The sequence below is a fragment of the Triticum urartu genome, chromosome 2 (genome assembly GCF_003073215.2).
Source record: "Triticum urartu cultivar G1812 chromosome 2, Tu2.1, whole genome shotgun sequence".
Lineage (NCBI taxonomy): Eukaryota > Viridiplantae > Streptophyta > Magnoliopsida > Poales > Poaceae > Triticum > Triticum urartu.
In genome coordinates this window covers 509,972,341-510,044,429 of record NC_053023.1, presented here as the reverse complement: position 1 = coordinate 510,044,429, position 72,089 = coordinate 509,972,341, and the positions used below count along the sequence as shown (strand labels likewise).

The 72,089-nt window shown below is 45.9% G+C and overlaps 1 protein-coding gene across 1 annotated transcript; it reads left to right on the top strand.

The window, feature by feature from the left end:
* The first annotated feature begins 42,318 nt into the window (after positions 1–42,318).
* Positions 42,319–45,961, top strand: LOC125538331 (glutathione S-transferase TCHQD). Its single transcript, XM_048701589.1, has 3 exons — positions 42,319–42,529; positions 43,217–43,427; positions 43,526–45,961. The coding sequence occupies exons 2-3, from the start codon at positions 43,219–43,221 to the stop codon at positions 44,112–44,114; spliced, it is 798 nt and encodes a 265-aa protein (XP_048557546.1). The 5' UTR covers positions 42,319–42,529; positions 43,217–43,218; the 3' UTR covers positions 44,115–45,961.
* The last annotated feature ends 26,128 nt before the right edge of the window (positions 45,962–72,089 follow it).

Below are 72,089 nucleotides of genomic sequence, written 5' to 3'. Positions count from 1 at the left end.
TGAGTGGGTAGAGGGGGAGAGCTTTCTCTCCGAGCCGGCTGATGAAGCGGTTCAGGGAAGCCAAGCATCCGGTGAACTTCTGGACGTCTCGTAGCTTGGTGGGAATCTCCATTCTCTCTATGGCCTTGATCTTCACTGGGTTGCATTCGATGCCACGTTCGGAGACCAGGAAGCCTAGAAGCTGGCCGGCTGGTACTCCGAACACGCATTTCTCAGGGATGAGCTTGATCTGAAACCGGTGCAAGTTTTCAAATGTCTCTCTGAGGTCTTCCAGCAAGGTGTCGCGCTTCTCCATCTTCACCACGATATCGTCTACATAGACGTGGGCATTTCTGCCGAGCTGCTTGAGGAGGCATTTCTACATGCAACGCTGAAAAGTGGCACCGGCATTTCTCAAGCCGAATGTCATAATCAGGTAGCAGAAAGCTCCAAATGGTGTGATGAAGGCGGTCTTCAGGCGGTCAGCTGGATCCAACTTTATCTGGTGGTAGCCTGAGTAAGCATCCAAGAAGCTCAACAGCTCGCATCCGGCTGTGGAGTCTATTACTTGATCAATCCTTGGCAGTGCGAAGGGATCTTTGGGGCAGGCCTTGTTGAGGCTAGTATAGTCTATACACATGCGCCACTTGTTATTTTTCTTCAGCACGAGGACCGGGTTGGCGAGCCACTCTGGAAAGAAAACCTCCATAATGAAGCCGGCTGCCAGAAGCCGGGCTATCTCTTCTCCTACAATCCTTCTCTTCTCTTCCGATAGTCGGCGGAGGGGCTGTTTGACCTGTTTCGCACCTTCTCGGACGTGTAGTTTGTGCTCGGCGAATTCCTTCGGAACACCCGGCATGTCCTTGGGGGACCATGTGAAGATGTCCCGATTCTCACGGAGGAAATCGACGAGCTCGCCTTCCTATTTGCTGTCCAGGTTTGCCCCGATGGTGGCAAACCTTTCTGTGTGCTCCGGCTCCAGAGGTACCTTCTTTGTTTCTTTGGCCGGCTGGAAACAACCTTGGGCATCACATTCCTTGGGGTTGGGGGACAGGGCCGGCTGCTTGCCGGCCATGGCCACGACTCGATCCAGTATCTTCTTCTCTTCAGCAATCACGAGGGACTCGGCCAGCCGGCTACTAGCTGCCGCACACTCGGAGGATTTCTTGTAGTCTCCGGCTATGGTGATGATGCCCTTGGAACTCGGTATCTTCATCTTGAGGTAGGCATAGTGGGGTACAGCCATGAACTTGGCCAGAGCAGGTCGGCCAAGCAACGCGTGGTAAGGGCTCTCCAGATCCACTACCTCAAACCACACTGCCTCTCGGCGGAAATGATCCTTGTCCCCGAAGAGGACATCTATCTTGATCTTGCCGATTGGGGAGCAGGACAGGCCGGGTACTATGCCATGGAACATAGTCCGACTAGGCATGAGCTGCTTCGTCTTGATGCTCAGCTTCTCCATGGTGTCACAGTACAGTATGTTGATGCTGCTCCCGCCATCTATCAGCACGCGGGAGAAACGGGCAGCACGCCTTTCTGTTGCGAGGGTGGCATCCAAAACCAATGCGTAAGAGCCGAGAGACGGCATCACCTCTGGGTGATCAGTCCGGCTCCAGCTGATAGGCCTTTCTGACAAGTGCATGAACTCGGGATTGTTGGAGGCAATTGCGTTGACTTCTTGATGCTGTCGGCGTCGGCTACGCCGCTCTTCTGGTTGACTTGTAAAGACGACGTAGGCGGCCTGCTCATCGGGGAACTCGTCTTGAACAGCCCTGACTGCTGGTTGAGCGGCCGGCTGCGGAGGGGCCGGAGGCGGCTGACCAGTAGGCGGAGGCGGTGCTATCCCCTCGCCCTTGGAGATCCGCGTGAGCCAGTGGCATTTTCGGGTCGTGTGGTTTGACGGCTTCGCGCCGCTGTGGAACTTGCAGGGGGCATCAAGTGCTTGCTCGTAGGAGAAAGCCGGCTGCCAAGCCGGCCTACCGCCTTTCTGCTTCTTGGGCGCGGGCCGCCCCTCAGGTTGTTCGTCTTCGACGGTGGCCACCTGCCGACTGGCGGAAGGCGGCATGGGAGCCTTATGCTTGTGGTCATTCTGGTATGGGCGTCGGCTGGAGTCTCCAGCCGGCGTCTTGGGACTCGGAACGAGCACCTTCCCAGAGGCGTCTACTCGGAGCTCGGTCTTCATTGAGGAATCGGCCATGGCGTATTTATCAGCTATGACCAGCATCTCATCGAGGGTAGTCGGCTCGTCGCAGAGGAGTCGGTGCTTGAGGAGGGTGCCTTCTCGACACCCGGCGGTGAAGTACTCTATAGCTTGAACCTCGTGCACCCCTTCACGGGAATTGCGGACCTTGGCCCAACGCGTGAGGTAGTTGCGAGTTGATTCATTGGGCCCTTGTACACACAAGGAGAGCTGTCGGGGCTTGGGAGCCCGTTTGTAGGTGCTGGTAAAGTTGCAGATGAAGGCTTCTGTGAAGTCTAGCCAGCTGTTGACGCTGTAAGTCTTGAGGTTGTTGAGCCAGGTGCACGCCGTGACTTGGAGCATGAGGGGGACATACTTCACGGCAACACGCTTGTTGCCATTGGCGATGCTAACCACAGTGGAGTAGTCGATCAACCAGTCTTTCGGCTTCACGAAGCCGTTGTACTTGGGCGTGTCTCTTGGGAGCGAGAACCCTTTGGGGAAGGGCTCGTCGCGGATGCGGGGGCCAAAGCAGGGCGGGCCGACATCATCTTCTTCTTCCAGGGCCAGGGATCGCGCGAGGCGGTCGATCCGATGGCGGGCGTCATTCTCGCCGACTCCTTCGCGGCGGCCCAGTCGGCCGTTGAGAGTCGGATGCGTGACAGGCGGCGAAGTAGGATATCTCTCCCCACGAGGCGGAGGAGGAGGCGGGTCGCCCCGCCACTCCACAGCTCGAGGGCGGCCTTCTGCGTCACGCTCGATGGAGATTCGAGTCCGGTTGCGGCTGGCAGCCGGCTCCTTTTCTTTCCTTGCGCGGGTGTTGCCCGCAGTCGGTGTTCGGGACGTGTCACCATGCTATCGGCGTGGGGGAGGACTTTTGGCGCGGACACCGGCTCCATGCCGCTCTGTGGCCGCGTCGATAAGCTGCTGGATGCGTTTGGTCATGTAGGGGAGCTCGTCGGGCCCCAGCCCATTCAGCTCGTCTGCGGCCGCCTGGGCGGCGCGTAGGTTCTCGAGAGGCGTGGCATAGACTGGGCGGTCTGCTCCCAGCATGTCGATGATAGTCGCACCGCGTTTCTTGATGATGCCAACGCGGCTCGGCCCGTCGAGAGGCGGCACGGTCGACTTCACGCTGGTGAGCCTCGGTGAGGCGTCTCATGGAAGCTAGCTTCTGGCCCTCCGCAACGAGGGTGAGGCGGCGCGCCTCCAGTGTCTTGGCATCGCCGTCAGCCGGGATGGGGGCGGACAAGTCGTGCAGCACCATCTGCAGGGCGTCGTGGGCGTTTTCGCCAGAGGCGGCGCCGTGGCTGATGACCAGTACCTCGGTGATGGCGCTGCCACTGCTGTCGGCTCGAGGAAGAGGGTCGTTGATGATTACTACGTTGGTAGGGAAGGCGTCAAGCGACGCCGTGTCAGAGTCGACAAGCATCGGGTCGGTGGAGCCAACCGACTCCAAGTCCACGGCAAGCTCGCCGGAGACGTGGAGTTGGTCGAGGAGGCTGACGAGGTGGCTCTCGGGGCAGCCTGTGCCCGCGTCGGATGCGAGCTCGTCGGAGATGAGAGCTTCGCCAAGAAGATCGACGAGGCAGCTCGCCGCGCAGGCGTCGGCGATGCCTTGCAGCGCGTCGGGGCAAGCGCCATCGGGCGAGCCGGGCTGGCTACGCACGCTGGGAAGGAAGAGGGTTCCCGTCCAAAACAGGGCTCTGGACGACGGTGGACCTGGCCCCAAGGTGGGTGCCAAATGTCGGGTGGTTGGTGCGACATATGCCAACGGGTGGCTTATCATTGTGGGAGCCAATAAAACATCGCCGGTGCCTAGAAACGGGATAAGGCGAAGACATGCACGCCGGCGGATCTTACCCAGCTTCGGGGCTCTCCATGGAGATAACACCCCTACTGCTGCTCTGCGATGTAGCCAGCTGGGGGAAGGCGGCCCCATGCCTTGGATGCTTGGAGGCTTGATCGGCCTATAATTTTCGCTGAAGAGCCAGGGGGAGCCGGCTAGGCTACCCGTGGTTATTTACTCCGACAGTGGGCATCTCCATAGCCCATTGATTAGCCTCGTTGATGTGAGACTTTCTCCTTTTTTGTCTTCTCCACATAACCCCCCTCATTATATTCTATTCCACCTATAGTGCTATGTCCATGGCTCGCGCTCATATATTGCGTGAAAGTTTATAGGTTTGAGATTACTAAAGTATGAAACAATTGCTTGGCTTATCATCGGGGTTGTGCATGATGATAGCATTCTTGTTTGACGAAAATGAAACATGACTAAACCATATGATTTTGTAGGGATGAACTTTCTTTGGCCATGTTATTTTGAGAAGACATAATTGCTTAGTTAGTATGCTTGAAGTATTATCATTTTTATGTCAATATGAACTTTTGTCTTGAATCTTTCGGATCTGAATATTCATACCACAATTAAGAAGAATTAAATTAAAATTATGCCAAGTAGCACTCCGCATCAAAAATTCTGTTTTTATCATTTACCTACTCGAGGGCGAGCAGGAATTAAGCTTTGGGATGCTTGATACGTCTCCAATGTATCTATAATTTTTGATTGCTCCATGCTATATTATCTAATATTTTGGACATTATTGGGCTCTATTATCCACTTTTATATTATTTTTGGGACTAACCTATTAACCGGAGGCCCAGCCCAGAATTGCTGTTTTTTGCCTGTTTTAGGGTTTCGAAGAAAAGGAATATCAAACGGAGTCCAAACGTAATGAAACCTTCGGGAACATGATTTTCTCACCGAATACAACTTAGGAGACTTGGACCCTACGTCAAGCCAACTAACAGGAGGCCACGAGGTAGGGGGCGTGCCTGCCCCCCCCCCCAGGCGCACCCTCCACCCTCGTGGGCCCCTGTTGCTCCACCGACGTACTTCTTCCTCCTATATATATACCCACGTACCCCCAAACGATCAGAACAGGAGCCAAAACCCTAATTCCACCACCGTAACTTTTTGTATCCGCGAGATCCCATCTTGGGGCCTGTTCCGGAGCTCCGCCGGAGGGGGAATCGATCACGGAGGGCTTCTACATCAACACCATAGCCTCTCCGATGAAGTGTGAGTAGTTTACTTCAGACCTACGGGTCCATAGTTAGTAGCTAGATGGCTTCTTCTCTCTTTTTAGATCTCAATACAATGTTCTCCCCCTCTCTTGTGGAGATCTATTTGATGTAATCTTCTTTTTGCGGTGTGTTTGTTGAGACCGATGAATTGTGGGTTTATGATCAAGTCTATCTATGAATAATATTTGAATCTTCTCTAGATTCTTTTATGTATGATTGGTTATCTTTGCAAGTCTCTTCAAATTATCAGTTTAGTTTGGCCTACTAGATTGATCTTTCTTGCAACGGGAGAAGTGCTTAGCTTTGGGTTCAATCTTGCGGTGTCCTTTCCCGGTGACAGTAAGGGTAGCAAGGCACGTATTGTATTGTTGCCATCGAGGATAAAAAGATGGGGTTTTCTTCATATTGCATGAGTCTATCCCTCTACATCATGTCATCTTGCTTAAGGCGTTACTCTGTTTTCATGAACTTAATACTCTAGATGCATGCTGGATAGCGGTCGATGAGTGGAGTAATAGTAGTAGATGCAGGCAGGAGTCGGTCTACTTGTCTCGGACGTGATGCCTATATACATGATCATACCTAGATATTCTCATAACTATGCTCAATTCTGTCAATTGCTCAATAGTAATTTGTTCACCCACCGTAGAATACTTATGCTCTCGAGAGAAGCCACTAGTGAAACCTATGGCCTCCGGGTCTATCTTTATCATATTAATCTCCTACTACTTAGTTGTTTACTTTGCTATTTGCTTTGCCTTTATTTTACTTTGCATCTTTATCATAAAAATACCAAAAATATTATCTTATCATATCTATCAGATCTCACTATCGTAAGTGGCCCTATAGGGATTGACAACCCCTATTTGTCTTGGTTGCAAGGATTTATTTGTTTTGTGCAGGTACGAGGGACTCGCGCGTAGCCTCCTACTGGATTGATACCTTGGTTCTCAAGAACTGAGGGAAATACTTACGCTAATTTGCTGCATCATCCCTTCCTCTTCGGGGAAAACCAACGTTGTGCTAAAAGAGGTAGCACAAACCAGTCGCCCAAGACACCGGAGGGGGTAACTCCAATCGGAAATAGAAGCACAAAGCCGAACCCGCCGCTCCTGGTGAAACCGCAGTGGTGACCGAGGGAAAATTCAAAGGAAAACCTAAAGGACCATGGGTCCCCAAAAAGGTGAAAGACTCAACAAGAAATGATGTGTTAGATTTGTCGTGCCATATATACACCAAGAGGATGGAGAGGGGAACCTGATTTATCCCAAACATACCAATCAACAGTGTCAACTCCTTATCCAGCAGTTTCGAGAGGGTCAGCCCAGTGAGAAAGAGAAGGAATCTGATAAGGATGAAGACAAAGAGGAGGATGATGGTTTCCCCAACATTAATGCCACTTTGGTGATTTTTGCTGACGTTGAGAGCAAAAGTCGACTGAAAGTCATTAACAGAGAAGTAAACATGGTTGCCCTGGCAACGCCAACGTATTTGAAGTGGTCTAAGACCCCCATTATATTCGACCAATCTGACCATCTGGCACGCATTGCTACCCTAGGGCGGCAAGCGTTGGTGGTCGACCCAGTCGTTACGGTATGGATGGTGGAAGTGGTTTGAACATTTTGTATGCTGAAACTCTCCGAGAGATGGGCATCCCGATGTCCAAGCTCAATGAAAGCAATATGTGCTTCCACGGTGTCATCCCTGGAAAGAAAGCTGATTCACTTGGCCAGATCACTCTTGACATGGTTTTCGGCAATTCGAAGAATTATCGCAAGGAAAAGTTGACATTTGAAGTTGTGGATTTTCACAGTGCTTATCATGCTATTCTGGGCAGGCCTGTGTATGCCCGCTTCATGGCTCGACCATGTTACGTATACCTCAAGCTGAAGATGCCTGGTCCCAAAGGTGTGATCATGATCACTGGTAATCGGCAGAGAGCGGAGGAGTGTTTCCAGAAGGGCTCAAAGATTACCGATGAACAGATGGCAGCACTGGAAATGCAAGAGTAGCAAAGGAACGCAGATCCGAGTGATTTGCTATGTGCCAAGAAGCCTGCTTCAGAATGTGCATTTCAGTTGTCTGGTGAAACAAAGCAAGTTCATGTTCACCCGACCGATCCCAGTGCTGCTCCGACTCATATCTCAACAACACTCGACAGCAAATAGGAATAAGCGCTCATCCCGTTCCTCCGTGAGAACTCGGACATCTTTGCATGGAAACCTTCTGACATGCCAGGTGTACCCATAGGACTGGCTGAGCACCGTTTGCGAGTCAACCCGAAAGCAAAACCTGTCAAAGAGCATCTCCGTCGGTCCACCATGGAGAAGAGGAAGGCAATTGGTGAAGAGGTGGCTCGGCTTCTGGCAGCTGAGTTCATCTGTGAGATATACCACTCCGAGTGGCTCGCCAATGTTGTCATGGTCCCCAAGAAAGACGATTCACTTCTCATGTACATCGACTTCAAGCATATCAATCGGGCCTGCCCGAAAGATCATTTCCCTCAGCCCCGCATCGATCAAATTGTTGACTCGACTACGGGATGTGAGCGCTTGTCCTTTTTGGACGCTTATTCCGGGTACCATCAGATCCGACTGTATGGACCTGACGAAATAAAAACAGCTTTTATCACCCCATTCGGGTGCTTTTGCTATGTTACCATGCCCTTTGGTCTCAACAATGCTGGTGCCACATTCATGTGCATTAGAAGTGCGTGCTCACTCAAATCAGTCGGAATGTGGAAGCTTACATGGATGACATCATGGTCAAGTCACGTAAAGGTTCCGACCTACTGACTGACCTTGCCGAAACCTTTGCCAATATGAGAAGATATGATATCAAGCTTAATCCGTCAAAGTGCACATTCAGAGTCCCAGGAGGAAAGTTAATCGGTTTTCTCGTTTCCGAACGAGGGATCGATGCAAACCCAGAAAAAGTTGGTGCAATCCTCCGAATGAAACACCCTGTGCGTGTGCATGATGTCCAGAAGCTTACTAGTTGCCTGGCTGCATTGAGCCGATTCATTTCTCATCTCGGTGAAAATGCATTGCCTCTTTACCAACTAATGAAGAAATCTAACAAGTTCGAGTGGACTCTTGAAGCTGACGCAACGTTTGTAGAGCTCAAAGCCCTGCTTTCCACCCAGCCAGTGCTTGCTGCCCCAATTAGCAAAGAGCCTTTACTGCTCTATATCGCAGCCACTAGACAAGTTGTCAGTACGGTGCTCATGGTCGAGGGGGAAGAAGAAGGCAAAGCCTACAAAGTTCAGCGCCTAGTGTATTATATTTCTGAAGTCTTAACTCCGTCCAAGCAGAGATATCCACATTATCAGAAGTTGGTTTATGGAATTTACTTGATGACAAAGAAAGTTGCACATTACTTCTTAGATCACTTGGTTTCAGTCGCCAGTGATGCTCCATTATTAGAAATTCTAAACAACAGAGATGCAACTGGTCGAGTGGCGAAGTGGGTGATTGAACTCCTTCCGTTAGATATCAAGTTTGAGGCAAAGAAAGCAATCAAGTCCCAAGCAATAACATATTTCCTCGCCGGGTGGAGTGAGCAGCAACAACCGACTCAAATTCACTCGGAACATTGGACGATGTTCTTTGATGGGTCCTAAATGCTGAATGGTTCTGGTGCTGGAGTAGTTGTGGTATCCCCGCGAGGCGACAAGCTCAGTTATGTTCTCTAGATTCACTTAGATTCCTCCAACAATGAGGCTGGATATGAGGCACTTCTGTATGAGTTGCGTATGGCCATTTCACTCGGCGTCCATCGCCAAATGGTTTACGGCGACTCAGATTTGGTGGTCAATCAAGTGATGAAGGAATGGGATATCAGGAGCCCAGCTATGACTGGCTATTGCAATGTAGTGAGGAAGTTGGAAAAGAAGCTTGAGGGGTTAGAGCTCCACCACATACCCCGAGTCAAGAATCAAGCAGCTGATGATCTGGCGAAGATAGGCTCCAAGCGTGAGCCTATTCCCAGCAATGTGTTTTTGGAGCATCTCCACACCCCGTCAGTTCAAAAGGATCCTTTCACAGAAGAGCCCCCACAACCAAAAAGTTCCACTGATCCGACTGAAGTTGAAATTCCAGCAGTGGTCGACCTGATCTTGGAGGTTTTGGTCATCACCCCTGATAGGACCGTGACATATGTTGCATACCTACTCAGGAAAGAGCTCCTAGAAGATGAAGATGAGGCCCGTCAGATCGTCCATCGTTCCAAAGCCTTCACCGTGATAGGTGGATGACTGTACAGAGAGAGTGTTACTGGAGTTTCTCAATGATGCATCACACCAGAAGAAGGTTGAATGATTCTCAATGATATCCACTCGGGGACCTGTGGTCACCATGCGTCCTCTCGGACAATCGTGGCCAAAGCATACCGAGCGGGTTTTTACTGGCCGCGAGCAAATGAAATGGCAAAGGAAATAGTCAACAAGTGCGAAGGCTGCCAGTTCTACTCCAACATGTCCCACAAACCAGCATCTGCCCTGAAGACCATTCCACTCGTCTGGCCATTTGCTGTTTGGGGATTGGATATGGTTGGACCCCTGAGGACCGGCAGAAGTGGTTTCACTCATTTTCTTGTAGCAGTCGACAAGTTCACTAAATGGATTGAAGACAAGCCTATCAAGAGTCTTGATTCAAGCACTGCCATCAGTTTCATCAGAGAGATGACATTCAGATATGGAGTCCCTCACAGTATTATCACGGATAATGGCTCCAACTTTGATTCTGATGAGTTCAGAGCATTCTGCTCCTCCCAAGGAACTCGGTTCGACTACGCGTCTATCCCGCATCCGCAGTCGAATGGGCGGGCAGAGAGAGGAAATGGTTTGATCCTCCAAGGGCTGAAACCCTAGTTGATGCGTGACCTCAAGCATGCAGTAGGTGCTTTGGGTAGATGAGTTGCCATCCGTCCTTTGAATGTTGAGAACAAAGCCAAATTGGTCGACTGGTTAGACTGCCTTCTTCATGGTCTATGGGGCTGAAGCCGTGCTGCCAAGTGATTTGCTTCACAACGCGCCCTGAGTGGAACTTTTCTCAGAGGTTGAAGCAGAGCAGGCTCGGCAAGATGTTGTTGACCTCCTGGAAGAAGAGAGAGAGAGAGAGAGATGGCCTTGATCCGATCGACCATTTGTCAGCAAGACGTCCGTCGATTCCATGCCAGAAACGTGAGAGGTCGGGCATTTCAGGAAGGAGACCTGGTGCTCCGAGTGGATCAGCAACAACCTCACAAGCTGGCTCCTGCTTGGGGAGGTCCCTTCATCATCACTAAGGTGCTCCACAATGGAGTGTATCACCTTTACAATGTGGAACACAAGAAAAACGAGCCACGTGCTTGAAACGCGGACCTGCTCCGTCATTTTTACACTTAAGTACTCGGGTCAACGAGTTGTAAGAATCGTTCAGTTTGCTTATCAAAGACAAGATTTTTGTAGTACCTTAATAATTGTTGTCCTGTGAGGATGTATGTTCAAATCCCCCAGTGGGTGACTTAGCCGCGAACCTGATTCGCCTAAGTTTCAAAAACTACTTCGAGTGGTGAGCAATCCTCCCACTCGGGGCTTAGCCGTGAACCTGATTCGCCTAAGTTTCTAAAATCCTACCGAGTGGAGAGCAATCCTCCCACTCGGGGCCTTAGCTACATTCCCGTTGATGACCCACAAGTGTAGGGGATCTATCGTAGCCTTTTCTATAAGTAAGAGTGTCGAACCCAACAAGGAGCAGAAGGAAATGATAAGCAGTTTTCAGTAAGGTATTCTCTGCAAGCACTGAAATTATCGGTAACAGATAGTTTTGTGATAACATAAATTGTGACGAGCAACGAGTAATAAAAGTAAATAAGGTGCAGCAAGATGACCCAATCCTTTTTGTAGCAAAGGACAAGCCTGGACAAACTCTTATATGAAGGAAAGCGCTCCTGGGGACACATGGGAATTATCGTCAAGCTAGTTTTCATCACGATCATATGATTCGCGTTCGGTACTTTGATAATTTGATATGTGGGTGGACCAGTGCTTGGGTACCGTCCTTACTTGTACAAGCATCCCACTTATGATTAACCCCCATTGCAAGCATCCGCAACTACAACAGAAGTATTAAGGTAAACCTAACCATAGCATGAAACATATGGATCCAAATCAGCCCCTTACGAAGCAACGCATAAACTAGGGTTTAAGCTTCTGTCACTCTAGCAACCCATCATCTACTTATTACTACCCAATGCCTCCCTCTAGTCCCAAACAATGGTGAAGTGTCATGTAGTCGACGTTCACATGACACCACTAGAGGGAGGACAACATACATCTCATCAAAATATCGAACGAATACCAAATTCACATGACTACTAATAGCAAGACTTCTCCCATGTCCTCAGGAACAAATGTAACTACTCACAAAGCATATTCATGTTCATAATCAGAGGGGTATTAATATGCATAATGGATCTGAACATATGATCTTCCACCAAGTAAACCAACTAGCATCAACTACAAGGAGCAATCAACACTACTAGCAACCCACAGGTACCAATCTGAGGTTTGGATACAAAGATTGGATACAAGAGATGAACTAGGGTTTGAGATGAGATGGTTCTGGTGAATATGTTGATGGAGATTGACCCCCTCCTAATGAGAGGATCGTTGGTGATGACGATGGTGATGATTTCCCCCTCCCGGAGGGAAGTTTCCCCGGCAGAACAGCTCTGCCGGAGCCCTAGATTGGTTCTGCTAAGGTTCCCCTCATGGCGGCGGAGTTTCGTCCCGTAAGCTTGCTTATAATTTTTTCTCGGACGAAATACCTCGCAGAAGATGGGCATCAGAGGGCCACCGGGGAGGCCACGAGGCAGGGGGCGCGCCTAGGGGGTAAGGCGCCCCCCCCCCCACCCTCGTGGCTGGTGGGTGGCCCCCCTCTGATACTTCTTCCGCTCGGTATTTTTTATATATTCTGGAAATAACTTCCGTTAAGTTTCAGGGCTTTTGGAGCTGTGCAGAATAGGTCTCTAATATTTGCTCCTTTTCCAGCCCAGAATCCCAGCTGTCGGCATTCTCCCTCTTCATGTAAACCTTGTAAAATAAGAGATAATAGGCATAACTATTGTGACATAATATGTAATAACAGCCCATAATGCAATAAATATCGATATAAAAGCATGATGCAAATGGACGTATCAACTCCCCCAAGCTTAGACCTCGCTTGTCCTCAAGCGAAAGCCAAAATCGAAAAATATGTCCACATGTTTAGAGATAGAGGTGTCGATAAAAATAAAAATACGGACATGAGGGCATCATGATAATTCTTAGAGCAGCAACATATATATATATACATACATATATATATATATTGTCATATGATCTCTTATGCTAAAGTAACAATTCCATCACAATTTCAAGTATGAACCATAAACTTCATTGAAAACTAGCAAACCACAATCTTAGTCATTGAAGCAATTTCAATTTATCATAACATCCGAAAGAGTCAAATAAGAGCTTTTCAGCAAGTCCACATACTCAACTATCATTTAGTCTTTCACAATTGCTAACACTCACGCAATATTTATGGGTATGAAGTTTTAATCGGACACAGAGAAAGATACAGGCTTATAGTTTTGCCTCCCAACCTTTTACCTCAAGGGTAATGTCAACCATAATAGTTCATGAAAACTCACATCCAATTAGCTATATACATCTGGATCTTTCCAACACATTGTGCTTGCCAAAGGATAAAATGTAAAAAAGGAAAGGTGAATATCACCATGACTCTTTGCGTAAGGTATAAGTCAAGAATAAAAGATAGGCCCTTCGCAGAGGGAAGCAGAGGTTGTCATGCGCTTTTATGGTTGGATGCACAAAATCTTAATGCAAAAGAACGTCACTTTATATTGCCAGTTGTGATATGGACCTTTATTATGCAGTCCATCGCTTTTATTTCTTCCACATCACAAGATCGTATAAAGCTTATTTTATCCATATTAATAAGTCATACATATTTAGAGAGCAATTTTTATTGCATGCACCGATGACAACTTACTTGAAGGATCTTACTCAATCCATAGGTAGATATGGTGGACTCTCATGGCAAAACTGGGTTTAGGGATATTTGGAAGCCAAGTAGTATCTCTACTTGGTGCAAAGATATTGGCTAGCATGAGAGGGAAAGGCAAGCCCAACATGTTGGATGATCCATGACAATATAATTTATCCCAGATGTAAGAAAACATAACCCATTACGTTGTCTTCCTTGTCCAACGTCAACTCTTCAGCATATCATACTTTAATGAGTTCTCACAATCATAAAAGATGTCTAAGATAGTATATTTATATGTGAACCTCTCTTTATTTATTACTTCCTATTAATTGCAACGATGACCAAAACTATGTTTGTCAACTCTCAACAACTTTTATTCATCATACTCTTTATATGTGAGCTCATTACTCTCCATAAGATCCATATATGTGATCTCTTTGTTTCTTTTTTATTTCTTCTCCTTTATTTTATTCCCTCAAGATCATAGAAAAATAATCAAGCCCTTGACTCAACACTAATCTTTATTATATATAGCTCACGGACTCAATTACATAGGAAGATCTTAAAGCAAAACTCACAACTAGAACATATTAAAACTTTATTCTACTAGATCAAGATATTATCAAAAGGATCGAACTAAGAAAAACGGTAAAGATAAAAGTGATGGTGATACGATACCGGGTCACTCCCCCAAGCTTGGCAGTTGCCAAGGGGAGTGCCATACCCGTGTGATTATGTCTCTTTTGCCGGTGAAGGAGGTTGGTGATGATGGGTAGTCGCACATCGAGCGTAAGAGATCCACCAATTTGCGGATAATGCCCTTGAGTGCGATGATATGCTCCTTCAACAAAATATTTTCACTTGTGAGATACTTGTTTTGAATACGAGCTAACTCAATCATCTTGAAAGCCTCAATCTCTGTTGGGGTAAAGAGATTGTGGTGAGGTGGAAGGATGTCTTCTTCTGCTACTGTCAGAACTTGATCCCCCATGGCCTTCTTGATCCCATCATCCTTGTTGATCTCTCCGGGTTCTTCTCTCTCCAGCTCTATCTTCATTAGCCAAGCATCGTTGCCCTCATTGTTGGAGGAGGAGGGAGACAACATGATGCTTGGCCTTGACAACCCTGGCAGAAAACAGCTCGAAACAAAAACAGGAGATTTTTGTGTGATATAGTGGTTAAAACCTTCGGGAGATTATATAATGGATTTGTACCGACCAAAAGAAGTATCGTGCAAGAAAACGGAGTCCGGAGAGCACACGAGGTGCCCACGAGGCAGGGGGGGGCGCCTAGGGGGGTAGGGCGCACCCTCCACCCTCGTGGAAGCCTCGTGTCCTTTCCGGTTTGCTTCTTATTTTCCTATTTTTATATATATTCCAAAACGGAGAAATATTGCCATTAGAACTGTTTTGGAGTCGGTTTACTTACCGTACCACGTACCTATTCCTTTTTCGAAGTCTGAAACGTTCCGGAAAGCGTCCCTTATGTATTCGTTCGGGGTTACGGTTTCAATAATATTGGTTTCAACATTTATGGGATTACCTGAGATATAATGTTTCATTCTTTGACCGTTCACCACCCTCGGATTTGTGCCTTCGAAGTTGTTGATTTTTATGGCACCGGAATGATAGACCTCCTCGATGACGTAAGGGCCTTCCCATTTAGAGAGAACTTTTCCTGCAAAAAGTCTTAAACGAGAGTTGTATAGCAATACATAGTCACCTACACTAAACTCACGCTTTTGTATCCTTTTGTCATGCCATCTATTAACTTTTTCTTTAAACAGCTTGGCATTTTCATAAGCCTAGGTTCTCCATTCATCAAGTGAGCTAATGTCAAATAACCTCTTCTCACCGGCAAGTTTGAAGTCATAGTTGAGCTCTTTAATGGCCCAATATGCCTTATGTTCTAGTTCGAGAGGTAAGTGACAAGCTTTACCATAAACCATTTTATACGGAGACATACCCATAGGATTTTTGTATGCGGTTCTATAAGCCCATAATGCATCATCAAGTTTCTTGGACCTATTCTTTCTAGATCTATTAACAGTCTTTTGCAAAATTAATTTAAGCTCTCTATTGCTAAGTTCTACTTGACCACTAGACTATGGGTGATAAGGAGATGCAATTCTATGATTAACATCATACTTAGCAAGCATTTTACGAAAGGCACCATGAATAAAATGTGAACCACCATCAGTCATTAAATATCTAGGGACTCCAAACCTCGGAAAAATAGCTTCTTTAAGCATCTTAATAGAGGTGTTATGATCAGCACTACTAGTTGGAATAGCTTCTACCCACTTAGTAACTTAATCAACAGCAACTAAAATATGTGTATACCCATTAGAGGAAGGAAACAGTCCCATATAATCGAAGCCCCAAACATCAAATGGTTCAATAACAAGTGAATAATTCATAGGCATTTCTCGACGTCTACTAATATTACCAATTCTTTGACATTCATCACAAGACAAGACAAACTTATGGGCATCCTTGAAGAGAGTAGGCCAATAAAAACCGGATTGCAATACCTTATGTGCAGTTCTATCTCCAGCATGGTGCCCTCCATAGGCTTTGGAGTGACACTTGTGTAGGATCTATTCCCGTTCATGCTCAGGTACACAATGTCTAATAATACCATCTACTACTTATTTATAAAGATGTGGGTCATCCCAGAAGTAATGTCTTAAATCATAGAAAAACTTTTTCTTTTGCTGGCATATGAAACTAGGTGGTATAAATTTAGCAACAATGTAATTAGCATAATCAGCATACCATGGAGCAGTACGAGAAGCATTTATGACATTTAGTTGTTCCTCAGGAAAGCTATCATCAATAGGTAGTGGGTCATCAAGAACATTCTCTAACCTAGACAAGTTGTCTGCAACGGGGTTCTCAGCTCCCTTCCTATCAATAATATGCAAATCAAATTCTTGTAGCAAGAGAACCCATCTAATAAGTCTAGGTTTAGCATCTTTCTTTTCCATAAGATATTTAATAGCAGCATGATCAGTGTGAATAGTTACTTTAGAATCAACAATATAAGGTCTGAACTTATCACAAGCAAATACAACTGCTAAGAATTCCTTTTCAGTAGTAGCATAATTTCTCTGGGCATTGTCTAGAGTTTTACTAGCATACTGTATAACATTCAATTTCTTATCAAATCTTTGTCCTGGAACAGCCCCTACAGCATAATCACTAGCATCACACATAATTTCAAAGGGTAAATTCCAATTAGGTGGCTGAACAATAGGTGCAGAAATCAAAGCTTTCTTAAGTATTTCAAATGCTTCTACACAATCATCATCAAAGACAAAAGGAATATCTTTTTGTAATAGGTTAGTCAGAGGCCGAGAAATTTTTGAGAAGTCCTTAATGAACCTTCTATAAAAACCGGCATCACCCAGAAAACTTCTTATACCTTTGATGTCCTTGGGACACGGCATCTTTTCAATAGCATCAACTTTAGCTTTGTCAACTTCAATACCTCTTTCAGAAATTTTATGCCCCAAGACAATACCTTCATTAACCATAAAGTGGCACTTCTCCCAATTCAAGACAAGATTAGTTTCTTCACATCTCTGCAAAACTCGATCAAGGTTGCTCAAGCAATCATCAAAAGAGGATCCATAAACAGAGAAATCGTCCATGAAAACCTCACAAATCTTTTCACAAAAGTCAAAGAATATAGCCATCATGCATCTTTGAAAGGTAGCAGGTGCATTACATAAACCAAAAGGCATACGTCTATAAGCATAAATACCGAAAGGGCAAGTAAAAGTGGTCTTAGCTTGATCATTAGCTGACACAAGTGTTTGAGAGAAACCAGAGTAACCATCTAGAAAGCAAAAAATGTGTATGTTTGGATAATCTTTCTAGCATTTGATCAATAAAAGGCAAAGGGTAATGATCTTTTTAGTAGCTTTATTTAATTTGCGGAAATCAATTACCATCCTATAACCTGTAAAAATTCTTTGTGGGATCAATTCATCTTTATCATTAGGAACAATGGTAATACCTCCCTTCTTAGGGACACAATGGATAGGACTTACCCACTAACTATCAGCAACGGGATAAATTATACCTGCCTTAAGGAGTTTTAATATTTCCTTTCTTACCACTTCTTTCATCTTAGGATTTAGCCGTCGTTGGTGATCAATAACTGGTTTGGCATCCTTTTCCAAATTTATTTTGTGTTGAGATAGAGTGGGACTAATGCCCTTAAGATCATCAAGAGTATATCCAATTGTAGCACAGTGCTTCTTCAGAGTTTTCAATAATTTCTTTTCTTCATGCTCTGAAAGGTTAGCACTAATAATAACAGGATATATCTTCTTTTCATCAAGATAAGCATATTTAAGAGTATCAGGTAATGGTTTAAGCTCAAACACGGGATCACCCTTGGGTGGAGGAGGATCCCCTAGGAATTCAACACGCAAGTTGTGTTTTCGAATAGGTCCTTGTTTAAAGAATACTTCATCTATTTCCCTTCTTTCATTCATGAACATATCGTTTTCATGGTCAAGCAAATATTGTTCTAAAGGATCATTAGGAGACACAACAATAGAAGCAAGACCAATAGTTTCATCCTTACTAGGTAATTCCTCATCACGGGGTTGTCTACGAAATTTACAGAAGTTAAACTCATGAGACATATCACCCAAACCAATAGTAACAACATCCTTTTCGCAGTCTATCCTAGCATTAACAGTATTTAAGAAGGGTCTACCAAATATAATGGGACAAAAACTATCTTGTGGGGAACCAAGAACAAGAAAATCAGCAGGATATTTAACCTTCCCACACAAGACTTCAACATCTCTAACAATCCCAATCGGTGAAATAGTATCTCTATTGGCAAGCTTAATTGTAACATCGATATCTTCTATCTCAGCACGTGCAATATAATGCATAATTTCTTTGTATAAGGTATGAGGTATTGCACTAGCACTAGCACCCATATCACATAAGCCATGATAACAATGATCCCCTATTTTAACAGAAATAACAAGCATGCCTATAACAGGTCTATGTTTATCCTTAGCACCAGGCTTAGTAATTCTAGCAGTTTCTTCATAGAAATAAATAACCTTCCCCCCATCAATATTATCGGCCAAGAGATCTTTAACCATAGCAATATTAGGTCCAACTTTAATTTGCCTAGGGGGTTTGTGTGCCCTAATATTACTCTTGTTGACTACAGTTGAGGCTTTAGCATGATCCTTAATTCTAACAGGGAAAGGTGGTTTCTCAACATAAGCAGTGGGAACAACAGGATCATCATAAGTGATAGTTTTTTATTCAACTTTAATAGGTGCAACTACTTTTGTTTCAATGGGAGGATTATATTTAAACCACTTCTCCTTAGGGAGATCAACATGAGTAGCAAAAGATTCACAGAAAAGAAGCTACAATCTCAGAGTCAAGTCCATATTTAGTGCTAAACTTACGGAAAACATCAGTATCCATAAAAGATTTAACACAATCATACCTAACTCCTTACCTTCATTGAGATCCCAATCTTCAGAGTTGCGTTTAATCCTCTCCAATAAATCCCATCCGAATTCAATAGTATTCATTGTAAAAGAACCAGCACAAGAATTATCGAGCATGGAGCGATTGTTGTCAGAAAGTCGAGCATAAAATTTTTGAATAATCATTTCTCTTGAGAGCTCATGATTGGGGCATGAATATAACATTGACTTAATCCTCCCCAAGCTTGAGCGATGCTTTCTCCTTCGCAAGGCCAAAAATTATATATATAATTACGATCACGATGAACAATATGCATAGGATAAAACTTCTGGTGAAATTCCAATTTCAATCGCTTATAGTCCCATGATTCCATATCATCACATAGCCTATACCATGTCAATGCATCTCCCTTCAAAGATAAAGGGAAGACCTTCTTCTTGATAACATCATCGGGCGTACCTACAAGCTTAAATAATCCACAAACTTCATCCACATAGATTAAGTGTAAGTCGGGATGCAATGTTCCATCTCCTGCAAAAGGATTAGCTAGCAGTTTCTCTATCATACCCGAAGGAATTTCGAAGTAAACATTTTCATTTTCAGTAGGTTCAGTAGGTTGAGAAGAAACTCTTTGCTCTACTGGTCGGGGTGAAGATACCCTGAACAAGCCCCTCAAAGGATTACTTTCCATAGTAACAAGTGACAGTAAATTTCAGCACACTATATAAATTTTTTCTTACCAAATTCCACCTACCAAAGGCGCTTCACTCCCCGGCAACGGTGCCAGAAAAGAGTCTTGATGACCCACAAGTATAGGGGATCTATTGTCGTCCTTTCGATAAGTAAGAGTGTCGAACCCAACGAGGAGCAGAAGGAAATGATAAGCGGTTTTCAGCAAGGTATTCTCTGCAAGCACTGAAATTATCGGTAACAGATAGTTTTGTGATAAGGTAATTGGTAACGAATAACAAGTAACAAGTGTAAATAAAGTGCATAAAGATGGCCCAATCCTTTTGTAGCAAAGGACAAGCCTGGGCAAACTCTTATATGAAGGAAAGCGCTCTTGGGAATTATCATCAAGCTAGTTTTCATCACGATCATATGATTCGCGTTCGGTACTTTGATAATTTGATATGTGGGTGGACCGGTGCTTGGGTGATGTCCTTACTTGGACAAGCATCCCACTTATGATTAACCCCCATTGCAAGCATCCGCAACTACAACAGAAGTATTAAGGTAAACCTAACCATAGCATGAAACATATGGATCCAAATCAACCCCTTACGAAGCAACGCATAAACTAGGGTTTAAGCTTGTGTCACTCTAGCAACCCATCATCTACTTATTACTTCCCAATACCTCCCTCTAGGCCCAAACAATGGTGAAGTGTCATGTAGTCGACGTTCACATGAGACCACTAGAGGGACGACAACATACATCTCATCAAAATATCGAACGAATACCAAATTCACATGACTACTAATAGCAAGACTTCTCACATGTCCTCAGGAACAAACGTAACTACTCACAAAGCATATTCATGTTCATAATCAGAGGGGTATTAATATGCATAATGGATCTGAACATATGATCTTCCACCAAGTAAACCAACTAGCATCAACTACAAGGAGTAATCAACACTACTAGCAACCCACATGTACCAATCTGAGGTTTGGATACAAAGATTGGATACAAGAGATGAACTAGGGTTTGAGATGAGATGGTGATGGTGAATATGTTGATGGAGATTGACCCCCTCCCGATGAGAGGATCGTTGGTGATGACGATGGTGATGATTTCCCCCTCCCGGAGGGAAGTTTCCCCGGCAGAACAGCTTTGTCGGAGCCCTAGATTGGTTCCGCCAAGGTTTCGCCTCGTGGCGGTGGAGTTTCATCCTGTAAGCTTGCTTATAATTTTTTCTCGGACGAGGACGAAAGACCTCATATAGCAGAAGATGGGCATCGGAGGGCCACCAGGGGGCCCACGAGGCAGGGGGGCGCGCCCAGGGGGGTAGGGCGCGCCCCCCACCCTCGTGGCTGGTGGGTGGCCCCCCTATGATACTTCTTGTGCTCAGTATTTTTTTATATATTCTGGAAATAACTTCCGTGAAGTTTCAGGACTTTTGGAGCTGTGTAGAATAGGTCTCTAATATTTTCTCCTTTTCTAGCCCAGAATCCCAGCTGCTGGCATTCTCCCTCTTCATGTAAACCTTGTAAAATAAGAGAGAACAAGCATAACTATTGTGACATAATGTGTAATAACAGCCCATAATGCAATAAATATCGATATAAAAGCATGATGAAAAATGGACGTATCACCTGTACTCGCCTAAGTTTCTAAAATCCTACCGAGTGGAGAGCAATCCTCCCACTCGGGGTTAGCTGCAGTCCCCTACTCGCCTAAGTTTCTAAAATCCTACCAAGTGGAGAGCAATCCTCCCACTCGGGGGCTCAGCTGCAGTCTCGTACTCGCCTAAGTTTCTAAAATCCTACCAAGTGGACAGCAATCCTCCCACTCGGGGGCTTAGCTGCAGTACGGTACTCGCCTAAGTTTCCAAAATCCTACCGAGTGGAGAGCAATCCTCCCACTCGAAGGCTTAGCTGAAGTCCCGTACTCGCCTAAGTTTCTAAAATCCTACAGAGTGGAGAGCAATCCTCCCACTCGGGGGCTTAGTTGCAGTCCCGTACTCGCCTAAGTTTCTAAAATCCTACCGAGTGGAGAGCAATCCTCCCACTCGGAGGCTTAGCTGCAGTCTCGTACTTGCCGAAGTTAAAAACCATCCCGATCCGCAAGGACGACGAAGTGCAGGTTGTGCACAACACCTAGTGCTCTTGTCCATGACGCACTTGATGGAGATGTGTCACAAGTACAACGTACGCTCCATCCCGATCCACAAGGACGACGAAGTGCAGGTCGTGCACAATACCTACTGCTCTTGTCCATGACTCACTCGACGAGGCTGCGTCACAAGTACAACGTACGCTCCATCCCGATCCGCAAGGACGACGAAGTGCAGGTCATGCACAGCACCTAGTGCTCTTGTCCATGACCCACTCGACGGAGCTGCGTCACAAGTACAACATACGCTCCGTCCTGATCCGCAAGGACGACGAAGTGCGGGTCGTGCACAACACCTAGTGCTCTTGTCCATGACCCACTCGACGAAGTTGCGCCATAAGAACAACGTCCACTCCATCCCGATCCACAAGGGTGACGAAGTGCAGGTCGTGCACAGCACCTAGTGCTCTTGTCCATGACCCACTCAATAGAGCTGCATCACAAAGTCAATGACAGTTCCGACTGAAGAATCAAGTTTCACTCGGAGTCAAGAGATTCAAAAGTAGCAAAGATGAAGACAAACCTATCCAAAGAAAAACCAAGTTCGGATAAATCTCGCAGGGTTCAGAACCGCAGATAAAAGTGCTCAGGCATCAGGCCCGAAGGAGTTTTAACAGTTAAAAAATCACTCAGCATTCCGAGGAAAATTTAATTAAGGCATAAAGTTTGTTCACTCCTCTGGAGGAGGACTGGCTGCCTCGACGAATTCGTCCAGGTCAATTCTGTCCGGATGTGAGTGGCTGCTTCAATGAAGGTCTCCATGAAGGACTGGAACTGGCGATGCTTGGTTTTGGCGACCTTGAGCGCTGCTAGCTTCTCCTCCTTGGCCTCTTTGCAATGGACACAAACCAGAGACAGAGCCACATCAGCACCACATCGAGCGGAAGACTTCTTCCATGCCTGCACTCGGCCAGGGATCTCATTGAGTCGAGTCATCAAAGACTTGAGGTCATTTTGGAACCTCTCCTTCGGCCAGAGCTCCATGTCGACTCAGGAAACCGCCACCTTCAGTCGAGCCAGATAATCCACGACGCTGGCAAGACAAGATTCCAATCAGAGTATGTTCATGGCGGCTTCATCCTTATCAGGAGAGTTGATGGGGTCCAAGTTCGTTTCAATCCGCCTAGTCTCTTCTTCGAATTTTGGCAAAATTCTGCACAGCATAGCAATATAATGAGTCGAAGAGCCGTCTGAAGAATCAAAAACTATCAAGAGAAACCGGTCGAGCAGGAGAAAATACCTTCAAGCATAAGGAATAACTTCTTGGCAAGTCCCCCCAGATAAGCCTCCAGCTCATTCCTCTTTCGGAAGAGATCTTCAATCTTGTCATTCAGGGCTACCTTGTCCTTCTTCAGACGTGTCACTTCCTTGTTAGCTTCGACAAGAGCAGTCTTCAGCTTGGCATTGTCTTCCTCTAACGTCCCGACTGAAGCCAACTTCTCGTCGACGAGTGTTGTTTTCTCTTTGGCCTCTTTCTGTGCCGCTGCGAGATCAAGGTCCTTCTATGCCAGAGCCTGCCTCATTTTCTCTAAAAATTAATAAACAACACTCGGTTCAGAAAGAAGAACGGAAAGATGACACGGACGGCAAGCTTTTACCTTCCATACCAGTTGTTTCGTCCTTAGCCTTCTACAAGTTCTGCTTGGCCAAGTCTAGGTCAAGATTGAGCTGGATCAGCTTCCTCTCGAATTCAGCAAATTGGGATATGAGCTCACAGGATTTCTAAAGTCAGAAAATAAGATATGTAAGTCGACGAAAATGAAGGTACAAGTTCTGGATATTACGACAAAAAGAGTTCTAATACTACTGCAGAATCGAACATCCAACGGTAGTATCGGGGACTACACCTAGTGGGTGCACTTGGCGTGCCCCCACTGGTTCGAGAATTCACTCGACAGGATCCGTTCAAGACCGAGTGGATATATTATAAACAAGATCTAAGACCCTCGCCGAATCAAACATTCGACGACGGTCTCAGGGACTACACCCAGTGGGTGCACTCTGCGTGCCCCCACAAATCTAAAAGTTCATTCGACGAGACAGAGTTGACTCAAGAGAACAAGATTGCAAAATAAAAGAAAACACCCAGTGGGTGAACAGATACACATAAAGTTTGAAAAGGTTCGAAAACGCTCATCCACGAACATCTTATGGATAATAAGGCAGCAGTTTTCAAGTGTCAAACTAGAAGATCAGTCGGAAATCAACTAACCTGGATGTTGGCTTGGAGAGCTGCACTGGCGTCATAGGCGGCTTGGCTGGTCTCACGCACCGTCTTCATCCGCTCCGTCATCAGGCCTGCTTGGCGTATAGCTTCTTTAGCAGCGCTCGCTTGATCCTCCGGGACATGATGGGTGACGAATAGCGGAGACGGTGAACAGTCGCAGCAGTCTGAGGATCTAAAGTATGGAGTTGCACAGATGAAGCAGGATCTTAAGCAGTCGATGTTGAAGGACGTTCAGTCGACACAGGATCGGCAAAAGTGGCAGAGGCCCGATTGAGGTCTCTAGTCTGCTGGGTCACCGGTTCGGGCACTGATGTCGTCTGAGCTGTTTTGCCGGCCGGTGCCCTCCTGCCCGAGCTCCTGCCTCTCCTTCCCTAAGGCCTCTGGGGCACATCTTCATCGTCATCTGGAAGTTCAATAACATGTTGCGGCGCGGCAAATGACTCGACCCTAAGACATTAGTCAGCCTACAAATCAATTGGCAAAATAGAAACAAGATGGTAGAGTCATACCTACTTTGGAGGTGGCAGCATCTTCCATTTCCGCATTGTCTTCATCTCTGTAAATATCCACGGAAGTCCTAGAAGTAGCAGCACTGCTAGTTTCCGAACTCACTCGGTCAAGCAAGAAAATGATTCGACATCTACTTAAGAGGCTCTTGAACAAAGAGAGAAAACAAAACGCTTACCCGGAGGCGATGGGAACATCAACCTTGATCTTAGGTAGGGCCTTCCGAGGCTTGGGAGCTGCAATCTTGGGTTGCTTCGGGGCCTTCTCAGTCAGAATGGGGGAGGAAGTCCAAGTGCGCTTCGAGGTCTGTGCGACTGCCTTGCCACGGATACTCGCTGGGTCATGGGTCTGCTTGGAGCGCCTTTTAGTGTAGGGTGGGGAGTCGACCTCCTCGCCGTCGCTTGAGTCCTCACTCTCCTCCCCATCTTCGTCATTGGATTTCTAGTTGCCACTTTCGCCTCCACTCACCTCTCCTTCCTGGTCCTGCTCTCCATTGGGCATCGAGTACATCTTAGTGTAAACCTGCAAGGCAAAAAATAACATAGACATCAGTCGGACACAAAGACAGTTGCAAATCAGAATGAAGAAACACTCGACAGTAAAGGACAGACCCTTTCAGGTTCATGGTCAGCGCCGAATGGTTGGACTCTTCTGGACCCCCTGGGGTTATCTTTGTTTCCAGTGATGCCCCGCAACCACTGCTCCACCGTTTCTTCGGTGACCTCCTCCGGGTGGATCCGAGTGGTGTCTTCAATACCCGAGTACATCCACATAGGATGATCACGGGCCTGGAGTGGCTGGACACGTCGACCGAGAAACACCTCTAGAAAGTCCATATCAATCACGCCATCGCGGACTAATTGGACTACTTGTTCCATCAACATGTTCACCTCTGCTTCCTCTGTCGGAGTTACTTTCAAAGAAGTGGGCTACTGGACTCGCTCCATGGAGAAGGGAGGAAGACTGGTTGACTGGCCAGGAGTCGGTTGGTCCTTGCAGTAAAACCTCTGTTGGAAAAGGCAGTGCCTAGGAGGCGCTTAGGCACGCCTAGGCGCTAGGCAATGGCTAAACGCCTTGCCTAGGGCATAAATGGAGGTCTAGGTAAGGCAATCAAGGAATTGCCTACCCAAGCATGAAATCATGCCACATACTGCACTGATATGCCAAACGAGTTATATTCCAATGGAAGTAGATGGTAATTAACTTATTTATATACCCTAAACTAATATCAACACCCGTATAATAATCATAAATACACTATGAGTAAAAACTATATTACCACCTAGGGCACTTAGGCACTGCCTAGGCACTAGGCGAAGGCCAACCGCCTCGCTACGCCTACCGCTTTTTCCAACCTCTAACTGACTCGGGAAGAATCACAGCTGGAAAAGTAATTTTGCCTCTCATCTGAATACCTAGACCTCCACACATCTGGATCACGTGTGTCCTCTCATCACTCGAATTAGCCTTTTTCACAGACTGAGAGCGACAGGTAAAGATGTGTTTGAAGAGACCCCGGTGTGGTCGACAGCCCAGAAAATTTTCACACATGGAAACAAATGCAGCGAGGTACGTGATGGTGTTGGGGGTAAAGTGGTGAAGTTGGGCTCCAAAAAAGTTCAGAAAACCCGGAAGAAAGGATGAGGGGGCAGAGAGAAACCACGGTCAATGTGAGTCCTGAGGAGGATGCACTCACCCTCCTATGGCTGCTGCTCGATCTCGTTGCCAGGCAGCCTCTAAGATCCATGGGCAACCAAGCCCCCTTCGGCCAGATCCTCCACATCCTCGTGCTGAATCGTGGACCGAATCCAGTCGCCCTGGATCCAGCTGGGCGGCAGGCCGGACCTCGAAGAAGATCCCCCAACTCGTCTTGTTGCCCTTCGGCTTCCCCGTCGCCGTCATCGTCACCTTCTTGGCACACTCCAAGGCCACCGTCTTGTCCTTCCCCATTACCGCGGGCTGCTCATGGGTGGTGCGGTGGTGTCGAGAGCGGCGGAGGATGAGGTGGGGAAACAGAGGAAGGAGAAGGAGAATGGGATGCGTTGTGCAAACGCACCGGCCGCAGAGCCTTTTATTTGCCCGCTTCCGAGTGGCTGACATGCGGGACCGAGAGATCATGTCAAATCTCGCAACAGCCGCGCACTCGGTACGTGGCGAAAAAGATGGCACAAAGATCGAGGCACCCCTGCCTAATCCGTCCCGTTTACTGTGGCACTCTCCGTCCCGCGTGCTTCCCCAAATTTCAAATCCCGTGAGATCCGGGAATAGTAGCGCAACCAGTCACGCCCAAGATTTCATACCCCTCCGACACTAGAAGCATACCAAGATAAGTTCACTCGACAAATTCTGAATGGATCAAGGCGATTGAAAATAAAGTTGAAGTTCCAGCATGGTTCACCAACCCAGGTAAGATGCCCCCGCAGCATGAGAATTGGGTTGGAACCATGCATCTTCAACCTCTTCTCCCCTCGGACCTCGATCCATTCGGGGGCTAATGACGATGACATGTACCTAGGGTAGGGTAATAGGCCTGACCTAGATGCCCTTCCCAAGGACACTACCCTAAGATCAACAGCATTGGAAGCACAGCGGCATCCACCGACTGGAATCACCTCAGAGTGCAACCCACTCGACCAACAACTCCACTCGGATAACCCAATTCCATCCGACCAGTATATCATCATTCGACCGTACAAGAAACCACTCGGAGTACAGAAGATCTAAAGTCATTCGGGATGGCAACGGTCAGGCATTCACTCCGTAGCGTTAATGATCATCTATATGTCTTTATTGCTGGCGTTACCAGTAACGTCTCACCTTAATGTACATTGAACTCCTTGTAACGTGGGCTGGCTGGGGTCCTGGCGCACTCTATATAAGCCACCCCCCTCCTCTGAGACAAGGGCTCACACCCCCTGTAATTTCACGCATAATCCAGTCGACCATCTCAGGGCACCGAGACGTAGGGCTTTTACTTCCTCCGAGAAGGGCCTGAACTCGTAAATCTTGCGTGCACAACCTCACCGTAGCTAGGATCTTGCCTCCTCCTACGTACCCCTCCTTTCTACTATCAGACTCAGAACCACGACACGCGCCACCTCATGGCCCTTCTTCTCTCTCTCCACTAAAGCCCACTAAGGCCCATTAACTTCCCCGGGGGTTCCGGTAACCTCCTGGTACTCCCGAAAAATGCCTGAACCACTCGGAACCATTCTGATGTCCAAATGCAACCTTCCAATATATGAATATTTACCTCTCGACCATTTTGAGACTCCTCTTCATGTCCGTGATCTTATCCGGGACTCTGAACAAACTTTCGTCATCAAATCATATAACTCATAATACAAATCATCATCGAACGTTAAGCGTGCGGATCCTACGGGTTCGAGAACTATGTAGACATGACCGAGACACATCTCTGGTCAATAACCAATAGCGGAATCTGGATGCTCATGTTGGTTCCTACATGTTCTACAAAGATCTTTATCGGTCAAACCGCATAACAACATACATTATTCCCTTTATCATCGGTATGTTACTTGCCCGAGATTTGATTGTCGGTATCTTCATACCTAGTTCAATCTCGTTACCGTCAAGTCTCTTTACTCGTTCTGTAATGCATCATCTTGTAACTAACTCATTAGCCACATTCCTTGCAAGGCTTATAGTGATGTGCATTACCGAGAGGGCCCAGAGATACCTCTCCGATACACGGAGTGAAAAATCCTAATCTTGATCTATTCCAACTCAACAAACACCATCGGAGACAACTGTAGAGCATCTTTATAATCACCCAATTATGTTGTGACGTTTGATAGCACACAAAGTGTTCCTCCGGTATTCGGGAGTTGCATAATCTCATATTCAGAGGAATATGTATAAGTCATGAAGAAAGCAATAGCAACAAAACTAAACAATCATAATGCTAAGCTAACGGATGGGTCTTGTCCATCACATCATTCTATAATGATGTGATCCCGTTCATCAAATGACAACACATGTCTATGGTCAGGAAACTTAACCATCTTTGATTAACGAGCTAGTCAAGTAGAGGCATACTAGGGACACTCTGTTTGTCTATGTATTCACACATGTACTAAGTTTCCGGTTAATACAATTCTAGCATGAATAATAAACATTTATCATGATATAAGGAAATATAAATAAAAACTTTATTATTGCCTCTAGGGCATATTTCCGTCACATACACCCAGTAGCCGGATTCGTACATCGGCCAGCTGAAGCAGGACGACGACGAGGACCTTGATCTGGAGGAGTGGGCGGCTGATTCATAGAAGAGAGGTAGAGGAGAAAGCTTCAACATGAGGAAGGACGAATTGTTGTGCGATGCGTGGTTGGCCACTAGCATCGGCCTGATCCATGGCACGAGCAAAAGGGAGGAACATTTTGGGCCAACATTCATACTTGGTTCCACGAGTACAAGAATTTCAAGCCCTACCACAAACGAACTCATCTGCAATCGTGGGACAAAGTCATTTAACCATGGATGGTACATAATCTAGGAGGCCATGAGCAATTATTGTGGCCATTTAAAACAACTAATCGATCATTGGCCAATGGTGCACTAATCACCTAGCAAGTAAGTTGTTATATGTGTTGATCATTTTACCGGATATGCTATATGTGTTGGTCATTTGGCCGGATATGTAACTTGTTGCCAATGTTTTTCTTTCTAGCCCTCCCATGCATGCAACTTATTCTTGAAAGTGGAGAAGAAGAACTTCGTCCTCATGCATTTGTTGGTTGAAGTTGAATGGGGCACCCAAGTGGCAACTATCGATTGCCAACTCCATCAAGGTCGTCGACATTGAGACCGAGGAAGAAACATGTGATCCAACCAACCCAACAAAAGAGCCACCCAAGAAGGTTAGAAGGGGGTTTTGAGGAAAGAAGCGGAAGTAGGAGAAGGAGCTACAAGGGGCGGCAGCCAAGATGATGAAAAGGTTCGAGGACATCTTGGTGAAGAAGGAGAATTGTGTCAAGCGCTCCAACGTGAAGGAGGAAAAGAAGGCCGAGAGGCTTAGCATCTTGGTGGCGGCGACTAATAAGAAACTCAACCTCGAAGAGAAGAAGACCAATCTCGAAGAGAGGAGGGTTGAGCTCATGGCCGCTTTGAAGGATACCAAGGTGTTGACCATGAGGATGGACAAGTTGGATGATGATGCGGTGATGATCGTGCACACCATTTGTGTCAAGATGTTGAAGCGCCTGACACCCGAGATGGAGGCGTCCGAGAAAGAGCCGAGTGGTGAGGAGGAGGCGGGGGCAGAGTGAGCGATGATGCGGAGCATCCCACGATCATCCCCATGGACGCACCTACACCTCCAAAGACACCACTTGGACCAATGACAAGAGCCCGAGCCAAGGCTAACGAAGATAAGGTGAACTCACTCCTATCCGGACTTCCACTTTCTATGCATGAGACATGGCTACTACCTAAGTCCGAGTTATTATGCATGACTAGGTACCAAGAGGACCCTCCCGAAGATGCACATGAAGATGTACAAGTCCCCAAGTTCACGGATGAAGAGAACCAATGGAAGGAGTCAAGTACACCTCCCAGGCCCCGGACATCCGGCCACGACCCCGGACGTCCGGCCCCTAGAGCTTCACCCACCACAGCCGCTCAGCCGCCAGGACGCTACAGGCCCCGGACATTCGGCCTCGCCAGCCCGGACATTCGGCCCTTCCCAAACCCCCGGAAATCCGGCTGCCAGCCCGGATATCCGAACACCCCCGAACCCGAGAGAAACATGGACAGCTTCACCAGCCCGGACATCCGGCCTCCACAGCCCGGACATCCGGCCCTCCGCGAACAATCGGACATCCGGCCCGACGCCCGGACGTCCGGCCTCCCTGTCTGCGCACAGTGAAGGGCCGAGGCCTGTGTACCCCTTCTACCCTCCTAGACTATATATACTCCACCTCGTCCAACTTTCTAGGGTTAGCAAAGGATTAGCTCATATTTTGTGTGAGAGCTTTGCTCATCCACTTGGATACCTTCTCCTCGGAGATTCGAGCCTCCACTGGAGAAGATCCCCCCAAGCGGATTCAAGACCCCTTTTAGGGAAGAACTCAAGACCTCCTCACGGAGAAGACCGGCTACCCTTGTATCGTCCTTAGTTGTCCGTGGATCGTGTATCTTTCCTTATGTACTCAAGGATCTAGCACATGTGGGACTTATTCGTGTTGGTTTAGTGTTTCCTCTTGTGTTTCCCCTTGTGTTTTCCCTCTTTTCCCTCTCGTGTTCCTCGTGTTCTTCGCGGGATCCGCTCCTTTCGTGAAAGATCGGCCGATTAGGGTTCCACCCTACATCATCTTGGTATCAAGAGCCACGTTGATCACGATTTCGGAGCCTCCCCGTTGTGTTTTCTAGCCTAGTTTTGTTAATTTTGTCCCTAATTCGAAAATTCCCCACAAAAATAGCCCCCAATTTTTTTTGTGATTTGTTAGTGTGATGAAGTTTTGTTGGATTTGATCCGCGGATTTCGTGTGTTGCAGGTAGATCTAGCTTTCCATCCACTTTCCCCAATTTCCATCCACCAACTTGTCCGAATTTTGCCCGGATTTGACCTCTCCTCGGGACGATCTTCAAATCCATCCATGGATCCAGAGCCCGGACATCCGGCCCGATAGCCTGGACATCCGGCACCCTGGACATCCGGCCACGACCCCGGACGTCCGGCCCCTGGCAGCACCACTTCCTGTCCACCGCCCGTTTTCCGCCCATTTTTTCACCAAATTTTGTTTCAGTGCCCACATATATTTCCGCATACCCCCCACCACTTCCGCATACCACCACCATCACTTACCACTTCCAACTCCGACAATTTTGGTCCAATTTTGCTTTGAGAATTTGAGTTGCGGTACCGTGTCCTACTTGTGTTTCGGCTATTTAGGTACGGTTCAACATCAACATCATCGCCGCTCATCTTCGCCACGGACGCGTCATCAACAACGACCACCTCGACTACATCTTGGTATTCGGTCCACCATTTTGACACCATACCATAAGCAAGAATGGTAACCTCGTCTTGGTATCGTGATACGTCATTCTTGCCATTACATTGTTAGCCATCATAGCCTTACTACTTTGCGTTGCTTACCCATCGAGACTAGCCATTGAGTATTGCCGGCAACGAGACTTGTGCACTTTAGTGATAATACTTCCCATAGCATACATACATCATGTATCTTGGTATCATCTCTTGTGCCACAAGGTTGTCATCGCATACATAATTGCTATCTTGGTTCATCAAGCATTGCATGAGAAAAGAGCTCCAACATCAAAGAGCCAAACAAGCTTTTAAGCAAAAAGGGAAAGATAAGCAAAGAGCTTTTAAGAAAGAACCATAGCATCATACAAAATTAAGATTATCATACTCGATCATCTTGGATCATCGCATAGAAACACCTTGCATAGAACATACTTGGGATAGAAGTCGTTGCATTTTTGCTAAGTAGGTTGTGCACAAGTTCTTGTATCCGCCTATTGTGCAATCATGCTAGCGTCTCTCTAGTGTTGTGCAACAAGAGCATTTTTGTGGATTCCACATTTTGGCTCACCCTTGGTTGCACGACCCCACTTATCTTTTTGCGTGTGTGTTTCCGTGTACCTTATATTGCTTGGTATACTTGTTACATTGCATCTTGCGAATCTTTTCCAACATTATTGAAGCTCACTTACAATTACATCAAATTTTTGTGCCATCATCCTAACCAAGCTCCACCATAAGCTTTTACTTGTGCAGGTGTGAGAAACCGACAAGAGCTAGTACCAATTATGCTATTTCCTTGTCCTACATTGGAGTGATCATCGATCCACTTTCAACTTCGGTCAAGGTACATTTGGTATTCGTTCTTCTCTTTCTACCACTCACATTTTTCTTGGAATGATGGATAGGCCAAGTACTTCTACCAACCCACTCTTCATTGAGCACGACGACGACATGAACTCCTACGTCACCAAGAGCCACCTCTTTGGTGCACAACGTGCTTTGCATCAAGAGCAACAAGCAATGAGTGAACGCATCGACAACCTCGCCGCCGACTTGCGACTCTCCGAGCAACGTACAAGGGACTACTTCGACCACAAGCTCGACGATCACAAGCAAGAGAATGACGCAAGGATGGACGAGATTCGTGCTTTGTTGCTCAATCGCTCTTCTTCCACTTCGTCTTCATCACGAAGGACCCTCTCAAGTCAACACTCCGACTTCACCCTCTCCGGCTCAAGTACACCAACATCGAACACTCTACGCCGTGCCGCGCGCAATGATCGTCAAGCAAGCCTCAATCCCCTACGCGACACCAACTCTCAAGAGCGCCGACAACGTCAAACTCAAGAGGCTTTTGCACTAGCACGAGAACAGCAACGACAATGCCAACATGAAGAGGAAGAGCGTGCGTGTCTACATCAAGATGCACAAGATGCTGAGGCACAACGCCAAGAACAACAACTCCATGAAGCTCAAGCACTTGCGGCGCAACAAGCCCTCCGAGATTCAAGTCGAGCCATAGCCGACCGAGGCCGACAAGCTCGTGAACATGAAGAAGCACTTTGTGAAGAAATTCAGAACAAAGATTTCAAGCTCGCGTGCATCGTCAAGTTCCTCAAGTTCCTCCTCGAGCTCGACAAGCTCCTCCACAAGCTCGCCACGAACATCAAGTTCATCAAGAGCATGACGACAATGGACATCCTCCACGACAAGAGCAACATGAGCTTGACAATCATCAACAACATGGACGTCATCATCCCCGACCCCAACACAATGAAGAGCAACGCTACGGCAAGCTAAAGTTCACCATGCCCAAGTTCAATGGAAGCAACGATCCCGAAGAGTATCTTTCATGGGCATTGAAGGTCAACAAAATCTTCCGCTTGCACAACTATGACGAAGAGAAGAAGATCGCGATGGCATCCCTTGAGTTCCAAGACTATGTCCTCATTTGGTGGGAGCAAGTTATCGAGCGCCGAGAGGCAAGAGGTGAACCACCCATCACTACTTGGGTGCAAATGAAGGATGTCATGAGAGCATGCTTTGTGCCTACCTACTACAACTGCGACCTCTTCAAGAAACTCCAACAACTGAAGCAAGAACCAAGATCGTTGAAGAGTACTACAAGGAGATGGAGATTGCCATGATACGAGCCAATGTCACGGAAGATGATGAGAAAACTATGGCACGTTTCTTGAATGGACTCAACCATCCTATCAAGAAGATCGCCGACTTCCAACCATACTCAAACCTCATCGAGCTAGTGCATCAAGCTACCAAAGCGGAACGTCAAGTGCAAGACGATTACAAGTATGCAAAGTTCTCATCCAAGTCATACGACTTCTCCAACACCCAAGCTTCAACGACTCCAACATCTTCGACCACCCCAAGTCATCATCCTACTACAAGCAACTTCAAGCCGAGAGCTTCATCATCATCTACCCCAATAGATGAGACCGTCAAGATGAGTTCCTTCAAATGCTTCACATGCAGCGGCCAAGGCCACAAGTCACTCGAGTGTACCAACAAGCGAACCATGATCCTCAACGACGATGGTACATACGACTCCATGAGTGATGAGGAGATGAAAGCCCTTGAGCAAATGGCAATGCACCGGCGCGCGACCGAAGAAGAAGAGAATCAAGTCTTTTGTGATGGAGATTCAAGTCCCGCTCTTGTTGTCTCCAAGGTCTTGACTCTCCAACATCACCAAGAAGAAGACCAACGATGCCATATCTTTCATACCAAGGCCGACATCAATGGACGATCTGTCAAGGTCATCATCGATGGAGGGAGTTGTCATAACCTCGCAAGTGAAGAACTTTGCTCCAAACTCCAATTGCCCAAGACGAAGCACCCACATCCATACAAAGTGCAATGGCTTAGTGACTCCGACACTATCCAAGTCAAGCATCGAGTACAAGTCTCCTTAAAAATTGGCGCCTATGAAGACACTTTGGAGTGCGACGTTGTTCTAATGACCGTTTTCCACCTTCTCCTTAGACGGCCATGGAAATTTGATAGAGGAGTCATCCACAACGGCCGAACGAACGACTACATCATCAAGATGAAGGGAAAGGAGTACGTACTTCGTCCCATGTCTCCAAGATAAGTGATCGCCGACAAGCAAGCCACCCATCGTGGAGAAAATAGTGAGGGAGCGAAGCGCCAAAAAGAAAGTGAGCACCACAAGCCCAAATTGAGCGACTCCACGATGAGCGACAAGAAGTACTTCGTTCTATTTGCCACCACACGTGAGATGAGAGAAGTGTGTGGGAACCCATCTAGTGTCATGCACTATGACCTTTCATGCAACGACGAGGAACCAAAAGCTAACACTCATCACACTATTCATCTAGTGTTGTCTTCTCTTTTGTAGGAATTTCACGATATTTTCCCCGAAAAGCTACCTCCGGGACTACCTCCACTACAAGGCATTAAGCACCGAATCGACATCAACCCCGGAGCGCCCCTTCCTAACAAGGTTCCCTACCACGTCAACCTCGAGGAACCTAAGGAGATCCAATGGCAAGTTCAACTACTCATCCACTTTAGACACGACAAGACACTTGCTACGCTCTCCATGCACCATTCTTGGCCCATGATGCTTCGCGATGTCAACCGCTTCACCAACCAATACTCTACATGTCGCCAAGCTAAGTGCAAAGCTCAATCTCTTGGCCATTACATGCCACTTCCAATTCCATATCAACCACGGGAGGATTTTAGTAGGGATTTTGTGCTTGGGTTGCCTAGAAATAAGAATGGAAAAGATTCCGTGTTTATTGTTGTGAACCGATTCTCCAACACGGCTCATTTCATACCTTGCAACAAGATAGACGATACTTCACATATTACAAATCTATTTTGTAGGGAGATCTTCCAACCGTGCCTACCGATCGCCGAGTACACCTACAACCGAGCGCCTACCGGCAAGTCCATCTTCGAGGTCGTCTACGGATTCAACCCTTTGTCCCCACTGGACATTCTCCCTCTACCACTACAAGAGCGCATCAATATGGACGCAAGTACACATGTGAACCATCTCAAGAAGGTGCATGAGGATACAAGGCACAACGTCGAGCGCCAAGTACAACGACTTGCGACCAAGCTCAACATCAACACGCACCCCATGGTGTTCAACATCGTAGATCTTGTGTGGCTACACCTTCACAAGGACCGCTTCCCCAACGAAAGCAAGTCCAAACTTTGACCACAAGCGGATGGACCCTTTAAAGTGCTCAAACGCTGCAACAACAACGCCTACAAGATCGACATCCCACGCGACAAGTACTCTGTGAGCGACATCTTCAACATCAAAGGTCTCTCTCCCTACCATGGTGATGAGGATTTCGATCCGAGGACGGATCTTCCCCAAGGGAGGGGAGATGATGTGGAGCATTCCACGATCATCCCTATGGACGCACCTACACCTCCAACGACACCACTTGGACCAATGACAAGAGCCCGAGCCAAGGCTATCGAAGATAAGGTGAACTCACTCCTCTCCGGACTTCCACTTTCTATGCATGAGACATGGCTACTACCTAAGTCTGAGTTGTTGTGCATGATTAGGTACCAAGAGGACCCTCCCGAAGATGCACATGAAGATGTACAAGTCCCCAAGTTCACGGATGAAGAGAACCAACAGAAGGAGTCAAGTACACCTCCCAGGCCCCGGACATCCGGCCCCTGGAGCTTCACCCACCACAGCCGCTCAGCCGCCAGGACGCTACAGGCCCCGGACATCCGGCCTCGCCAGCCCGGACATCCGGCCCTTCCCAAGCCCCCGGAAATCCGGTTGCCAGCCCGGATATCCGGACACCCCCGAACCCGAGAGCAACATGGCCAGCTTCACCAGCCCAGACATCCGGCCTCCATGGCCCGGACATCCGGCCCTCCGCGAACGACCAGACATCCGGCCCGACGCCCGGACATCCGGCCTCCCTGTCTGCGCATAGTGAAGGGCCGAGGCCTGTGTACCCCTTCTACCCTCCTAGACTATATATACTCCACCTCGTCCAACTTTCTAGGGTTAGCAAAGGATTAGCTCATATTTTATGTGAGAGCTTTGCTCATCCACTTGGATACCTTCTCCTCGGAGATTCGAGCCTCCACCGGAGAAGACCCCCCAAGCGGATTCAAGACCCCTTTTAGGGAAGAACTCAACACCTCCTCACGGAGAAGACCGGCTACCCTTGTATCGTCCTTAGTTGTCTGTGGATCGTGTATCTTTCCTTATGTACTCGAGGATCTAGCACGTGTGTGACTTATTCGCGTTGGTTTAGTATTTCCTCTTGTGTTTCCCCTCGTGCTTTCCCTCTTTTCCCTCTCGTGTTCCTCGTGTTCTTTGCGGGATCCGCTCCTTTCGTGAAAGATCGACCGATTAGGGTTCCACCCTACATCAAGCGAGGAGGTTTGGATAGCCGGGCTGGCAGGGGGAATGCCCTTTTTCTTCTACGGACTGCTGGACAGATACTTTTGTGATTGGGCGCATGTAAATACTTGAACTTCCTTCTCTTTTTGATTGTGATCGGACTTTATAAACACCGCACTTTAACTTGCTCTCATATTACTATACATTTGAAATAAAATTGGCCGAACATGAACGGACGCTTAAGGGATACGATTGAATGGTTGGCTGACGCTTCGCTATCCGCAGACTGGTTCGGACGAGTGCACGGACTAGTGACGTGGTTGGAGATGTCCTGACCCCGTTCTAAAAACTGCAGGTTACAAACATATCACAGTACCTCTCGCTCCCTGGCTGGCCGGCCAGTCATTACGTGCCATGATTCATGATTAGGAAAGGCTGATGAGCAAAGAGAACAAGTTTAAAACCAATCACGTTGCCACAGCCACCATCGCCAACTTGGATGTTTGACGCGTCTTTCGTCGTCAGGTCGTCACACCACACTACACCCGCAGATCCTGCTCTGTGAAGCAGGCCAAAGCCCAATCTAATGGCCGAAGAGCAGTAAAAAAACAGTTTGATCCGAACACGAAGGCCATTTGCACACGTTTAGCCTAAAACACTAGCGCGAGTAACGCGAGCTCCACGGAGCAAAACTCGAATGCAAATCTGGCTTCGCCACGTGCTTCCGGTCTGATGGACGGTCCTGCCAGTTGAATTGTCACCGAGTCCACGTCGGGTCGGATGGTCGGCAAAGGAAAACCGAGTTGGACGCGATGGGCACACGGCGTGATGTAACCGTCACGTTGTTGTTGATGCTGACCCCTCCTACGTCACCGCCGCACCCATATGCCCCGCCAGGCAAAAATGCTTGGGTCACATATCCATGCGCTCCGAACAATGTACAGACTACAGAGCACTGGCCACACTACAGGCTTGTGAGAGCATCTCTAGCTTTCCTGAACCAACGCCTTGTGCCACTCGCCCATGCAAAATGTGATCCACAACCAACGCCTTGCTGAACGGGGCGTTTAGTTTGTGAGAGCATCGCTAGCTTTCCTCTTAAAAAAATTATAATCCCCTGCAAAAAAATATCCGGTTTAAGGAAGGAAGGAAGGCCAATCTAGTATTTTCTTCTCAAAACCTTTTATACTCAAAAATTTTCAGGGAGAAGCTCCTCAAATACATACTTCCCGCTAAAAAAATGCAGTCCGAACACACTCAGCAAATTTTCTCCCCTCTTTTTCGCCCACCTGACCTGCACCGTCCCTATGGGATTCATAGTCAGCAATACCATCCGCCTGCAACGAGTATTTAACCAAAAACTATCACAATTCACGGAAACGTGACAGAAAACTACCACTTTACGATTTTGTCCTGAAAACTACCACTTTTTTATTAATCCATGGCAAAAAACTACCAAATGTGAAAACTGCTCGCTTTGCCTGGGTTAAACCTGAATCTGACTGCTCGACCCCACATATAAGCGGGCTAAAAATGCAATCAGGTCCCTAGTTTTTCTTAAAAAAACAATCCAGTCCTTGCGGGCCGACCGCTCCAGGCCCTCGCCGCCGCCGCCGCTCTCCGGCTCCCTCCGCCCACATGAGCTCCAGATCGAGTTCGGGCGCGACGTCGGCCATGGCTAGCTCCTCCAACCTCCTCTAGGATTTCCCATGGAGGAAGACCAGGGATAGTCCCCGTCGCCGGCGGCGAATGACGGCAAGAGGGACGGCGAAAATCAACCGGAGCATGTCAGCGCACGTTGCCCCAACCTCCTCTCCATATCCCTCGTCTTCTCTTTTTGGAGCAGGAGCTCTACAGCCATGTCGCGCCGCCGTCGTCGAGAGGAGAGCCTCGCCGCGCCCGGATCCGCTTCCTCAATCCTCCCATGGCTCAGCTCTCGCGGGGCAGGCTGTTGGTTGTCGCCGATGGCCCATGGGACGGCGATGCTTGACGTCTCCTCCCGGTCGAGCGGAGGCAGCGGCACGGGTGAGGGAGGCGGCGGGGCGGAGATTTTGGCTGGATCCGGCGAGGAGGCGGGGCACCAGAGGTTGGGGAATGCAGATCGAGCAGCGGAGATGCTCCAGCGTCAAGCAGGTGCGGCGGCGCGACGGAGGAGAGAGAGGTTAGGGGAGGGAGGGAGAGAACGACGGGAGACAGAGAGAGGGAGTAGTGGAGAGGTTCCTGGTGAGGCGGCCGTGTCCTAAGGGTAGCGGGGAGGCGCGGTTGGAGGAGCTAGCCATGGCCGAAGTCGGCGAGCTTGAGCGCGCCGGTGGCGTCGTCGAAGGCGGCGTGGAGCACGACCGGGTGCAGGCTGCAGGGACTGGATTGCTTTTTTAAAAAAAACTAGGGACCCGATTGCATTTTTAGCTCGCTTATGTGTGGGGTCGGACAGTCAGATTCGGGTTTAACCCAGGCAAAGCGAGCAGTTTTCACACTTGGTAGTTTTTTGTCACGGATTAATAAAAAAGTGGTAGTTTTCGAGACAAAATCGTAAAATAGTAGTTTTCTGTCACGTTTCCGTGAATTGTGGTAGTTTTTGGTTAAATACTCGCCTGCAACCCTATGCCCCTCCCTCCGTCTTCTTCTTCGTCGTCGCCAACTGTAGTGGTCGAAATCATCGAAGGCTGCAGTAATTCATAAGTTCAGTCTATTCAAACACCAGTGTTCCGATAACAATGTGTTCTTATTTTGATGACATCTTTGTTACTTTAACAATACCAGTGTTCAGGAAAACAAGATCACAATACACGAGCTATTTCTAAAGGACTAAGGATCCATTTGGTGTTTATGTTTTCACACATGCACTTGAGTATGCTCGTTTCAGTGGTTGTAGTCGTCGTTAGATGGTATACGGACCTGGGTGTACATTTTACTTCTAGTGTTCTTTCTACTACCTTGATAGTCGATGAATAGATCAGAAATTTTCTCGCAAAAAAAAAGAATGTCTCTGTGTGGGTCGATGGGCCTGCTACACTCTGCAGCTAAAATATTTCTCGAGGCTAATAATATTTGCTAATGTGGGGGTTTGAACTCAACACGTCACCTACTGTCCAAGATCCTTCATGCATATAAACTACTTCCTTCGTCCCATAATATAAGAGCGTTTTTTACACTACACTAGTGTCAGAAACACTCTTATATTATGGGATAAAGAGAGTAGCACATTGTTGTGCTTTTAAAACAGCTTTCTTTACCTAATTAAATAGTTACACTTCATATTTTTACGTTAAATTTCCCTAATTTATATACGTCTATTAGTTACCCGAAAACCGCAAGCCACCTCAACAATCAAGAAACAGAGGGTGAAGTGTGGGTCTTAGTTATCCCGAGGAAATAAAGCAATTAGCTCCACAATTTATGCGAGTGGGTGCATGCGTCAATAAATAAAAGAGAGAAAAAAACGTAAAGAAGGGGGCATTCATGTCGCGCGGATTGTTATGCCGGTGGGCGAGGAGCGAGGACTATAATCCTTAAGGAGCGGCAATGGAAGGCGGGCGTATAGGGACGTGCTCTGTGTGTTGTTGTGGCCTGCTGCACTTGCATCATGTTCTTTTTTTATACATGACCCGTGATCTAAAACCCTACATATATACTTTTATTCTTAAAATCCACGCACGTATTTACTGATGGAGAAAATTCTTTTTCATGGTGAATACACAAACATTTTGTATGGGATGTACATACAATTATAAAATTCGTTAACATCGAAAGTACATGAACATCTATTTTGAATATGCAAACAATTCTTGTCATACTCATGAACGTTATGTTATATGTAGGGATTTAATTTGTGTTTTATCTGTTGTACGTGACGATGGTTTTTTAAATAGACATAATTCATAGATGAGGCCTTCTCAGTGTGGAGCGACACGGTCCAGATGGTGCGGAGTGTGTTTACAGTGGTGCGTGCCATTAAATATGACGATTCATAATCATAACTGAATCCAAATGAAAATAGCGGCTCTGATAAAAAATATTTTTCTTACATTGTAATGTACAAGCATGTGTGCTAGTTTTCTATAAATGATTATTCACAGAAAAAATAATAAAACCGACTTTGCTAACATTCAGCCACATACCCATTTCCTATAAATCTGTACTATTTGGTATCCAAACAACCACAAAATGTTTCATAAAATATATACGCTAAGAGCATCTACAGTCACGACGGGCAAATTCAACCCCCCAAATGCTGGTGGACGCGCAGGGTGTCCGCGGACACTGACTGGTTAAGCCTCAAATTTATCTTCTTACAACTAGACACCTCAATTACCATACCTCAAATCCATATAAACTCATTCAACTAAGTTGTTGCATTACACACATCGTCCAACCACTACATCACTAAGCATGTCATTAGACTACCAAAGTTTGGCATGTTCGGCTATGATGGAGAAGATCATCCACGGCTGCCCTTGCCCTTCCCGGTGCCCTTGCCGTCCTTGTCGTGGAAGTATCGGTCGAAAACACAGCAGGGATCGAGCCGGATCTGCTCGACGCTGGAGCTGTCCTCGCCGCCGCTGTCCTCCTTCTCCTCCTTCAATAGCGGTCCGGCCATGACACGGACCGCCCGATTCTGCTCTCAGACGAGGGCGCGTGTGTTCCTCTGTTGTCACTTCTTCACAATGCAGGTGCATATGGCTTCCTCCTCTGCGGCCGCTCACGCCGTCACCTCCTCCGCCGCCATGTCGGCAGTGATATGGGCCTCGGCGGCCCTTATCCCCTCCTTCCCATGGCAGGCACACCATCACGGTGGGATTAATAAAGGCTAATTGGTTTCATGCCAACATTTGGCACTGCCAATACTTGGCAAGCCAACAATTGGCAATATCAAAAGTTGCCAAAAAATTGGCAACTCTTATGAGGTTGGCAAGTGAAACTGGTAACTAACTAAGCACTAGCCAATATTTTGGCATTTTGCCAAATGTTGTCATGCTAATTTTTGGCATCAAATCAATCATGCTCATAGTCCGCCTGACCGGTGATGGGGAAGGAGAGATTTTCCGACTGTCGGGACCGCAATGATCCAGTCCTAGAGGATCCGAGCGCCCGTTGAGCCGACGCTATAGAGTTGCGGCAGACAGATCTTGCCGTCGGCTGAGCGCTGTCCTCCCGGGAGCGACGAAGTGCAATACGGACGGCCATTGCCTCCTCCAACCCGCACGGGATGACACCCAAGTCGACGGATCTGGACTAGTTGGAGTCAGATCCACTGGCCGCCATGCCGGAGACGGCCGGAGACGGCCGGAGGGGAGCTTGGGTGGTTGAGGGGAGTGGCTAGGGTTTGGTCCGGCAGGCGGATGGGAGGAACCGTATGCTTACATCTAAATCCAGTAGACAGCTAGACATGATACATTCCTCAAAAAAGAAAAACTAGACATGATACATTTTGTGTGAATTGGTGGGGCATCACGCCCGGGTGCACGCAGCATGGATCTCTGGATAATCAAACCCCAGTAACCGACCGACCAGAACACGGTGGCAAGAGCGCGTCGACTGGGCAGGCAAAGGAAAGGAGAGTGACAGAGGGACAAACAAAGTTGTGAGGACAGCCTGAAATAGCCTTGTTGCAGTTCACTTCAGGAGTTCCGGCGAGGACGAGAACCAACAACAACATCCCCACTTCCCCAACCGTCTCCTCGAATCCCCGCCCCCCCCCCCCCCCCCCCCCCCCCCCCCCCCCCCCCCCCCCCCCCCCCCCCCCCACCCCCGCGCCGTCGCCCTCGCCTCCGCCCGGGATCCTCGCCCGCGTCGCCAGGTGAGGCCTTTCTCTCTTCGCCGCCGTTTGTTGGTTCTTCTTCTTCTGCTCCTCCTCCTCCTCTTGGCTGGCTGCTGTATGCGTGAGATCACCGGACTGGGCGTTAGATTTGGTTGTCTATTTTTGTGGTTCCGTAGAAGTACTTTTGGACTAAAGGCGAGATTCTGGACAAAACCGCCTTTTCCCCCAATTTAAAAGCACCTGTAACTTTGTAAGAGTGTATTGATCCTGAATTCATGGCCCCGGAAGATTAGAGCTCGATATATTTCACACTGGAACGCGATTGGTTCCGGCTCATATCTAATTGAGGCAAACGCGATTGCTCCTTGTGCTTAGAATTTGTAGTGAGATGCAGATGTTATGACCAGTCTAATGAATGAACATTAAAATACAAGCACAGACGAAACAACCAATCCGTTGTTTTCTGACTCTGAATATGGTGTGTTTTTAATTACTCTCATACTTTTCGTTATGCAACTATCTGAAAATACGCCCACTGCTCTGTTTCAAAGGAGACTAACCACCTTGTCTCCATCTATCCCCAGAGACTACTTAGTTTGAACGAACTTCCCATTTTTCCATCACAGTCCCTTATTCACACCGCAACTGCCCATTTCCCATCATAGTCCATTTGCAAGACCGATCAGGGATACTAATCACATGTTTTTTTTCTTGCTGCTAATGTAGCAATGCAGCTGTATCACCATCCGTATTCACTAGACAGTCAGAAGGTGCGGATAGCCCTGGAAGAGAAGGGTATTGACTACACATCATATCATGTCAATCCACTAACAGGGAAAAACATGAATGTGGCCTTCTTCCGAATGAACCCTTCAGCGAAGCTCCCTGTCTTCCAAAATGGCGCTCATGTCATTTTCCGTGCCATCGATATCATCCAGTATGTTCTTTCATTCACCTTTGGAATGGCTCAAACTTACACATTCGATACTGCTGACCAAACAGAAATATTCATTTATCTCCTCTATATTTTCATAGGTACTTAGACAGACTCGCGGTGCACTTAAGCGGCGAAATCCAGCCTGTGAATACTGAGGTTCTCCAATGGATGCAGAAAGTTGATGGTTGGAATCCTAAGATGTTCACACTAACTCACACCCCACTAAAGTACCGTGCGTTTGTCTCCAAGTTCATACGCCGGGTGCTGATTGCTCGGATGGCTGAAGCCCCAGATTTAGCTAGCATGTACCATGTCAAGCTCCGTGATGGTTATGAGACCGAAGACAGACTGAAGGACCCCGAGACTATGCGGCAAAGTGAGGAAGAGCTGAGCAAACTTCTGGATGATGTTGAGGCACAGCTCAACAAGACCAAGTATCTCGCTGGCGATGAATTCTCACCAGCTGATTCAATGTTCATTCCCATTCTTGCACGAATAGCCCTTCTTGATCTTTATGAGGAATACATCAGTAGCAGGCCCAGGGTCCTGGAGTACCACACATTGGTCAAGCAGAGGCCAAGCTACAAGGTTGTAATTGGGAAGTACTTCAATGGGTGGAAGAAGTACCATACTCTCTTCAGGACCTCGTTCTTCCTTTGTGTTCGAACCTTGTTCCGAAAATACTAGGTGGTTCAGCGTGTTGCGTAGCCGATCCATGCTGAACCAGTGTGTACAGTGAGTTTAGGCTGAATATATGACCATCATGTGTTTTTCCTCCAAGGCCAGGCTGATGGTTCCTGAGAGTTTTGTTTTCTATACACCTGTCTTCTCCAATGTCGCTGTTTAGAGCCTACAGAATCTAGATGTTGAATTACTTACAGAATAATAGGCCTATATGTATGGTTTGGGTTTTCTTTATACAACGCGTCTCTCTTCATGGACAAATATTATTTCTATCATCTGTTCTAGCGCGCCTCATATCTAAAGTATCTTGTGCACCAGCTGTCACTGCAATCTTCTTTTTCATTTGATTTTACGTTTTCCAAGTTTGTTAGAGAGCTTAGTTTCCAGTTTCATATTACTTCTAACTCATAGCTTCTGATTTCAAATTAAGTTATGAGTTAAAATTTGTTTACTCATATTTTTCTCATAGCTTCATTTTTCTGATGTCGGCGTGTGTGGGATTTGTCCGGTGTGTTTTGATGTTGGGAGTGGGCTCAGCTCTTGTTGTTTCGGTTTTCTTCCGGGTTTTCCGTAATTAACTGGGCAACAATCTTCTTAATCAATAAAACAGGCAAAACTTTTGCCTTGTGTTAAGAAAAACAATATTTTTTTCATAGCTTAATTTTTTCGTGCTCATATTTTTTAAACTCAAATAGCAATAAAATATTTTCCTACTGTATGAGTGCAGAGCTTCCCAGATATATTTAAGCAGAAGATCTCCATGCACATGCTTTACATGTACAGGACAGGACAATGGGCCCCATTATCATTGACTCTAGTATCCACTAGGTGTCTTTATTACTTGATCCCCTTATGGTTGTCGACATAGTGCACAACACGTCTATTTATACATCAAAGTTGAAACACTTTGTCCAGCAATTCAAGCTTGTTGTCTGATACTGTTTTCCTTCAGATTTTGTAGGCTCCGAGAGTAAGCAGGGAAGAGGAAGAAAGAGAGAGCATAAGAGCGCTAGGAATGGGAACATGGAGGAAAGCTTAACTTTTTTGTTTTCACCTCTAGTGTTGGAGGTGCAAATATTTAGTTTTGTGCTTTCCTGATGTCTCCCATTCCTATGGTTCTTGAGCACTCCTTCCTCTCCCCTTTCGCTTGCGCAATAGATTAATGCATAAACCTTAAATATGTGTGCACATACTTACATTATCTGATAATCTAAAAGGCTAGTCGAGAAAAGGAAGAAAAGAGAGCCTGAGAGCAGTGGGAATGGGAACATGGAGGAAAGCCTAACTTGCTTTGTTTTCGCCTCTAGTGTTAGAGGTGAGAATTCAGTTTGGTATTCCCGATGCCTCCTATTCCTACTGTTCTCAAGCACTCCTTCCTTTTCTTTTTGGCTTGCTTGGTTGCTTTAGCTTAAATAGAAACCAAATATATGCGTGCACATGTTTAATGTGGGATCTCAAGAGCGAGCTAGGAAGAGGAAGAAAGAGAGGGTGTAAGAGCAGTGGGAGTGAGAACATAGAGGAAAGCCTAACTTAGCTGTTCTCCACCTCTTGTGTTGAGGTGGAGATATTTCCCGATGCCTCCCATTCCTATTGTCCTTATGCGCTCCTTCCTCTTCCTTTTTGTTTGCTAAATCGATTTAGCAGAAAAACAGAACATATATGTGCATATATTCAGGTGATGTGAGATGTCCACTATGAGACAGGAAGAGGAAAAAGGAGGGCCTAAGAGCGGTGGGCATGGGACATGATGGAAAGCTAAAGACCTCAGTTCCTCGTCTAACACTGTAAGATGTTTTCTGTCAAAAAAAAAACACTAAGATGCTTTGTTTTGAGTTTCCTGATGCCTCTCATGCCTATTGTTCTTTGGTGTTCCTTCCTCTTCCTTCTAGTTTACACAACATAAAAAGGATTCATAGTAATAAATATGATTTCGTTCAAATTAATAACCCTGCATACTAGATTGCTATTTTCTGTGTTTGTTTGTCTCTTTGGCATGCCTTAATCCATTCATAAGACAAGATAAGATGTCGGCTTAACAAGGCTACTGGTTTATACTTCATAATTTAGTAGCACTGTAATTCATTTTTCAGATTCTAATCGCACCACGAAACACACCAAGACATTTTATTTACCTGTCAGGTATATTATATATACTAGGAAATCCTCTAGCATATATAACTGGATATTATTTGCGTTTAAGTACTTAATGTGTCAAGAAACCTTTAGACACTTACTTCTGTATTAACTAATTTATCAAGTTTGTTTACAAGCTTTGTCCCAAATGCTCAAATAGCATTAATGTTTAATGCCTATACATGTATGCAGATTTATGATGAAAGTAACACAGTATAGTAAAATAGTAGATCATCAAAGCAGTGAAATGATCTTTTAGATAAACCACACGACTAACATTTAAAGCGTGTCATTCTCTCTGCCCTGCAAACAAAATGTTATGACAGGCATATTAGGGGCTTAGCCTAGTGGGCTGTGGCCCAAGTTATCTTATCGTTATTAGGGGCTTAGCCCAATTATCTTATCGTTATTAGGGTTGTTTGCTTAGGAGTCAAGTAAACCTCTCTATATAAGGAGAGGAGATGTATCAATCTAATCAAGCAAGAAGCAATCAGTATTTGCTCGGCTTCCCTTAGGGAGCCGGGAGACCTAACCCTAGCCGCCTCTTGCGCCGCCGCCGCCTCTTCTCCACCACGCAAGGACGGTGCCCAGCCGCCGGCCGCCGCGCCCTTGACCTCGTCTTCCTCCATCTTTCCCCTACAATCTCCGCCCTAGAACCGGCAGAACCCTAGCTCCTAACACAAAAATACTGCTTTTCTGATGGAACTAGGAGACATACCTCTGTATCTATGTGACTCCCATTACATAGTTTGTACAAAGTTGAATGAACAATCTGCTTGTCAAGAATTGTTGTGGCAATAATCTGCACATTTGCAACCAAAGTTCAGTATTGTGCACTGCAATTTGCAACAGGAAGCCGTGTCGTCAAATAAACAATCATAAAACAGGATCACACAACTAAATTTACTGCATAACAGAAGCTTTCTTAACCCAAAGAGATTGACGACAATAACAGAGCATAGTTCTAGAATGTCCTCAATGTACAACCTTGTGTGACCAATAGCACAACCTTGTGTGATCCATGTACTTGATCTGTCTCAACTGCACAACCATGTGTGACCAATAGCCTAAAGATTGTAAAAACTTGTTGCCCATATTTCTTTTTCACAAGCGACTCTATCTATAATGCACACATAAAAAGATATGTGCATGTGAACTGTTAGTACGTAAAGGACAGGGGAGTGTTTTTTAACTCAAATAAACTGTGAAACAGTAACACAATCTGGTACCCCCATTTTACGTGCTTCAACCATTTTGCGTAAATCTACAGAAAAACAGTACCACTGTCATGAGAATCTTACAAAAAGAACTTAGGGCCTCTTTGATTCGCGGGATTACAAAAACACAAGAATAGGAAAAACGTAGGATTGAAATGACATGTCCATTGGATTCCTATAGGATTTGAGTTTATTTGATTGTATCACAGGAAAAATAAAGGATTTCTTCCAAGAGGTTGGAGTGGATGCTACAATTCCTATGAAATGTAGTTCAAATGAATCCATAGGAAAAAATCCTATGGGATTCAATCCTGCGAATCAAACGATCAACGCAGGAAAAATTCCGAAGGATTCTTATCCTTCAAAAATCCTATGAAAATCCTTTGAATCAAAGAGGCCCTAGGATGTACACTCAAAGGCTGACAAACTAAATTTGAACATCAAGTGTTTCTGAATCTTACAAAAAAGAACTTATGATGTGAACTCAAGGTTGGCATACTAAATTTGAACATCAGAGTTTGGAATGGAAGACAAGTAACCAGGAAAGTAAGTTTCTAAATATAATTTCCAGCTATTTTTTAGAGATTTTTTTTCACGCTTCGGTTGAATATTGTGATGTCACTGCATATAGCACAATTTACGAAATAGCAGGCCGTCAGTTCAGCAACCTATTGGTAACTAGGCTCGAACTAATTATGAAAACAGTGGAAGATGTCATAGTTATAGTACTTTTTCATGTATAGACCAAAGTTCAAATATAACTGATACATTATGGTACCACAATTCAATCCAGGAATTGGACTGGACTGGAACCAGTTTCCTTGTGGCACCCATCGCCTAGTGGCAAGGTTTTACTTCCGAACCATAACATTTCATTTCTTGCAAGCTAGAACTGGACTCCATGCCAAGCATTTTACTGGTAGAACTTCGATGTATCAGACTTATGCAGAGTAAAAATATCAACAGTATCTTACCAAAAGTAAATGCTTCCAGGTCCTCACTGGAAGTAGTACACTGTAAATCCTCCAGAACTGGTGCTATCTGATCAAGTGTCATTGCTGGACCTCCTTCCTTTTGTCCTAGTTTCTCCAAAATACCATTTATTGATGATGTCACTGAAAAAAGGTAACTCACTGTTATATTTGCTGGAAATAATTCACAGTGCTTTGCAAGGTTGGTCTTTTCCCATTCTAGTGATATTATAGGGTTTTAAGTAAGGTATAGTGATTTTTCTTGCACCGATATCGATGGGACAACTATTAATCAAAACTGAAACCATGTAACTTGAGTGATAAATTGTCATAGTACACTGGTACCTCGCAAGTTGGTTACTTGCCTACTTGGTATCTTTGGAGGCATTGTGCTGGTAATGATTCTGCAAAATATTCTTATGCAATTAACCTAATGAGGTATACTAGATTTGTTTTATCCTCTTATGCCTCTTTCTATCCTCCTTGAAATCCAAGAGTAGAAAACTAAAACAAATGGCAGAAGGCGTGATTTCAACAAGCATATGCCATTATAGGAATAAACTAGCATATGGCATTCCTTAATCTGGCTCATTCAAGACCATGCCAAGCACGCTCGTTCTCCTGCTTATTACCTACTTTGCTGATCATCACCTTGTGGCACTTTAGAAATTGTTCGTCCCACAAGTTGGCCGAATGTTAGCCTCCCATTCAGAAGCAATCCGTCAATAAGAGCTTCTGACTGCAAGATACATAAATTCCATGCATAAGGTCATAAACTGTGGAAAAGCTACAAGTACTAAATGATTGTAGTCATAATGTTCCTGGACAAGATCACATATTTTGTAGCAAACACAGGAAACAGCTATGACCATGATTACGCCAAGCTATTTAGGTGAGACTATAGAATACTCAAGCTTGCATGCCTGCAGGTCGACTCTAGAGGATCAAATCAAGAACTTAGAATGTTTTTATTTTTGAAACAACCAACAAACTAATCGTCAACCAATCAGCATTTGGCATTGCCATGGTAACTGGAGCCATATTTTACAACCACATAATATGTTTTCTACCAGTTGTCATTTTTAAGCAATGACTCATTCTCCTGGATAATCCCTAAGCTGTTAGGCTGTTCTGCATGGTATATCCACATATGTCAATGATTCCTGGACTTGCCGAGAGCTAGAATCAGTCTCCTTGCCAACTGCATAGTCATCTCTTGTTATTTCTCATTCAGACCTTGTACATGTACTCTATAAAGAGCAATTAATTCAACAGATAAGTGTGTTTATCTCGATGTCATTCATAGTATCAGAGTAGTCTTTGGGTCATGCTAATCCAATCTAAACCATTCTTCCCTTGCCCCGTCAACCCACCTATGTTACCATGGGTGGAGAATAGAGAATAGCCACAACATCATCACAAGCTTCAAACCTAGAACCTAACGACTTCCATAAACTGCAGTCTAATGAATTCATTTATCGAGTAAAAATGCAAATAGTTTAGATAGTGAATATTACAATTCAAATTCAAATGGCAAAAGTCTAGACCACATCTGTATCCAGTAAGTTAAAGATAAACCCATGCCCATATGCACCCCTTAGAGAGTACACGTGCATTAAAAAACCAAAAATTGCAGTATTAGAACATGTTGAACATGTTACAGTGCGTATAGAAGAAAAAGGTTGTGCAAAAGTATGTTTATATCATCATATGTACACTGTACAAAAATAGTTTACTCATCCTGTGTGATATTTGTCAACTTCTTTTTGTGCAATGCAGATATGATCATCTTTCTGCAAAAAAGTTCGCTTGTATTCGGATTATAACATGCTCTAATGGAATGGGGGATTTTGAAGTGCACAAGTACTCAATCCTCAGGGGTGCATATGAACCTAGGTTCAGAGTGCATATATAAATAAGTGAGAACATACAGAATGTTAATTGTTCAGGAAAATCTTAACCATATTTGTATTTTGTCAAACATAGTAGTCCAATAATATAATGTGGATAATATGGACCCTTGACACTCCTAATAAGTGCAAGGATCATTGGAATAGTGTCATACATGGTGCCATGAACCAGTCTAACATGCTTAAAGATTAACCCAGAGGATGGATAGAGGATGTGAATACAACATTTGAAAAACTTGGAATGCTCAAGCTGAATAGTAGGAATATGAAACGGTTCATCTTGCACTACATATAGAAGAAAATGTTTGTCGACAAAAAGATGATAGGCCTTATGATCTTGAAGGAGCAAGAAGAATATTCAGACGTACAACACTAGAATAATTTGATTATGCTGAATGGCAAACTCCAGATAGAAAGGATTAACTAGCTTCTACTCCCTCTGTCCGGAATTAGTTGATGCTTAAACGGATGCATCGAGCATTGATACGTCTAGATACATCCGTTTGAGCGTCAACTAATTACGGAGGTAGTATTTTCCAACAGTGATTGCAGTATATCATGAAAGAGTAAAAGACAACCTCAGGACACCGTTCTAAAATTTGCAAGTACCTCACTCATGTCATCAACTCTAGATCAGTAATCAAGGTGAAGATGCATTGTTTTTTTTTTCAAGGATACGTCTGACGTATCGAGAAGATGCATTGTGATTGTTTTAACACATGCTAATAATCTTTAGCGTAATACTGATATCTCAGTTACCCAATGCCATCACCTCTAGACCATTAATCAAGGTCGATATGCATCTAGCAATGAGAATCACAAGGCACAATTCATAGGTGCACAAAATCTACAGTACCATCTGCTCCACACTGATTTCGGCATTCAGAGAATTATGGCTGCTGTTTTAATCAATCCAGACTTTCAACAAGCAAGCGTGAACTAAAATCAAGGTCACATCAAAGTAAATACCTCTGGAATGTCCGCACGGATAACAGAGATGAACTTTGAGAAGCGCAACCGATGCAGGACATTATCGAATATGGCCAAGTAGAGCGTCACCCTCCTATAGCCTACAATCACAGAAAAATGGAGTCACAGATGAAGTAAACATGCGTTAAATGAAATTTACACAGAAAGATATCATGTGTTGGTTCTCTTACTTCTGCATCATCGTAATTGCTATCATGTGTTGGTTCTCTTGCTTCTGCATCATCCTAATTACTAAACATAACATCCCTTTCATATGGGAACCGTCTAACTTGTTGAAATCTGAACTAATTCATATGAAAAAACAGGATCATATGACAAACTTGTTCATCTACCTTGATTTGCATGATCTTGTTTTGCTTTGGATGTCCATGAAGAAACCAAAATCTAAATGAAATCTAAGTTGTTCCTAATAAGAATTTTTGATCGGGATGACTCGTGGTACAGGAGGACAGCACTTTCAAGGTCTATGAGGATATAATGCTTTATTTCGGATCCGTTGCAACATACGGGCACTTTACTAGTATATGGAAAAGGACCGGTTAGTCGTAGAAACATAAACAAGCACACTAGAAACATAAACAAGCACACTTTCAGACTTATTTAGATGAGACACAAAACTTTAATACATAGAATGATACCAGTTCCCTTATGTTGAACTCATGTTGTAGACAAAATCAGATCAATGACACACCACTACTGACCACTGTAATTAAGAGTCATAGTATAAATTAGAGTGAGAAATATGGTAATTAGCTCACAAAACATGTAACAATACATGCATTGCAGATTTTCTTAGCATCAATTAGCATCCACCGTGTAAAATGATCTGAATTGGATAAACTGTTCCTAGAGACTTCACACATGCACATAGCAAACTAATGAAAATATAGGGAGGCTAGCAAGAAACAATCACTTTGAAAACTCTAAACTCCAATGAAATTTGTACATGATCATAAAAAGATGTTTCTTGTATATTGTTTAGACGTGCGGAATAAGGCTTGTTTTGTCCACTCTAGAACCTTCTTGGGTGTTTGTGTTGCAGCCGGGGTGATTTGATTCTTCTAGTGATGGTGGCCGAGCTACAAGGTTTTGTAATTACGACGTACTTCGATGGCTGGAAGAAGTATTGAAATCTCTTCAATTCGTTCTTTGTGTTTGAACCTTGTCCCAAAAATACTAGGTGATTCATCGTGTTGTTTAGGCGATTCATACTGAACCGATGTGTATAGTGAGTTTAGACTGAAATATATGATCATTTTACCTTCATGTATTTAACTCGTAGGGGTTGTGGCCGATGGTTTCCTTGGTCTCCTTGCATGTATGTAGTTTTGTACAACCTTCAGAATTTGGATACTAAAGTACTTATAGAATGATAGCCCTAGCCCTATACACATTTTTTTCTATTGATAAAATGGCCTATATACATTTGGTTTTGCTGATAAGAGATCTCTAGGATCATGGGATAATCACATTTGTCATTTTTAATAGTGCAGCTCACCTCATAAGTACCTAGAGTATCAATTTATTGTCACTTCATGGTTCTTTCCCCATTGTTCTGTAATGTTTCCAAGTTTACATAGAGTGTTTAATTTGTCCAAGTTCATGCTATTTTTATCTCATATCTTATTGCTACACGTTTTCATACTTCATAAATGCACAGGCTGATACAAATATTATGTACCTGTTTTGGATATGGGTAATAAAGATAAGAAGATATCTTTCCACACATGCCCTAAATTAAGAGTAGAGGACAATAGGACAGGGCCAGTGATTATGTGGCCCCATTATCATTGACTTTAGAATGGTGCCCCCATGCACCAGATGTCTCCATTTCTTTCTCCTCAAAGGTTCTGCATATGATGCACCACCCATTATTTATACCTCAACGCTGAAACACTTCGTCCAGCAATTCAAGCTTTTTGTTTGAAAGCTTTTGTTTTGTTAGATTTGTAGGCACTGAAAGTAAGCCGGGAAGAGGACGAAAGAGAGCTCAAGAGCACTAGGAATGGGAACATGGAGGAAAGCCCTGCTTGTTTGTTTGCACCTCTAGTCTCAGGGATGCAAATATTTGGCATGCATGGATCCTTTCCTGATGCCTCCCATTCCTACCGTTCTTGTGCACTCCATCCCCTTCCTTTAGGATTGCATCAGTAGATTTGTTGGAGAAACAATCGACATGTGTCCACATATTTAGATAACTTGAGAGCTTGAAGGTGAGCCGGGAAGTGGAAAAAAGAGGGCATAAGAGCAGTGGGAGTGGGAACATGGAGGAAAGCCTAACTTGCTTTGTTTCATCTTTAGTGTTGGAGGTGGGAACTTGCTTGGTGTTTCCCAATGGCTCTCATTCCTATTGTTCTCAAGCACTCCTCCCTCTTCCTTTTTTGGCTTGCTTGGTTGCTTTAGCTTAAATAGAAACCAAATATATGCGTGCACATGTTTAATGTGGGATCTCAAGAGCGAGCTAGGAAGAGGAAGAAAGAGAGGGTGTAAGAGCAGTGGGAGTGAGAACATAGAGGAAAGCCTAACTTACTGATTCTTCATCTCTTGTCTTGAGGTGGGAATGTAGTTTGGCATTTCCCGATGCCTCTCATTCCTATCGTTCTTAGGCGCTCCCTCCTCTTCCTTTTTGGTTGCTAAATCACTTCAGGAAAAAAAGCACATATGTGCATATATTCAGATGATATGAGAAGAGGTCCTAAGTGTAGTGGGCATGGGAACATGATGGAAGGCTAAGTCTCTCTGAAAGAGACTTTGGTTGAGTTTTCCCGATGCTTCCCATGACTATTGTTCTTTGGTGCTCCTTCCTCTTCCTTTTGGGTCGCACACATGAAAAATATTCATAGTTTAAAATGATTTGGTTCAAATTCATTCACCCTACATAGTTGGATTTGCAAATTTCTGTGTTAAATGGCGCACATGTTCATCTCTAGATTATTCCACACAAGAGTCCTTATCATGTCAAGATTATTATTCAGGTATTATATATATGAAGTATACATCTCTATATCTGATAAAGGGCATTCGTAGAAACATAAACACATTTTTAGACTTAACAAGAAGAAACACACAACTTTAACACATAGAATGGTACAAATTCTTCATTGGTTCCTCAGGTTGTACTCATGCTGGAGACAAAATCACATCAATGGCACACCACTGCTGACCACTGTAGCTAAGAGTACAACAGAAATCGGAGTGCGAAAGATGGTAATTGGCACACACAAAATGTAACAATATGTGCATTACAGCTTATTTTTATCATCAATTCCTAAAGAGTTCACACATGGGATAGCAAACTAATGGATATATACATAGGCTAGCAAGAACAACCATGACCGTAACAAGATATATCTGCAGCTTCAAAAATTGTAAACTCCAATGGAATTTGTACACTTGATCATAAAATGGTGTGGGATTTTAAATATTGTTTAGATGTGTGGGATAAGGCTTATTCCCCACTCTTGAACTTCGCTGGTTGTTTGCATCTCAACTCGGGTGCTTTAATCCTTGAAGGGATGGTGGCCGAGCTACGAGGTTGAATCGGGAAGTACTTCAATGGGTGGAAGAGTACCCTACTCTCTTGGGGATCTTGTTTTTCCTTTGTATCTGAACCTTGTTCTTAAAATACTATGTGTATAGTTTAGACTTTAGACTGAATATCTGATCGCTATACCTTCATGTGTTTTCCTCCTAGGGATAGAGGGTGATGGTTTCTTTCGAGACATGTTTTTTCCTATATTTTAATTAGTTAAATAATAGGACTATACACATTTTTTCTTGATAAAGTGACCTATAATTTTTTTTGGTTTTGCTGATATGAGTGTTTTCTAATCATGTTTTAATCACATTCTGCCATGTGTAATAATGCAGCTCATGTCCGAAGTACCTTATGTTCCAATTAATTACCACTTCGATGGCTCTTTGTCATTGTTTTGTAATTTTCCAAGTTCACTTATTTACTTAAGAGGGTTTATTTTTTTCTAAGTTCATATTATTTTTTGCTCATAACTTCTTATTACCACATATTTTTCCACTATAAATACACAAGTTGTGTTCGCACACGAACACGTCACCGTGTACCTCCAACGCCGAGGGTGATGCACCACAGCTCACGCCGAAGGAGACCCGTCCGGAAGCGCGGTACGCAAGCAATCCGGCGGGTGCTTTTCAGGACCCGAAACCCCACGCGTCCGGGAGGGACCCCGTCTGGACGTGCGGCGGCTATGGGCTGCCCTAGGTCGGTTCGCCCGCCCCTAGAGCCTCGAGGATCGCTGCCCTTCAACACGAAGAACGAACGAAGAACGAGAGAGAAAGAAGATGTAAAACTAGGGTAAAAAGTAGATGTGTTTTGTGATTGTGTGTTGCTATTCAATCGGCCGTCACCCCTTACATATATATGAGGCGGCTGGACTTTCCGTACAAGAAAAGAACTCAAATCCCATCCAAAACATCAAAAGATAACCTAACTCGGACTACGAGGGCCGGAACTCTCGGTCAGCCCGGAACTTTTGGGCTGAAATTATATCAAGTAGCCCTCTTGCACTGAATCTGCAGGTCGCATACTACTTCGGATGACAATGATCCCAAAAGCAAAGTTGTAGATCTTGCAATGGACAAAAACTCTTCAGTTGATCACTTTTTCATCCGAGGTCATCTTGATGCGAAATCAGCCCCGCAAATCTGCAAACAATGTTAAAATTTCAGTTTTCGAGGCGCACCACGCGCAAACTCTCGGTTTAGCCGGGAACCTCTCCGGAAGTTTTGCCTGGAACTTCCAGGGCAAACTTATGCAGCACACTGTTTTGGCTCTAACTTTTGCATACGAACTCTGATTTAAATGTTTTTTATATCGAAATCGATCGTATTGACGAGACGAAGACAACCCGTGTAGGAACTTTTCCCATAGGACGTCGTCTTGAAGGCCTAATTGACCGAACAATACTCTGAACACAAAATCATAAAAAAATTTAGCATAGTTTCGGCCCTTGAGATGAGGTCGTACGGCGATAACCCAAACTTCAAAGATGTTTATATCGACAATATGAAACTTTTTCATGTAGATCACTTCTCTATTTGAGGCCATCTTAATCAAGTTCTTAACCGCGTCAAAATTTGGTGTCAACACATGCCCCCCTGTTTTTCGGCAAAACTTGCGTGCCGAAAAATAACTTGCACGATGCTTTTCCTAAGGACGATGTCAACACTCCATCGGCCATTTTATGTGCTTAGGGCGATAATTTCTATATCGGCCATGTTTAACTTCTTGTTTACATCATACCCTGGAACCGATTACCACCAATCAGCTTTAAAGAGATGGGAATGAACCCGTTCCTCGTAGCACTAAGGAAATCAAACTCTGAGAGGTCACGCCCTGTTAAGAAAGTAACACCCGGATGATTCCAATCCATCGATGCATCGGCCAAAGCAACACAAGCCGAATTATCCGCGTGAATGACTTCTACCTCATCATCGACCCACTGTATTAAGAATTGATGCATGGTAGATGGCACACATTGGTTAGCATGAACCCAATCGCGGCCTAATATAACATTATAGTTACCTTGCACCTCGGCGATGAAGAATGTGGTGGCCAAAGTTTTGCTTCCCACGGTGAGTTCCATGCACATCACACCTTTGGCCTCTGTCTTTTCTTTACCGTCAAATCCATTAAGTACCATATTGGTCTTCATCAATGCATCATTATCTAATCCCAACTTCTTGAAGACCGAGTAGGGCATAAGATTTACCACAGCACCACCATCAACGAGCATCCTAGCAACCGGCGATCCGTTAATATGACCTTTGAGGTACAATGGCTTCAAGTGTTTCACCGGTTCTTTTGGCTTCTCGAAGATAGCGTTCTTTGGACCAAAATCCAGTTGAGCCACCTCCCCTTCTTCACCTATAGCACGAAACTCGGCTGGTAAGTAATACACCATATTAATATCCATACCTTCCCGAACCGGCGTAGAGTCGTAATCCACCATCTCATCTTCATCCCCCAATGTGTATATTGGGCTCAAAGTTTCCTCAATTGAAGGGGATTTTTCAGGTGGTGTGGACGATGTAATAGGGGTCGCATCATCCTCTTTTGGTGGTGAAGATGTTGCTGCAGCTAATGTAGAAGCATCTGTGTTTTGTTTTTGTTTAGGCCTCCACACTTGTTTTGTGAGTGCCATGGGCCGAATTTCACTTAACAATTCGTCCCTTTGCCTCTCCTCTTTGTGCTCTACTTTCTCGTGGTTCCTCATGCATTCTAATCTCCTTTTCATGGTCTTGGTTAAACTGAGAGGACACCACTTAGGTTGAGTATATTTGGGATCCCTTGGTTTGGCCTTGCTTGTGCTCGCCTCATGATCACTAACCATGGAACCCTGCTGAACAATAGCAATATCACCATTAGAAGTAGCCAGATTACCAACAACTGGCTTTTCGATCTCCTTTTGCTTGTCGCATTCTGAAATTTCCGCATTAGATGACTTAACACGCCACACTTTTTTATTGGCCTTACTTGGAGAAAAAAAATTTGGACGATTAGCACCATAGCTCAAACGGCCTTGTGTGGGATAATAAAGCCTCTCGCGAGCAGACCTTCTAGGTGCTGCCCACCCCATATGGAAAGCATAAGGAACCATTGGGGGCTGCCCCCATCCTCCACTGAAGCCTCTCATGTAATATGGCGCATAGGAGGGTTGTGACATCCATGGTGTCGGTGCCCATGACCCATATGGCCTTGTATATCGTTGAAACTCTTGCTCCGGAGGCAATCTTGAACGCTTTGAATGTGATGGCCGATTAGAGCTAGAACCGGCTGCTTGACTTGCATATTTGGATAGCAACATATTAAAAGTTGGCTTGATTATCTTGTTCTTAGTTTCATTCTTTTTCCACTTGCCAACTTCTGAATTCTTGGGCTTGATCAATTTAACATGAGCATCCTCTTGTACTTGTGGTTTCCCCCCGAGTGTAGCATTTTTTATAGTGATCTTCAACACTTCCTTACCATCGGGTTGCTTCTCAAGCACAATCTTTCTTCCCAAGACCTTGTCGCCCTCCTTGCTATTCCTGGGTTCACCAATAACAACATTATCTTTATTAGCGGATTCGGCTATGTTAGGCCGAATTAACATTTTCTTCCCTTCCAAGTCTATGGTGTTTATGGGGAAGGGCTGCTTATCAACTTGCATCTCACCAAAATTCAATCGTCCGTCATTAATGGCCGATTGTATCTGTCATCGAAAACCATTGCAATCGTTAGTAGCATGAGAAAACGAATTATGGTGCTTATTGAGAAAATGAATTATGGTACTTGCAATAAGCACGCCGTTTCAGCTCTTCAAACGGCGGTATGGTGTGTGATATTCTAATCATCTTATCTTGCAAGAGAGTATCAAATATTTTATCACACTTTGATATATCAAAAGTAAACCTCATCTCCTCATCACGATTCTTGCGAATCGGCTTAAGAGCATTGCACATATAGGGTTTGGCCTTTGAGGACCAAACAAATTCAGTAGTATAGACATCAACCTCATCGTCCGAATTATCATCATTGTGTTCAATCATATGCATTCTAGGACGATCGGTTGTTGACCTATGGACCTCTTTACTTCGACTCTCTTGGGCCAAAGCTTTTTGTAAGACTTGATTAATGCTCAAAAACTCATAACTTTCTAGCCTCTCTTTAATGTGAGTTTTCAAACCATTGAGAACAAGATCTGCCAAGTCTCTCTCAGTTATCACTAAGCTATAACATCGGTTTTTTATATCTCTAAATCTCTTGACATAATAGGTGACCGATTCATCATGTTTTTGCCTAACCGATGTAAGATGTGACAACTTAAGCTCATTATCGCCGCTATAAAAGTGATCATGAAACTTTTGCTCTAATTGCGACCATAAGAGAATTGAATCATGTGGTAAAGCAGCAAACCATGAAAATGCGGTGCCAGTTAAAGACAGGGGAAATAAACGCACTTTCAACTCTTCTATGGAACCCGCTTCACCCAACTGTGCCAGATACTGACTCGCATGCTCCCAAGTCGTTTTCGTACCCTCACCACTAAATCTAACAAAATCAGGAACCTTATAACCTTGAGGGTAAGAAATTGCATCGAAGTGTTCAGGATAAGGCTTTTGGTACACACGACTCTTTACTTTCGGCTCATTTCCGAAAGTTTCTAGAAACATCTTATGCAAATCCTCCCTTAATTTAGCTAAAATTGGATTCGAGGTAGATGACGATGTTTGTGGCAATGACATAGGAGCAACCTGAGTACTAGCTATCGGTGCCACTTATGAGATGGGCGCCGAACCATAATTCGGCGGAAGACCAAACATGCTTGCGCCTATGGGTGGTGTGACAAAGTGATTCGGCGTTGACGCCGAATTGGGCACACTCATAATAGGATTAGGGTATGTAGGTGTAGCCACAAGCTGGTTGGTTTGTGTAGGGTAAAAATTCAATAGCATATTATATTGTTGTTGCATAGATGGTGCCGATGAAATAGGTAAAATTGGACTAAGGTTTTCGGATATACCAACAATACCATTAGATGATGGAGGCATATTTTTCTGAGCATTAGCACTAGCCACAAAAGAATTGTATGCCATCACATTACCCTTACTAACAAGACTTTCAATCACAGCCACTTGCTCTGGAGAAAAAACTTTACTCACAGTGATCACATCTTGTTCGTTGATGAGGGGAGGAAAATTGACGTTTCCAGCCGGAGTGATGTTGCCTTGACGGTCCTTCTTGAAACTTGAAAGAAACGCTTCCAAATCCTCCTCCTCGCGCTTCTTCTTGAGCGCCTCAAAAGCCTCTTCACGCTGCTTCTTGCGTGCTTCGTAGGCTTGGCGATGTTCATCCGATAGTTCATCAAGACCGGGCTTAATGATGTTATCGGCGTCAACTTCTCAGGGCTTGGGAAGATTAGACATGGTTGATGATGATTCTTGATCTTCCGTCCCCAACGGAGTCGCCAAAAAGTATGTTCGCACACGAACACGTCACCGTGTACCTCCAACGCCGAGGGTGATGCACCGCAGCTCACGCCGAAGGAGACCCGTCCGGAAGCGCGGTACGCAAGCAATCCGGCGGGTGCTTTTCAGGATCCGAAACCCCACGCGCCCGGGAGGGACCCCGTCTGGACGTGCGGCGGCTATGGGCTGCCCTAGGTCGGTTCGCCCGCCCCTAGAGCCTCGAGGATCGCTGCCCTTCAACACGAAGAACGAACGAAGAACGAGAGAGAAAGAACAAAGGAGGGATGTAAAACTAGGGTAAAAAGTAGATGTGTTTTGCGATTGTGTGTTGTTATTCAATCGGCCGTCACCCCTTACATATATATGAGGCGGCTGGACTTTCCGTACAAGAAAAGGACTCAAATCCCGTCCAAAACATCAAAAGATAACCTAACTCGGACTACGAGGGCCGGAACTTCTGGGCTGAAATTATATCAAGTAACCCTTTTGCGCTGAATCTGCAGGTCGCATACTACTTCGGATGACAATGATCCCAAAAGCAAAGTTGTAGATCTTGTAATGGACAAAAACTCTTCAGTTGATCACTTTTTCATCCGAGGTCATCTTGATGTCGAAATCGGCCCCGCAAATCTGCAAACAATGTTAAAATTTCAGTTTTCAGGGCGCACCGCGTGCAAACTTTCGGTTTAGCCTGGAACCTCCCCGGAAGTTTTGCCCCGAACTTCCGGGGCAAACTTATGCAGCACACTGTTTTGGCTCTAACTTTTGCATACGAACTCTGATTTAGACGTTTTTTATATCGAAATCGATCGTCTCGACGAGACAAAGACAATCCGTGTAGAAACTTTTCACATAGGACGTTGTCTTGAAGGCCTAATTGGCCGAACAATACTCTGAACACAAAATCATAAAAAATTTGAGCATAGTTTCGGCCCTTGAGATGAGGTAGGATGGCGATAACCCAAACTTCAAAGATGTTCATATCGACAATATGAAACTTTTTCATGTAGATCACTTCTCTATTTGAGGCCATCTTAATCAAGTTCTTAACCGCGCCAAAATCTGGTGTCAACAAGTTGATACATATATGTGGATATATTCAAATAGTATGAGATGCCCATTATGAGACACAGGAGGAAGAAAATAGGATACAAGAGCAATGGGCATGGGAACATGATGGAAGGTTAAAGCCCACGTTCCCTATCTAACACTTGAGGAGGCTTTGATTTTATTTTTTATGCCTTCCATGCCTATAGTTCTTTGATGCTCATTCCTCTTCCTCTTGGATCGCACAACATAAAAAGATTCATAGTATAACATGATTTGATCAAGTTCATACACCTTGCATAGCAGGAGGGTTAATTTCCGTGTTTTTGGCATGCTTTAATCCATCGGCAAGATAAGATGCCTGATTGTTAACTACTTTATACTTTATCATTTAGTATCATGATTTATGTTCCAGATTTTGCTAGCAGAACCAAACACATGTTTGGCCCTAGATGATTCTAAGATGATTGCATATCATCCCAAGACAATTAACTATATATATCAAGTATGCATCTATATCTGGAAACAAAGTCCATGTAGTCATAGAAACATATACTAGTGCATTTTCGAATTTAGCAAGATGATACACACAACTTCAAAACATACAATGGAAAAAAAATTCTCCACTAGTTCCATTCGGTTGAACTCAATTTGAACATGAATAGAATCAATGACACACCCTACTGACCATTGACGCTAAGATTAGGAGCAGAAGTCAGAGTGAGAAAGATGGTAATTAGCGAACATAACATGTAACATTGTATGCATTGAAGATCAATTTTAGCATCGGTTAGCATCCACCCTGTAAAATGATCCGAATCAGATAAACTATTCTTATAGAGTTCACACATGGGCATCACAAACTAATAGATAAATAACACTTACTAGCAAGAAACAACATGGAATGGTTTATCTACAGCTTCACAAACTCTAAATTCCAACGGAATTTTTACACTTGATCATAAAACAGTGTTGGTTTTTTAAATACTGTTTAGACGTGCGTCTTATTTCCCCCACTCTCAAACTTTAGTGGGTGATCTGATCCGTGGGATGGTAGCCAAGTCACAAGCTTGTAACCGTGAAGTACTGTACGTATGGAAGAAGTACCAAACTCTACTAGATGCTTCAGCATGTTGCCTGACTGGCCCATGTTGAATTGATATGTATAGCGAGTTCATACGAGTATGTGACTAGTATTCTTCCACCAAGGGATTGTGACTGATGATTCCTAATTTCCTCTATTTTTCTGTCCATGTATTTGTGTACAACCTACACAATTTGGATGCTAAATTACTTACAATATAGCAAGCATGTATTAATTTTCCTCTAGAAAATGAAATGCACACCCATTCAAGTTTTGTTGTTACGAAATCAGTTTAATCATGGACTAATCACATTATCATATTTTCTAGTGTAGCTAATATATATCGTCCATGTGTAGCAATTGTATTTGGAATATTCTTTTCCATTCTTTTGTATTTTTCCTTAGTTTAATTTATCCAAGTTCTTATTAGTTTTGGCTTTAGCTCATAACTTCTACTTGCCACCTAATTTTTTTGCTTCATATTATTCTTATTTTTATATCATAACATTTAGTGCTATACAAATGCACAATTTGATAGTGATATGATATACCATCCTTCATATGTTGGTAAGCAGAAGATCTCTGTGCATGTGCTATAAATTAATAGTACATAGCAATAAGACAAAGCCAGTTATTGTGTGGCCCCATTGTCATTGATTGTGGAATGGTTCTCTATGCACCAGGGTCTTCATTGCTTGCTCTCCCTAATGTTCTCTATAGAGTGGCCTACAATCTATATATATAGCGCAAAGCTGAATTACATTGTCCAACAATTCAAGCTTGGTGTTTACTTATTTTTAATTTTGTAAGCACTAAGAGTAAGCCGTGAAGAGGAAGAAAGAGAGACATTAAGAGCGCTAGGAATGGGAACATGGAGAAAAGCCAAACTTATCTGTTTTCACCCGTGTTGGAGGTGCAAATATTATGTTTGGTATTTTTCTGATGCCTCCCATTCCTATGGTTCTTGAGCACTCCTTCCTCTTCATTTTGGCATGCAAAATATCTTAGCAGAGAATTATGGATATATGTGCATAGACTTTAGATAATTTGAGATATAGAAGGCAAGTTGGGAAGAGGAAAAATAGAGGGCCTTAGAGTAGTGGGAATGGGAACATGGAGGAAAGCCTAACTTGCTCGGTTTTCACCTCTAGTGTTGGAGGTGAGAATTCAGTTTGGTGTTTCCCGATGCCTCCCATTCCTATTATTCTAAAGCACTCCTTCCTCTTCCTTTGTTGGCTTGCTTGGTTGCTTTAGTTTAGAAACCAAATACATGTGTGTGCATATTCAACCTAAGATCAGAAAAATGAGCTAGGAAGAGGAAGAAAGAGAGGGCCTAAGAGAAATGGGAATGAGAACATTGAGGAAAGCCTAACTTATTGGTCCTTCACCTCTTGTGTTGAGGTGGAAATCTAGTTTGGTATTTCCTGATGCCTCTCATCCCTATTGTTCTTAAGCACTCCTTTCTCTTCCTTTTTTGCTTGCTAAACAATGTAGTAGAAAAACTAAACATATACATGGATAAATTCATATGATATGAGATGCCCATTGTAAGATAGGCAGAGGAAGGGGAGATGAGCTAAGAGTAGTGCGCATGCGCACATAATGGAAGGCTAAACCATCGCTCCTTGTCTAACACTGGATGAGGCTTTGGTTTGAGTTTTCCTGATGTCTCCATGCCTATTGTTCTTTGGTGCTCCTTCCTCTTACTTTTGAATCACACAACATAAAAATATTTCATAATTAACATGATTTGGATGAAGTTCATACACCCTACATAACTGGAGGGTTATTTTCTATGTTTTTGGCATGCCTTAGTTGGAGAGAATAATGTTTGCCTTGATAACATCAGTTACAGAGTACAGGATTTATACATCAGAGAGGCGCAGTCATGCCCTACAAAATAGGCACACAGGCCCTGGCGTGATGCGATCCACAATTACAGGAGTGTACAACAATAATCCCGTTACAGCCTATACAAATATCTAACACCCCCCCTCAGCCGGAACTCCGTGTGCTAGGACGTTGAGGCTGCTCCTGAAGTCATGGAAGACTGGCGACGGCAGGCCTTTGGTGAAGAGATCGGCAAACTGAGAGGAAGAAGGGACATGCAGGACCCGGGCTTCGCCAAGTGCCACGCGATCACGGACTAAGTGCAGGTCGATCTCAACATGTTTAGTGCGTTGATGCTGAACGGGATTGCACGCAAGATAAGAGGCACTAATGTTATCACAATAGACTATTGTGGCACACCGAGGAGGATGCTTGAGCTCATAGAGGAGGTGACGGAGCCAACATGCCTTGGCAACACAATTAGCCACGCCATGGTACTCAGCTTCGGCGCTTGAGCGAGAAATGGTAGGATGTCGCTTGGAGGACCATGAAACAAGGTTGGACCCAAGAAACACGCAGAACCCCGAGGTCGAGCGACGCGTGTCCGGGCACCCTGCCCAATCGGCGTCGGTGTAAGAGACAAGGTCATGAGAATAGGATTTGTAGAACTGAAGGCCATAGTGCGAGGTGCCTTGCAAGTAGCGCAGAATCCTCTTGATGAGTTGCATGTGGGTGTCCCGAGGCTCATGCATGAACAAACACACTTGTTGGACAACATAAGCGATGTCCGGACGGGTGAGTGTGAGATATTGAAGCGCGCCGGCGAGACTACAATAGTGGGTAGGGTTGGAAAGAACAGCGCCGGCGGTAGAAGATACTTTGGAGCTAGTATCTATAGGGGTGGACACCGGTTTGCAATTTAACATCTTGGCTCGCTCTAAAATCTCCAAGGTATATTGTTGTTGGCAAAGAAAGAGACCCGAGGAGTTGGGGGTCACATTGATCGCAAGAAAATGATGTAGGGCACCCAAGTCGGTCATAGAGAATTCGGACTTGAGGGACCGAATGATGAGCTCTAAGGCGGTGGTGGAGTTGGCAGTGAGAATAATGTCGTCGACATAAACCAACAAATAAGCAATGGTGGAACCACGGTGTAGAATGAAGAGAGATGTGTCACTCTTGGAAGCTCGAAAGCCAAGAGAGAGCAAATATGATTGAAAGCGGAGAAACCAAGTACGGGGTGCTTGTTTGAGACCATAGAGAGACTTACGAAGAAGACAAACATGGTCCGGAAAGGAAGGATCGACAAAGCCCGCCGGTTGAGAGCAATACACCGTTTCATTGAGATCACCGTGCAATAAGGCATTCTTGACATCAAGTTGATGGATAGGCCAAGCTTGAGAGGTTGCAATACTGAGGACAACACGAATGGTTGCTGGTTTGACCACCGGACTGAAAGTTTCATCATAGTCCACACCCTCGCTTTGAGTGAAGCCACGCACCACCCAACGTGCTTTGTAGCGTGCCAAAGAGCCGCCCGTGTTGAACTTGTGGCAAAAACTCCATTTCCCCATGACCACATTGACACCTGCAGGCTTAGGCACCAAAGACCAAGTAGAGTTGTTCATTAAAGCGTTAAATTCATCTAACATAGCTTGTTGCCAATTGGGATCTTTGAGGGAAGATTTGTAGGTAGGAGGAAGTGGTGAGATAGCATGGGAGGTGGAGTCGACAAGGAACAAGCGCTTGGGCATGCAAAAACCGGACTTAGCGCGGGTGGCCATTGTATGATTATTTTTGGTAGGTGCAACGGGAATGGCACGAGGGGGAAGGCGTGGTAGCGGTGTAGTTGGTGGTGCGGAAGACGAGTAGGAGCTGGTGGGGCACACTGGTGAATGGGGCGAGCCAACAGGCGCGAAAGGCGAGGAGGATTCGAGGGAAGGTTCGGCGCTGCAGGATGGTGCGGAATCTGAGGAAGATTGCGGCAGGAGGGGACCGGGCGAAGTGCGCGGGCCAGGGGAGGGGGTGGCAGCGGTTGAGTGGGTGGTTGGGGAACGCGTGGAGGCCGCGGACGGGGTAGGCGAGTCGCGACGCGGCGAGTGGGGCGGGGAGGTAGGATCCGAGGGGATCGGGTGGGGCCCGGGCGTGTCGGGTGGAGGTGGGTAGGTTGCGGGATCTGAGATGACAGGGCGGGCAGGTGAGATCTGCTGGCTGGGATTTTCTGTGGACGTGGGGTTTTGTGACATGCATGTGGAGGACGGGGTATAAGGAAATACCGTTTCGTCAAAAATGACGTGCCTGGAAACGATCACACGGCGAGAGGTGAGATCATAACAACGATATCCCTTGTGTTCCAGGGGGTAGCCCAAGAAAATACAGCGAGCCGAGCGTGGCGATAATTTGTGATCGTTGGTGGCATATAGGTTAGGGAAACACAAACACCCAAAGACACGTAGATGATCATATGAGGGATGGGTGCCGTGGAGAAGAAAATATGGTGTGGAATTGTTGATGGCGCGGGAGGGCCTTCTGTTGAGAAGGTAGGTGGCGGTGTGGAAGGCTTCGACCCAGAATGGGGGTGTGAGATGGGCTTGGAAGAGAAGGGAGCGCACAATGTCATTGGTAGTGCGAATGAGACGTTCGGCTTTTCCATTTTGAGGCGATGTGTGAGGGCAGGAGAAGCGATAGGCAATGCCGTTGGAGGAGAATAAGGAGCGGAGAGAAGAGTTGATGAATTCGCCGCCGTTGTCACACTGCATGCTCTTGATCACCACGCCGAATTGGGTATGAACAAATGTAGAGAAACGTTGTAAGATGGTGGATGTGTCGGATTTATTGCGTAATGGAAAAGACCACGTGTAGTGAGTGTAATCATCAAGAATAACCAAGTAGTATTGAAAACCAGAAAAGCTTACAACAGGCGAGGTCCACAAGTCGCAATGAATTAAATCAAAGGGAGCGTAAGATTTATTAAGGGAAGAAGGGAAGGGAAGCCGGGGCCGCTGACCCATCTGACAGGCAGTACATGGAGCGTGTGGCGGCTTATTACAAGGGCTAAGAAAATCTTTAGCTAGGGAAGAAAAAGAGTGCGCGCCGGGGTGGCCAAGCCGACGATGCCAGATGTCCGACATGGAGGTGGTGGTGGTGAACGCAGCGGGCCACGGCGAGTTGTTGCCGAAGAGTGGGTAGAGGCCATCAAAGCTAGTGGAGATCAGGAGCACCTTCCGCGTTCGTAGGTCCTTCACAAGGAAACCAAATGGGTAAAATTCAATAGAGCAGAAATTATCGCGAGTGAATTGCCTAACGGAGATAAGATTTGGAACGATGGAGGGGGAAACAAGCACATTATGCAATTTAAAGGGAGAGGGGGGAGGGTAGTAGAACCAGAAGCAGTAATGGGAAGGGACCGTCCATTGCCAACAAGTACAGAAGATGGGGTAGAATGCTTTAAAGAAGAACTGGACGAGGTCAAGATACCTTGGTTGCCGGTGATGTGGGAGGAGGCGCCACTATCGAGGAACCAGTCGTTGGAGGGGGCGGCGTCGTGGTGACCGCCGTGGCTGTAGGCGGCGTTCAGCATGGCGAAGTGGTCCCATGAGGGCGGCGGAGGAGGATAGTACATCGCCGGCGGGTAGTGGGGCGCAGGAGTCGGTGGAGCCGAGTGCTGGACGGGGTAGGCCTGTGCATGGGAGTCCGAGCGCGGACGCCCGAGCGTGGACCGAGAACGCCCGCCGCGTTGGGAGGCACCCAGCCAGAGCGAGGAGCGGGAAGGGCCATCCCATAGGGCGCGAAGTAGCCGGTGAAGGGCGCCATGGGAGGACCCGCGGACTGGCCGCGCCCGCTGTAGTCGCCACGACCGCGGCCGCCGCGGCCACGACCACGCCCACGGCCGCGGTCACCACCTTCACCCGAGCGGTCGCCGCGGCCACGGGCAGGGGGGTGCGGCGACGGGCCCGTGGTGCGCTCATGGCCACGGTGACCGGAGCGGTCCCCGCAAGAACCACCGGTGCCCGAGCTGCTGCCAGTAGAAGAGCCCCCGTTCTGGAGGGCGAACACCAAGGCGCTTTCCTCAGCGGAGCGTTGCGCCATGGACTCCTCGGCCAGGGTGACGCGGGAGAGCACGACGTCGAATGGCAGCCCCTGATCACCGAGGACCACACGGATGGTGTCGAGGCGTTTGTCAAGACCGTGGAGGAATTGGGTTGTGAGATCAACCTCGGTGACGGTGTGCTCGATGTCGGCGAGACCATCGGTCAGGTGTTTCACGCGGCGGGCGTACTCCTGGTGTGACGCCCCAAGACCGGAGCTTCAGATGTCTTCCATGGTTTCCGAGATTTCGTTGTGTGGTTTGTTTCGTCTGTTGCATTCATCTTTGCATCATGTGCATTGCATCATGTCATCATGCCATCATGTCATTCCTTTTCTTAACTCAACTAAATAAACCGTATGGATCTTCGATCCATTTAAACCGAGGGAATTCACACGGTGACTTCTCTTTATAACATACCCTCCCAATATTAGGGAGCTATATTAAATATTCCTTTATTTTGGAATTCACCTCAACACACTTGCAAAATAATTCCCCATGCCTTTGTCCCATGCATCATCTCCTTCTCCTTCCCTCCACTTCCTTCTTTTGGCAAGTGTCACGTTTCCTTCTCTTTTAATGTTCATCTTTGCCTCAATATTCTAACACCATGCACCTAGCCTCTCTGTCAAATTTCATCTCTTGAAATTGTTTTGGTTAGGGTTTAAAATGGTTCAAGTTTGAATTTAATTCAAACTTGAATTATTTTTACTTCCTTTAAAATCTCCATGTCGGCGAGACCATCGGTCAGGTGTTTCATGCGGCGGGCGTACTCCTGGACAGAGAGATCGCCCCGCTTAAGGTTGCAATATTGCCTGTTGAGGATCATGAACCGGGTGGCGCGGTTCGAGAGGAAGTAGTCATGGATCTTCTTCCAAAGGGCGAACGTGGTGGTGGCGCCGACGACATGGTCCACCATGGCATCAGAGAGAGTGGCGTAGATCCAAAGGGCAACATGGGCATCAAGTTCAAGATAGGCGGCATCGGCATTGGGTGGCGGGGGATGTTCGATGAGGTAAGAGACGCCGTAGCGAACGAGGACCATGATGAAGAACGACTTCCATTTGTGATAGTTGTGGTCAGCTGGGTTGAGAAGGAACTTGATGTGGTTGGTGATGTGGTCCCGGTAGATGGGGAGGAGAGACGCCGGAGAGGATGCCGGAGGAGGGGGCGCCGGAGCACTGGAGGAGAAGAGCGGGGCGAAGCGCGATCCAGAAGATGCGGAGGTGCCGGAGGAGTGCGTACCGAAGACGAAGGAGGGGGAGGAGGCCGCCGAAGTGGCGGAGGTGGTGTCAGCGGCGCTGGTGTCGGCGGAGGTGTGCGGCGCGGCCATGGAGATGTCCTGATGTCTGATACCAAGTTGGAAAGAATAATGTTTGCCTTGATAACATCAGTTACAGAGTACAAGATTTATACATCAGCGAGGCGTAGTCACGCCCTACAAAATAGACACGCAGGCCCTGGCGTGATGCAATCCACAATTACAGAAGTGTACAACAATAATCCCATTACAGCCTATACAAATATCTAACAACCTTAAATTCGTAGTAAGATAAGAGGACGACTTGCTAGCTAGTTTTTACTTATAATCTATTATTATAATTTATGTTTGAGATTCTACCAGCTGAACCAAAAACATGTTGCTCTGGATTATTCTGCAGATGATGTATATCATGCCAAGACAATTTTTATATCTGAAATATACATCTATATCTAGAAAAAAAATCATGTAGTCATAGAAACACACACTAGCACATTTTTAATTTAGCAAGATGAGACACACAATTTTAACACAAACAATGGTACATGAATTATATCAATGACGCACCACTAATGACCACTGAAGCTAAGAATAGGTACAAAAATAAGAGTGAGAGGGCCTTAGAGTAGTGGAAATGGAGGGAAAACATGGAGGGAATCCCAACTTCTCGGTTTTTACCTCTAGAGTTGGAGGCGAGAATTCATTTTTGTGTTTCCTGATGTCTCCCATTCCTATTACTCTTAAGCACAAATTCTTTTTCCTTTTCTCTTGCTTTGTATCTTTAGCGTAGAAACCAAATACTATATATGTACACATACTCGAAGTGAGATTAGAGAAGTGAGCAAGGAAGAGAGAGAGAAAGAGAGGCCCTAAGGGTATCTCCAACGGTAACCCGCAAAAAACTTTCCGCATCTATCTGCGGACAGGGGGACTAGTTCTCAGACATAGATGTAGGAGGCATCTATCCAACAGTAGCCGCATACGTCCGACCAATAATTCGAACCAACCGGGTGAAATTTGATCAAACCGGACGGTTTTCATTCGGTTTGAATATAATTTACATAAAAAGGTTGATATTTCGACCGTTTAACTAAAAATTAGAAAAAACTTAAACCCTATATCGGATGACCACCTCGTACGCGTGGCCACCCTGCCCTGTGGCACCGCCGTCTCTGTCGGTGCCGTCGACGATGGCGGTACGACGCCGGAGGGCTGCGGGAGCCTTGTCAAGCGGCTGACTGCCGCTCGCGGAGTGCCTGCCCGCCACTCCGCCTCCTGATGCGTTGTGCGGATTGCCGCCGCGGCCACTACCGACGTGGCCTTCAAAGCCCCGACGGTGGCCTTGCCGCGACCGGCATTGGCGGAGCAGTGCTAAGCGACCACTCCTTGCCGATCTTGGCGAGCTCGCCGTCAAGGCGGCAGCGACGCCTGACGGCCGTCTCCATGGTGGATACGGAGCGATCAAGCACCCACGCGGCGGTGAGGTCTGGGTCGTTGCGGACCCAGTCTGGTGCCACATCGCTCTTGCGAACGTGGAGCGGCGACTGGCATTGCGTCGATCGTACTGCTCGTGCTGCTGAGTCGTGCGCTTCGCCTCAGAGACGACGGACCTAGAGCCTGAGGGACCGCTAAGGTAGTGGAGCTGGCGTCTCCGTGCCTTCTTGATCGCGGGCGGCGGCTCCTCCTTGACGGCAAGACGGAGAGAACGGCACATCGATGCGGTCGTAGCAGCTGCGCGGCGGGGACGCAGGCTCGTCCTTGACGCGGCGTTCGATCTGGATGACGCGGTTCTGCCGGGGCGTGGCCGGCTCCTCCTTCACCGACAGGAGCATGGATGCTTGCTCGGTCTTGACATGGTGGCGCGACGGGGAGGCCGACTCCTCCTTCACGCGAGCCGGGATGGTGGCGACGACCCCATGTCACGGAGCGGCCGCTTCGTCATTAACCCGACCTGATAGATGAAATCTTCATCCGTTAGAGCGGCCTCCTTGAGGAGTTGGGGCGGTGCCTGTTCCTCCTCGTCACCGGAGGAGATGGCGATCTCCTCCTTGGTGGAGGAGCCGACCGCCATGGACGCTGACGGGCCCGGAGAGCGTCTGTGGCGGCACCAAGAACCCCAGGTGGAGGAGCTTTCTCCTACTCCGCTGGCCGGCACGGAGCACCACGACTTCGGCATTGCCGCAGCTTGGGTCGAAAAGGGGGAGGGAGGGGCTTGGGGCACAGAGACGGGGGAGGGGAGGGGGCCGGTGCTCGAGGGGGGAGGTGGTGCATCTCTGTGCAACTTCGGCGCACAAGTTAAATAGCCACGACAAGGACCAGGCGAAGGACCGGTCAGTAGCTTCAATGCGGCGCGGCGGCTGGAGTTGGTTCCTCGGGAAGCTGCGTCCGCATTAAAGCGGCGGCCGCCAAGAGATCGTGTCAGTCAGTGCCGCCCTCCCTCCCTCCGGTCATACCACGACATCA

Bases quoted from the DNA above. Each gene is read 5' to 3' on its own strand.
- LOC125538331 (XM_048701589.1), top strand. From the start codon at position 43,219: ATGCAGCTGTATCACCATCCGTATTCACTAGACAGTCAGAAGGTGCGG. The intron at 43,428-43,525 runs GTATGTTCTTTC...ATATTTTCATAG, and splicing joins CGTGCCATCGATATCATCCA to GTACTTAGACAGACTCGCGG.